The sequence below is a fragment of the Jaculus jaculus genome, chromosome 6 (genome assembly GCF_020740685.1).
Source record: "Jaculus jaculus isolate mJacJac1 chromosome 6, mJacJac1.mat.Y.cur, whole genome shotgun sequence".
Taxonomy (NCBI): domain Eukaryota; kingdom Metazoa; phylum Chordata; class Mammalia; order Rodentia; family Dipodidae; genus Jaculus; species Jaculus jaculus.
This window is the reverse complement of record NC_059107.1, coordinates 9591802-9660866: the sequence shown is the minus strand read 5'-3', so window position 1 is coordinate 9660866 and position 69065 is coordinate 9591802. Positions and strand designations below refer to the sequence as shown.

At 48.9% G+C, this 69065-nt stretch overlaps 4 protein-coding genes and 2 non-coding genes across 11 annotated transcripts in view; 3 read left to right on the top strand and 3 right to left on the bottom strand.

Moving 5' to 3' along the window:
• LOC101600526 (SH3 domain-binding protein 5-like) overlaps window positions 1-14874 on the bottom strand; it is a 19516-nt gene extending 4642 nt beyond the window's left edge. Inside the window, exons 1-5 of one of the 3 annotated variants that reach the window (XM_045153411.1) lie at window positions 14785-14874; window positions 13656-14282; window positions 4500-4547; window positions 3099-3161; window positions 2813-2941 (exon numbers count right to left, since the gene is read on the bottom strand). In XM_045153411.1, coding sequence (XP_045009346.1) covers window positions 2813-2941; window positions 3099-3161; window positions 4500-4547; window positions 13656-13838 — 423 coding nt within the window. In that variant the 5' untranslated portion in view covers window positions 13839-14282; window positions 14785-14874. Of the gene's footprint in view, window positions 1-2812; window positions 2942-3098; window positions 3162-4499; window positions 4548-13655; window positions 14283-14774 lie in introns of all 3 variants that reach the window. The other 2 variants (XM_045153410.1, XM_045153412.1) reach the window with 2 other exon arrangements.
• A 9642-nt stretch (window positions 14875-24516) lies between these two features.
• Znf672 (zinc finger protein 672) lies at window positions 24517-34785 on the top strand. Of its 3 annotated transcripts, XM_045153695.1 has the most exons (4): window positions 24892-24920; window positions 29376-29449; window positions 30379-30436; window positions 32545-34785. In XM_045153695.1, exon 4 carries the CDS (start codon window positions 32754-32756, stop codon window positions 34107-34109), a length of 1356 nt encoding a protein of 451 aa, XP_045009630.1. In that variant the 5' UTR covers window positions 24892-24920; window positions 29376-29449; window positions 30379-30436; window positions 32545-32753; the 3' UTR covers window positions 34110-34785. The 3 variants fall into 3 exon arrangements, with proteins under 3 accessions (XP_045009628.1, XP_045009629.1, XP_045009630.1); XM_045153693.1 differs by lacking the exons at window positions 24892-24920; window positions 29376-29449 and adding an exon at window positions 24517-24608; XM_045153694.1 differs by lacking the exon at window positions 29376-29449 and having other exon boundaries at window positions 24856-24920.
• A 218-nt stretch (window positions 34786-35003) lies between these two features.
• Window positions 35004-44608, bottom strand: Znf692 (zinc finger protein 692). 2 transcript variants are annotated; one of them, XM_045153654.1, is made up of 11 exons: window positions 44430-44608; window positions 44160-44191; window positions 43592-43858; window positions 41232-41280; window positions 41014-41142; window positions 40408-40674; window positions 40259-40336; window positions 40092-40170; window positions 38410-38524; window positions 36196-36295; window positions 35004-36074 (listed from the first exon to the last, which is right to left on the bottom strand). In XM_045153654.1, exons 1-11 carry the CDS (start codon window positions 44606-44608, stop codon window positions 35753-35755), a joined length of 1617 nt encoding a protein of 538 aa, XP_045009589.1. In that variant the 3' UTR covers window positions 35004-35752. The 2 variants fall into 2 exon arrangements, with proteins under 2 accessions (XP_045009589.1, XP_045009590.1); XM_045153655.1 differs by lacking the exon at window positions 44160-44191 and having other exon boundaries at window positions 44430-44555.
• A 6556-nt stretch (window positions 44609-51164) lies between these two features.
• Window positions 51165-51270, top strand: Trnal-caa. The gene is made up of 2 exons: window positions 51165-51202; window positions 51225-51270. It is a non-coding gene; the product is annotated as a tRNA-Leu (tRNA).
• A 262-nt stretch (window positions 51271-51532) lies between these two features.
• Window positions 51533-51604, top strand: Trnae-cuc. Its single transcript has one exon. It is a non-coding gene; the product is annotated as a tRNA-Glu (tRNA).
• Window positions 51605-59971: 8367 nt separating this feature from the next.
• On the bottom strand, window positions 59972-68317 carry LOC101599657 (L-amino-acid oxidase-like). The gene is made up of 7 exons (XM_045151465.1): window positions 68225-68317; window positions 65583-65812; window positions 65196-65308; window positions 64432-64633; window positions 63283-63357; window positions 61439-61572; window positions 59972-60899 (listed from the first exon to the last, which is right to left on the bottom strand). The coding sequence occupies exons 2-7, from the start codon at window positions 65808-65810 to the stop codon at window positions 60080-60082; spliced, it is 1572 nt and encodes a 523-aa protein (XP_045007400.1). The 5' UTR covers window positions 65811-65812; window positions 68225-68317; the 3' UTR covers window positions 59972-60079.
• Window positions 68318-69065: the final 748 nt, after the last annotated feature.

The window sequence follows — 69065 nt, the reverse complement described above, 5'->3', positions numbered from 1 at the left end:
CTCCTCTCCCTTCTTGTAAAAAAATTAATTAATTAATTAATTAATGTTTAAAAAGAATGATACTGCGGGGTGTGTGAAATCTGGCTTTCTCAATGGATAGGGGTGCATGAAATCTAGCTCTCCAAGGCTGCTGGCCTTTCACCCCACAAAATCTTAGTAGTTTCAGTTGAAAGGTGGCTAATGAAATGGACCACATGTCCTGGAATAAATGAAAACAAAAGCAAGCTATCCCCACCACCCCACCCCATGTGGACTGTCCCAGAGAATTGTGAGCCAGAATACACCCGTGCTCCCTTAAGTTGATTCTTTTCTCAGTGCTGTGAGGTAGGGTCTTACCCAGGCCAGCCTGGAATTCACTACATAGTCGCTGGCTGGCCTCAAAGTCGTGGCAATCCTCCTATCTCTGCCTGCTGAATGCTGGGATTAAAGGTGTGTGCCACCACTCCTGGCTAAAGTTGATTCTTGTCAGACACTGGTCAAAGTGATGAGGAAAGTGAAATAGCTGCAGAATCAGGAACTTTCTGGAGAAATCCTTGGTTTTATTTTACTTTGGCTGCTTTGTTTTGCTGTTGTTTTGAGACGGGGTTTTATGGAGTCCAGGCTGGCCTCAAACTAACTGCACAGCTGAGGATGACCTTGAAATTCTGATTTCCCTACCACCACCTCCAAAATGCCTGGTACAAGCCTGAACCACCACACCCAGCTCAGAATCTGAAATTTTCTGAGTACCAACATGATGCCACAAGTGAAATTTTCCACACCATGGAATCATATCATGATTACTTAAAATACTTGCATAAGATTACCTGAAGGCTAGGTGCATAGGATGTTTATGAAATACAATGAATTTTGTATTCATACTTGAGTCCCATCATAGAAATATTGCTTTATGTATATTAACACACTCTAAAATATGGAGAAAAATCTGAAACATCTCTGGTCTTAAGCATTTCAGATAAGGAGTACTTATCAGTACTAATCAAGTAAAAACTTGGAAACAAACCCAAGTTTTCAGTTACAGGAAATTGAATAAATGAGTAACAGTATATCTACTTTTTAATATTCTTATTTATTTGAGACAGAATGAGTATGCCAGCGTCTCTTTCTACTGTAAACAAATTCTAGATGCATGTACCAATTTGTGCATCTGGCTTTACATGAAAGTTCTGGGGAATCAAACCTGGAACAGCAGGTTTTGCAAGTGATCACCTTTAACCATTGAGCCATCTCTCCAGCCCAGTATAGTATATCTGAGAAAATATTCATAAGTCTTTTTAAATGATATACTTTTACTATCTAAAAATTGGAACCCATTTTCTAGATCTCTGGTCTTATATCTTAATTCAATGAACAAAAATAGCATATATTGGGGCTGGAGACATGGCTTAGCAGTTAAGCGCTTACCTGTGAAACTTAAGAACCCTGGTTCGAGGCTCAATTCCCCAGGACCCACGTAAGCCAGATGCACAAGGGGGAACACGCATCTGGAGTTCGTTTGCAGTGGCTGGAAGCCCTGGCGTGCTCATTCCCCCCACCCTCTCTCTCTGTCGCTCTCAAATAAATAAATAAAACAAAAAAATCCAAAAAAATAGCATATACTGTGTAATCTCATTTTTGTAAAATATATATCAAAGTGATTTTAAAATCAAAAAACTTACTTGATCACCTGTGTTATATTAGTCATATTTTCCACTCTATAACGCTTTCACATCTTAAGGGCCTTGATGACTAAGAAGACATTGCCCCTCCCCCTACGGCTAGGAAATTCCTACACACAACTCCGCTGTGAGTTTCACAGGCAAACCAGTCAACCCACAGCGCAGTTTCCAGCCACCTCCTCTACACGGACCCAGCATTTCCCTGATCCAGATGGCCTCAGGGCCAGGTGCCAGACAAGATGCTACAGGTCTAACCCAGGGCTTACCAAAAGCACTCCCACTAACCACTCCTCTACTGAACCCTGCCTGCCCATGGGAGAGCCATAACCAAAGCTCTGGGCTGTTCTTCCTCCTTCATTTCTACCTCCTGACTGTCCTGGTGGGGAGTGTGCCCTGGGCCTTGCATGGCAAGGCATCGTATGTCCTTTCTAAGTAGGAATAAGCTTCTTTCAAGACAATTTGTCCCTTACCTAGCACCTTACCATACTGGATTGAAAAAAAGGAAGTGACCAGACATGGCAGCTCAGGAGGCTGAGGCAGTAGAACTGCCCCAAGGTCGAGGTTGACCAGGGTGAACAGGGAGGTCGTCTGTTGCAGAATGCTGACCTTATCGTACTGTCATGCCCAACAAACTCACTGATTCACCCAACTGGACATGGGCAGAATGGTCCCTCTGGTGTACCACTGATGCCCTATCTAGTGTGAGTAGACATTAGTTCACAACTCCACAGGAAAAGTTAGCACATCACTATCTTAAAATAATTAAATGAATAAATAAATTATGTACATAAAATGCATAAAGTTTGTGCATTGTAGGATTAAGAACACTGTCTTGGGCTGGAGAGATGGCTTAGCGGTTAAGCGCTTGCCTGTGAAGGCTAAGGACCCCAGTTCGAGGCTCGATTCCCCAGGACCCATGTAAGCCAGATGCACAAGGGGGGCGCATGCATCTGGAGTTTGTTTGCGGTGGCTGGAAGCCCTGGCGCACCCATTCTCTCTCTCTCTCCCTCCCTCCCTCCCTCCCTCCCTTCCTCCCTCCCACCTTCTGTCTGTTGCTCTCAAATAAATAAATAAAAATTGAAAAATACACACAGAGCTCTGACTTCAGGGCCAGACCCTGCGCAATGCGGCGCTCCGAGTAGGTCCTGCCATACCTCCTTAGCCAGTCGTCGGGCTTCGTAGTAGGGCCGGGCCTTCTCAATACAACTCCCCAGGTGGGAGCCCTGCGTGTTGAGCTTCCTTGCTGACTCCTGAAGGATCCTCCGATAGGTAGTCCTGGCCTCCTGGCGAAGTGACAGGGCAGAAGCAAAGCAGGGGTGTGGGTCTCAGAAACTTGTTTCCCAGACATGCTCCTTTGTCCACCACTGTGTTCATCAGGGAAAACACACATGCAGATGCCTCCCGAGACCAACCCAAGGGGGTGAGCGAGGACGCACTCACGTCTAGCTGCAGCTCCACCTGGTTGATCTCCGCACTGGCCTGGTTCAGGTGCTCCAGCTCCTCCTGCCAGAGAAGGAGGTGAGTCAGAGCCAAGTAGCCAACGAGCCGGGCAGCACACAGAGGAAGCCCCAGCTCACTGGGGATGGAGGCAAGGCACTTGTTAAAAGGAAAGGAAGTGGAGGCAGGACTGTCAAGGCCGCCTTGTCGGACACCTAATGGATCTCACCCTCACAGGTCACCCCATGAACTGAGTGGTAAAGCCCCGCGTTAAGGCGAGGAACCTGTGTCACAGAGAACGCAGTGCCAGGCGCTCGGCAAGGTGGCACTCAAGTCTTCTCTCCGTCTGGCTGCGCCGCTTCCTCTTGTTCAGGGTTTGCTTCCTGCTCTCCTCCCTGGCCCGTGAGGCCATTCGCTGAGCACGGGCTTACTGCACCCTTATCTCTGTACCATGAGACTCCAGAATTTCGAATACAGGCAGTGAGAGGACCAGCAAGTAGGCAACAGGCTCTCGGCAGTACCGAGGCTGTGTGAGGGATGGGCACGGGCACCTCAGGGATGACAGGGTCCCTTACTGGAGCAAGACAAGATCCAGGCACATGTTCCACGTAGAGGAAGGGATAACGGGCCCTTTCCCAAAAGCAAGGGGAACTCCTCAGAGCCTATTTCCATTCGGCCTATGATACAGTAAGATGGCAGGTAAGCTTGAAGGGATCAGAGGACAGAAGTAAGTAAAAGTCATTGTGCTCCCAGTGGAGAGAAAGGAACCTCAAGGCAATGCAGGCCACAGATCCACAAAGGCCTGACAGATGATATAGGTCAAAAACACATAAAGGGAGTATTATTTAGCAACCACGTTTTAAAAGCAAAAACAGGGCTGGAGAGATGGCTTAGCAGTCAAGGTGTTTGTCTGCAAAGCCAAAGGACCTCTGTTCGATTCCCCAGGACCCACATAAGCCAGATGCACAAGGTGGCGCATGCATCTGGAGTTCCTTTGCAGTGGCCGGAATCCCTGGCGCACCCATTCTTTCCCTCTCTGCCTCTTTCCCTCTCTCAAATAAATAAATAATAAATAAAATAATTTAAAAAAAAACAAAAAATTAAAACAGGGCTGGAAAGATGGGAGAGTGGTTAAGGCACTTGCCTGCAAAGCCTAGTAACTCGAGTTTTATTCCCCAGTACCCATATTAGCCAGATGCACAAGGTGGCACATGCATCTGGAGTTTGTTTGCAGTGGCTGAGGGCCCTAGAGCACCCATCCATATTCTCATTCTCTCTCCTCTCTCTCTCTCTCAAGTAAGTAAAGAAATAAAATCAATTAAAAAAAAAAAAGTAAAAGCAGGCTGGGCACGGTAGCACACACCTTCAATCCCAGCACTTGGGAGGCAGAGATAGGAGGCTCACCTTGAGTTCAACGCCAGCCTGAGACCACAAACTGAAATCTAGGTCAGCCTAGGCAACAAAAAAATTATAAATAAATAAATGTAAAACAACTAAAAATGTAAGCAATACATTTTAGTTAACCCAACATAGCAAATTCAACATTAACCACACTTTTTTTTTTCTTTTAAGCAAAGTCTTAACCAGGCAAGGTAGTGCACATCTTTAATCCTAGCACTCAGGAGGCAAAGGTAAGGAGAATTGCCACGAATTTAAGGCCAGCCTGAGACTACATAGTAAATTCCAGGCCAGTTTGGGCTACAGTGTGACCTTACCTCAGAAAAATAAATAAAAAATGTGTCACTGTGGAAGTCGCTATCTTTGCCTGTGGGCAACCTTCTGGTGTGGAATTGTAAGCTGTCTAGAAGAAGCAACCTGTCCCTCAGCAGCTGAAATTACCACAGCTCGTTCACACATTCAACAGATAAGCAATGAGACTGGGAATTTGTGACAGAACTGGCTCTAAATGCAGGGTCCACCCTTTGATCTAAGTCTCCTGCCACTATAACCACTGTCTGGGACCAAGGCGGTCTCTGCATGGACGTTTAGTTAGGAAAGAAGAGCGACAACTGAGGAGAAGCCACACCCCAAGCAGAGAAAGGACGCAAGGACGAACCTCAGCAATGCAATAAACACCAACGCCAGAGGCCAGGAGCAGGGAGGTAAAGACCATCCTGCGATGCTTAGGAGAGCAGCCCAGCCCAAGAGCCAAAAATTCAGGCCCCCACTTGTTTCCATGGCCCAAAGGAGTCACAGTCAAACTACCAGCCTTGACAGTACATAATTTGTCCCCACTGGAAAAGCAACAGGGCTCTTTCTACAAGGCAGCAGCGGGAGCAGACAGTTCTCTACAGGAACGGACACCTCAATGACGCCCCCTGCTGCAAGCACGATGGCACACCTGCAATGCCAGCGCCAGGGAAGCCACACCAGGGGGTAATGAGTGCAAGATAGTGCGATCCTATCTAAAAAACAACAAAACTGGGCTGGAGGGATGGCTTAGTGCTTAAAGCATTTCTCTGCAAAGCCAAAGGACCTAGGTTCGATTCCCCAGGACCTACATAAGCCAGCTGCACAAGGGGGCACATGTATCTGGAGTTTGTTTGCGGTGGCTGGAGCCCTGCCACGCCCATTCTCTCTCTCACCCCCCCTTTCTCTCTGTCAAATAAATAACTAAATAAAAATAAAATATAATGCTGGGCATGGTGGCACACGCCTTTAATCCCAGAACTCAGGAGGCAGAGGTAGGAGGATTGCCATGAGTTCGAGGCCAGACAGAGACTCCATAGTGAATTCCAGGTCAGCCTGAGATAGTGTGAGACCCTACCTTGAAAAACCAAAAATTTAAAAAAAAAATTTTAATTTAAAATAAACAACAAAACATGGACTGACTGGAGAGATGGCTCAGCAGTAAAGGTGCTTGCCAGCAATGCCTAACCAATTCTCCACACCCACATAAAACCAGATGCACCAAGGGTCGCATGCATCTGGAGTTCATTTACAGTGGCCAGAGGCCCTGGCACACCCATTCTCTCTCTCTCTCTCCCTCCTCCCCCTCCTTAAAAATAAAATATCTTTTTTTTTTTTTTTTTTTGGTGTTTTCTAGGTAGGGTCTCACTCTATCCCAGGCTGACCTGGAATTCACTATGGAGTCTCTCAGGGTGGCCTCAAACTCACGGCAATCCTCCTACCTCTGCCTCCCAAGTGCTGGGATTAAAGGCGTGAGCTACCATGCCCAGCACAAATAAAATATTTTAAAACAATGGAGTCAGCAGTTAATGAGATATGGGTCAGGAGTTAAGACACTTACCTACAAAACCAAAAGACGCAGGTTTGATTCCCCAGTACCCACATAAAGCCAAGGTACAAGGTGGCACATGTATCTAGAGTTCATTTGCAGTGGCTAGAGGGCCCTGGCATGCCCATATATATTCCCCCCGCCACCGTCTGCCTCTTTCTCTTATAAATAAAAAAATAAAACACTTTTTAAAAAACAACAAAACAAGAAATCTGTTAGTGAGGTCTTTCTGGTCTCAAAGCTGTAGCTGGGGGCTGGAGAGATGGCCCCACAGTCAAGGCACTTGCCTACAAGGCCTAACCACCTGGGTTCAATTCCCCAGTACCCACATAAAGCTAGATGCACAATGTGATCCATGCATCTGGACTTCGTTTACAGTGACTAGAGGCCCAGAACGCCTGCCTGCCTCTCTTTTCCTCTTGAAAATAAATGAAGTATTTTTGTTTTAAGTTCTAACAGGACGAGAGCCCAGGGGAGGAGAGACGTGTGGAAGGCAGGGTAAGCATGGGAAGAACAGGCAGCCTGGAGAACGTTCACAGCAAGACAGCAAGAACCGAGGCACTGGCAACACATTCCAGTTGACCTGCTCCACCAGGAACTCCAGGTATTCAGCAAAAATGTAGTTCAGAGCGCGCGCCTTTGTGTCGGAGCGCACGGCCCGTCCTCCAGCTTGGGGCGACACCAGGACCGTTTCCTTCCTGGAGTTTGGGGACTTTGGACACGACTGTGCGGCCCGTGTCACAGGACAGCGGGGAGAGCGGACGGAGCCTCTGGGCATTGGGGACGCCGGACCATGGGTTGCTTTGTGTTGAAATGGACTGGTATGAGCAGAGAGATATGGCATAGCAAAAATGAAATCTTTGGACCCAAACTGCTGCCTCTTCAGCTGCAATTGTATGAGAGATTACAACCTTTGACAGTGGGCCAGCTGACCTGCACTGGGGCAACAGGAAGGATGTAGACTCTATTGAAGGGGCTTGAATGCTAAGGAGTATTCTATTCTTCAAAGTCAGATTTATTTCCCCCTGAATTAACGAACTGGCACCCCACCAGGTATTATGAAGTATAAGAAATGTAAGAAAGAGAGGATCATTGAATTTGCAACACGATCTTGTATTTTGGAAATGGCCATGGACAGTGTAAAGCAGGTTTGCTGGCTGCCTGCATGGAGCCCATGGAGCTGTGAGGATGAACCATGGGTTGCACTGGAGACCCAGTGGTGCAGCTGGGACCACAAGACGGCTGCCAGGGAGAGGTGCCGGGCCCAGACGAAGTTTTCCAGGACTGTGAGTAGCCTAGTTGGAGGGGCGGAATTGGAACTACAGACTTATTGGTGGTTGGAATTACTGGAGTTGGAGACTTGTCATTCGCTAGAGTTGTTGGACTTGGAGCTTCACAGTTTGATGTTTACCCTGGTTGTTTTAAATCTTGTATTGGTTGAATATTTTTTCTTATGCCCAATGCCATCTTTTGCAATGTGTTTCTTCTGTGTGCCATTTATGGGTTTTTTTTGGTTTTTTTTTTTTTTTTTGGTATTATGGCTCAAAAGATCTGTCTGTGGGAATGTTTGTAGATCAATAAGATTGATAAAAACTATGGGGACTTTTAAGGATGGACTGAATGCATTGTATTTTATATCATGGATGGTTATGGTTATCAGTTTATGGGGGCCAGGGACAGAACATGTTGTTTTGATTCAGGTGTCCCCCATAAGCTTAGGTGTTCCAAATGGTCGATTCCGAGCTGATGGAGATTTGGGAATTAATGCCTCCTGGAGGCAGTGCATTGTTGGGGGAGGGGTCATGGGTATTATCGCCAGTTTCTCCTTGCCAGTGTTTGGCACACTCGCCTGTTGCTATTGTCTACCTTATGTTTTCTAGGGAGTGATGTCCACCCTCTGCTCATGTCGTCATTTTCCCCTGCCAAGCCTCCCCTCAAGTCTGTAGGCCAAAATAAACCTTTTTTCTCACAAGGTGCTCTTGGTGGTATGGTTTCTACCAGCAATGTGAACCTAACTGCAACAGGCTATGACACTATTCTACATGATACTGGTATGCTGCATACCTGTGTAAAGTGTGAACTTAGTTATTATTTCTCACCACCATCAGATATGGTTCATGATTGTAATAAGTAAACTGACTACATGTAAAATTCTAGGAGGAGGAAATATGAAACAAAATGAGCACATGGAAAAATCTGTACTATATGCTCAATTTGTATATAAAAATAGATAGCTCTGAGAAACAAACCCTAATATTTAAGCAAATAACCTATAAAATCAAGATACCCATTTGCAGAAAAGAAACTTGACTGGAATGGAGAAATGGTTTAGTGGATAAGGCGTTTGCCTATGAAGCCTAAGGACCCAGTTGGGTTCCTCAGGACCCATGTAAGCCAGATGCACAAGGTGGCACATGTGTCTGGAGTTCATTTGGAGTGGCTGGAGGCCATGGTGTGCCCATCTCTCTCTCTGCCTTTTTCTTTCTCTAAGATAAAAGATAACAAAAAGTATTTAAGAAGAAAAGGAAACTTGACTGAATATCCCATACAGAAACGTATCAGAATTGCTCAGGAGTGCTACTGCATTTTGATCGGTTTCCAGCTCATCAAAGAGCAACTGCACTACTAGTTTCAGTCAAGAGCAAAGTGAGTAGAAGTTGAGTGGAACATATGACAATAATTAGGTATCATTGGTAAAATAAATCCCGCAATACTGCAGCAAACTATTTCATATTAATTTGTGGTACTACTTGCGAGTAATTGAAAATGGTAATGCTCCAAAGAAGTGGTTTTTCTTCTTGTCCTTATCCTAAATCCCCCTGGAAAGCTATAAACACATCTCAAAACACCAGAACCAAGATTCTGATTTCGTTAGCTCACTATAACTTGAGGTAGAAAGATTTTTAAAGTCCTTCTGAGACTGTAATGAACCTTTAGCAGTTTGTCAATGAATTCAAGGGCTTGGGATATATGAACTGTGTATGACAACTCTGTGCTGTTTGCTTTGTACATGGTAGTAGCTCACTTGTGAATACTAGAAAAGAGCTTTGTCTGGCTAAAACAAAGAACAAGTTCTCGATGTATTTTCTTATTTGTCTACGTTGCTATAAGATGGGTATAAATTACCAATGGACTCTAAGACTAAAATTATTTGTCTTATGGATACTCCAAGTACTATAATTTGATTTATTTACATTGGAAGTCATATGCAACAAACAAATACCAAAAAGAAATAAAAATAACCTGTATGTAAAAAAAAACAATGTAGTTCAGGGAGGACAAAGTCTGAGTCAGCATCCATCATCCATCAGTAAGCCAGGAGCCAGCAGGGAGGGTGACCTTCCTGAGGCACTCTGAGTACATTCCCAGAATGCCAGGCTACTGATTCAAAGCATGGGCACTCAATGACAAATGTTCCTTCCCCTCCTGTGGACGCTCCTGGTTCCTCCCTAACACCATCAAAAGGACAAGCAAATACTCAGCACCCTGACTATCCTGTGAGAGCTAAACCAACCAACACTTGCAGATGAGGACACAGGTTGTAAAAGTAAGGAGAGGAGAGTGCACCCACATTAAAAAGGAGGCAGAGAGGCCAGGAGTAGTGCCTCTTGCCTGTAAACCCAGTATTCAGGAGGCAAAGGCAGAAGGATCACTATGAGTTTAAGACCAGTCTGTGCTGCATAATGAATTCCAGGGCCAGGTTATATAAGCCCTGTCTCAGAAAATCCAAAAGCACCCCTCCAACACACACACACACTCTCTCTCACACACACAATAAAAAATAAATAATCTTTTTTTTTCCTAGACATGGTCTCACTCGAGCACAGGATTTCTGTGATCTCATGGCAATCCTTCTACCTCAGCCTCTCAAGTGCTAGAACTAAAGGAATAAAGCCACCATGTCTGGCTCAAAAATCTTTTTTAAAAACAGAGAACAGACACAGGCCCATCCTAGCACCACCTCCCTTCTTCCCCTCATGAAAACCCTCTCCAGGAGCTAGAAAGAAGAGTTGGAGAACTCCAATGAGGTCCTGACATAGAGACACAGCCAGTGGTCTTCCCTGGAGGGCCGGAAGCACATCGCAACAGGGATCACAATGGCCTCCTTCCAACTTCTACAGGAATCGCCAGACCACGTGCACGAACTGCCAAGAGACCCAAGCCTCACATTAGAGAGACCCTTACCCTGAGAATAGCCACTTCTGGGCATTTCAGAACATGCCAAAGCATTTTGGCCCAGTGGACTCAGCCCTGGCTGTACTTCAATATCCCTTCTTACCACACCCAAACAGAGAATGCAAAAGCCCAGTAAGTGCTTTTAAATTCCCTGGTGGGTTTTGATGGCTCTGTGGGTGGAGACACACTAAATGCACTGAGAATCAAGAAAAACAGACACTCGCCGAGAGCAGAGGACTGAAACACATTATCAAGGCAATGTGATTTGGTGCACTGTCAACACTCAAATGACCTCAAAATATGCACACAGCCTCACTGCCTTGGCATCCTGAAGAGCTCAACCGCAGAACAGCAAACTGCCGGGCCTCCTCCCTGAGGTATCACTCACACAAGGCGTCACTCCACTCAGCAAGACACGAAATCCCTGCTAAGGCTGAAGCACTGGCCACCCATCAAATGATGCAGAACAACGTGACAAGACCTTGTCTCCTGTGTGCCTACCACATTCCACAAAGTGCTAAACAACTTAGCAAAAGAAACTGGGGTCCAGCTTGCCTCTCCAGTACCAGTACCAGCAACTCAGCAAGCTCACTGGAGGCAAAAGGGATCGGTCTCCTCGGGAGATTCTGACCCTCAGAGCTCATCTGAGAGAACTGTCTATGGCAGCAGAAATGCCCAATTTCTGCACTGTCAGTACAATACTGGAGAGATGCATTTTTTATTTTCATTGATTTTTTTTTTATGTAGCCACATGAAGCTGGTGTCTACCTTTTTGGGCAGTGTAGTATAAATGTGACTTTTTTATTCTACTGCCTTTGCCTATGTGGTTATTGGGAAAAGACACAGAAGCAGAAGAGGTTGAGCAAAGAAGCCAAAGCGAAGCAAAACAAGAAATTTTTAGGAAGGTCTAAGAAGTCCATTACACAGCCCTCTTCCTCAAGAAACAGAGAGCACATTGTCAAAGCACTGTATATAAACCTTCACCAAGAAACAAGCAAAGGAATTAGTCATGGGGAATGTTGTTTAGTTGGAAGAATGCTGGCCTAGTGTGCACAAGGCTCTGGTTTCCATCCCCAGCACTATATAAACCAGGTGTGGTGGTACAAACCAGTTCCCACAGCACCCAGGAGGTAGAGGTAGCAAGATCAAAGTTCAAGGTCATCCAAGCCAGACTGGGATACCTTAAGAGCCTATCGAAATAAAGAAAGGAGGTTGGAGAGATCGCTCCATGGTTAAAGGTGCTTGCTTGCAAAGCCTGACTGCCAGGGGTTTGATTCCCCAGTACCCACATAAAGCCAGATGCACTGAGTGGCACCTGGAGTTTATTAGCAGTGGCAGGAAGCCCTGGCACACCCATCCTCACTCCCTCAGTCTGCCTCTATCTCTCAGCTTCTCTCTCAAATAAATACACAAAATATGTCTGAAAATCAAGGAAGAGGGCTGGAGGGATGGCGTAGTGGTTAAGGCACTTGCCTGCAAAGCCAAAGGACTCAGGTTCAATTCTCCAGGACCCACATAAGCCAGATGCACAAGGAGGCGCACGTGTCTGGAGTTTGTTTGCAGTGTCTGGAGGCCCTAGCATGCCCCTTCTCTCTCTCTGTCTCTCAAATAAATAAATAAAGATTAAAAAAAAAAATACTAAGAAGCCGGGTGTGGTGGCGCACGCCTTTAATCCCAGTACTCGGGAGGCAGAGGTAGGAGGACTGCCGTGAGTTCGAGGCCACCCTGAGACTCCATAGTGAATCCCAGGTCAGCCTGGGATAGAGTGAGACCCTACCTCAAAAAAAAAAAATACTAAGAAAAAAGAAAGAAAGGGAAGGAGGGAGGGAGAAAGGGGGAGAGAAAGAATCACAGTGCTGAACACAATGAATGTAACGTACGCAAATCCTTTACTTTAGAGACAAAGAGACAAGAGCCCAGGGAAGCTAGCTAACACTCACAAAATCACACATCTTGGGGCAGAGGCTGCTTGAAGCTAGCTCAAGGCTTTGTATTTCCTTAATGGATGACAAATCACTAGAATTAGTAAAAGAAATGAAACTGTTTTCAATGCAGTGCCATAAAGAACAGCAGAAAGAAATTACTGACTCATGCCAGAAATGAATAGCTCATCAATGCTCCATTACAAGCATGAACATAGTCTGAGAGGAGCCCCAGGACACACACGGCCTCACGGAATCCCACACTAGGACAGGCACAAGTGGCAAGTGGCTTTGCTTTCTTTGCAACGCACAAAGTTTGTTGACAGAGAAGTGCCAGAATTCCAGTCCTGGGATGATCTTGCTACTCAGAGGGCAACCGCTGCTTCCCCAATAACATAATCTTGGAGATACAACCTGACCAATGGCAGACAGGCTCCAAACATACACCACCTGCCCAAGAAACTTCCACAGGAGTCGACAATGCCCTAAAACATTACAACCCAGTTTTACTTGGCCAGCCCGTCCCTCCCCCAACATAGTCACAGTCACCTCACCTACTGCTCTTAAGTCTCCTACACAATGATCTACCTGTCCAATCAACCAGACTGTAAACACTCCAAGGCAATAAACTGGTCCTCCACTGTTCTGGTAGATCCATAATCCTGAGAGCTAGAAATGTGTACAAACGATGGACCCCAACTGATACAAATGCTTACAACATAGGCTCCCAAGCCTTAACATGACAGCACCTTTCTAATATTTGAAAGGCTTTGCATCTTACAGATGTGAATGCTCATGAGAGGCACAGCTGAAAAATTCCCTACTCAGTCGCAAAAGTGTCTCCCAATCTGAGTCCCCTGATCTCAATCTAAAACAAAGAGCACCTCTGAGCTAGCAAGCCCCTCTGATTATGCAGAAAAAACAGTTCTGCCCTTACCCTAAAGTGTACCTCCGGCACCCATGGCCAACTTGACGTTGGTGTCTTTTGGTGAACCTTTCAGTAAGTAATACACTCCAAACACTCAGGCTGGGCCTGCCCCGTATTCCCATCAATACTTTGGACACACAATTCTTTTGGCACTTGTCACACTATATTGCAATGATTTTTGGACAAACTTGTTTCCCTTTCCCACCCCAGTTAAGTACACTGATACATTTACCTTACAGCTCTTCAGCAAGTATGGTGTCTGGGCTCCCTTCTCTCCCTCCACTCAGTGTCCTCACCTGTATTCTAGGATCCAGTTCTTCCTCCTCCCTTGGAGACAATTTGGACTCACTGCTGCCACCTCCACCTCCTCCAGGCTCCTCTGCGACTGGGCTCCTAGGGACTTCATCCTCTACCACCTCTGGCCGCAGTTCCCCTTGTGGGGTCTCTCGTCCTCCTGGAGCCTTTCTGAAATCAGCCATACTGGCCGGGAAAGGGCAGAGCCCTATGCACAAGAGAGGACTGACATGCTGAGACCAGGGCCCCAGCTTGAGGCTTCGTGGGCTCTGGATGGCAAGGAGCAGGGTGTCTGTTCTCAAAAGGCAGGAAAAGGTGTGGGGAGGGGGGCACACAGGAAAAAAACCTCACACTCGGTTAGAGGCAGAGGCTCAAACTGCCAGTGAGGTTCCTGGAACTAAAGCCTGGTCTGTGCGGAAGTTCTCCCCTCCCCACTGGGAGTCCACGAAGAGGGGTCAGGAGCAACAGCTCCAAGGCAAGGAGCAAGGGGGGCCTGGATCCTGGGCCGAGGCCTGCAAAGAGGAGCACCATTCGGGAGGGTGGAGGCAGGGCCTCCAGGCTGCAGTGGCAGATGGAGAGAGAGAAGGCTTGGTCCAAGCAGAGGCTTGGGGATGAGCGTCCCTGGGGAGCTGCAGGAGAAACAAAGGCCAAGTTACCGTCGTGTCAGCATCAGAATCTTGGCCACCAGCCCCTCCCAACCCCAGTCTCCCGGGGGACACTACTCTAGTCGCCCCCCCCAACACCCCCTGACACTTTTGTGTTCAAACCCAGTCTCTACCTCAACTTCTTTCCTCGGCCCTCGAGGACTTCAGATCCGAATCTTCCCCATGTCCCGGCTCGTGTCACCGCAGCCCCTCCCCAATCAGCACCTGCACCTCCCTCTGAGCCCCCAACCCTCTCTTCCCCACCTCGCTGCTCCTCAGCACATCCCTCTCCATCCCCTCCCGGCTGTGCAATTCACCCTGTAACCCCCAGCCTCGCCTCTCCGGTCCTCTCCCAGCCCGGAGGACAATACGAGCCTCCGATCTCCAAGCGCACCCCTTTCCGTACTCCCAAGCCCCCGTGCCTCCGCACAGCCCCCCGACACAGCCTACAGCGAAAACCCCCCTGCGCAGCTTTACCTCAGTTTACCTTTCCGCGAGCGGAGCTTCTAATCAGCAAACAATCTTCCCCCTCCCTCCCCGCAACAAGACCGTCCAACCAAAAAACGACCCGGCTGATAGGAAACGGAAATACGTCGTCCCGTAAAAATGTCCTCCCTCCCGCAAGACTTAACCCTCGGCCCCGCCGGGTCTTCAGTTTCCGTACAAGATGGCGACCTCCAGCCTGTCGCTTTTGGTTGCTTCAAGATTGTCCTACACCAGTGATGAAGATAAGAGAGAGTGTGTGTCTCTAAGAAAATTTAGGGCGGGTGAGGAAGGGCGACTGTCCCTCCAAAATAAGAGGGGCTAGATATAAAACGGAGGTTGACTAAGGAAGCACAAGGGAGCTGCCATCTTGCTGTACGGAAAAATGCACCCAGGCTGGCACGGCTCGGGAAGTGAGTTTGTTGCTAAACTTCCGGTTGCGGGGTGCTGTGGTCCCTCGGATCCAGAGAGTGGTGTGGACCAGAAAAGTCGTTTTCCAGAAGCAATTTTTCTCACTGAGCGGAAGCCAGCGAACTCTTGGTGACTGCAGGTAAGCGTCCAGCTGCGGTGGGCAATCTCGCGAGGCCTCCCGCTTCAAGCTGCGCTCTCAGCGGCCAGCGGAGACACCGGACGCCGCAGCAAACTTAGGTCAACCTGAGTTCCCTACTCCTGCAGTCAGATCCCCCGAGGATGACAGGAGGTCTTTAACCTTGTGCATCCACCCTTCCCTCAATAAACGGGTCCCGGGCGTGGTGGTGCACGCCTTTAATCTCAGCACTCGGGAGGCAGAGGCAGGAGGATCGCTATGAGTCCGATGCCACCCTGAGACTACATAGCGAATTCCAGGTCAGCCTGGGCCAGAGTGAGACCCAATAGCAAAGGGAAAAAAAAAATATATATATAGACGATTTGGTCGCCACTTTCAGTTACTGCTTCTGCAAGACAGGGACTGCGGCCTGTGAGGAAGCACCACAGGGTGGGATGTTACCAACACCTGGCTTCTCAAAACCAGTCCAAGGTTTTCTTTTCTGGACTTGAAACGAGCAGATGATCCTATTTTTGGATTTTGTCAAACATAAACACAGCCAGACGTTAAAGAGGTGGTGGTGGGGGGTGGCTATTTATTAACTGCTTACCCAAAGAGCATCATTGCTATTTATGTAGGGGTATTAGGCATGTTAAGGGTAAACTGAGTAAAGGAGAGTGAATGGAGAGTCAGCCAGGTGAGGACTTAAGAGATGGTCAGGCCGAGTGTGGTGGCGCACACCTTTAATGCCAGCATCGGAGAGGCAGAGGTAGGATCACCGTTGAGTTCGAGGCCACCCTAAGACTACATAGTGAATTCCAGGTCAGCCTGAGCTAGAGTGAACCCCTACCTCAAAAAAAAAAAAAAAAAAAAAAAAAAACTAAAAGTAAATAAATAAAAAATAAAAGAGTTGGTCAAGGTAAATATGATTTGGCCATCTGTATCTGCTAGATGGCAGTTATCAATCTTAGGATTCAATCCTCAAAGAAAAAAAGCATTTTCTAGACACCTTTAAAGAACTATAAGAAAAGCCGGGCATGGGGGTGCACACCTTTAATCCCAGCTCTTGAGAGGCAGAGGTAGGAGGATCACCATGAGTTTGAGGCCACCCTGAGATTACATAGTGATTTCAGGTCAGCCTGGACTAGAGTGAGACCCTACCTTGAAACACTTAAAAAAAAAAAACTGTAAGAAAGACTTCATCAAGGATCTTGGAGGTATTTATAGAGGCCCATGCAGTGGGGAGGAGAGACTGGATTCATCTCCAAGTACAGCATGGGCAAGTAACAATGTAGGAGGTCAGTGGATGGAAAATTTCCAGGATGAAACATTAGGGACAAAGGGGGCTGGCTAAGCCAATTTAATGGGATTCTTGCTGGAGACAGGTCCAAGGATCCCAACATCCAGGGTAGGGAAGGGAATGTACTTGGTAAACTGACTTCAGAGAGTTCTACTCTTAAAGATTTTACAAGCTAGTGTACACATAGACTTAGAAAAATTTTCAGTAGCCTGACTCAAGTTTGTCCAGATGATCTCTGCAGTCTTTCCCCAAGACTGAGAAAGGGATGCCCTGTCCTTTCTGATGATTACATTTCAAAGGAATGGCCCTCAAGTCTTTGGGAAATTTTTTCTGGCAGCATTGTGCTCTGTCAGACAGGTATTTTAATAGGATAGAAGAGGCTGGGTCATCCTAGGGACAGGGCCATTCGTACTAAAAGCATTGCTAGAATCTGGTTGTCTCTTAGTACAAAGGTTTGGACAGAGACATTAAGTGCCAAACGTTCTTCAGTTCTCGGTTCCTGCCTTCTGTCCCTCACCCCATTAAAAAAAAAAAAAAAAAAAAAAAAAGGAGGACTGGAGGTATATTACACTGGTAGTGTGTTTGCATAGCATGCTTGAGAACCTCGATTTAACTCCCACCGTCAAAAATAAAATATGAAGCTGGGCGTGGTGGCGCATGCCTTTAATCCCAGTACTCAGGAAGTAGAGGTAGAAGGATCACCATGAGTTTGAGGCCACCCTGAGACTCCATAGTGAATTCCAGGTCAGCCTGGGCTAGAGTGAGACCCTACCTCTAAAATAAAATAAAATATGAAGCCAGATGTGGTGGTGTACTTGGGAGGCAGAGATAGAAGGACCACCATGAGTTCAAGGTCACCCTGAGACTACATAGTGAATTCCAGGTCAGCCTAGGCTGTAGAGAAACCCTTCCTCCAAAAATAAAATAAAATATGAATACAAAAAAGTAGAGAGTCAGGCCAGTGGCATGTACCTAAAATCTCAGCACATTGGAAGCTGAGGCAGAAGGATTTCTTCCAGTTCAAGGCCTCCTGGCCAGCAGGAGGAAAGGTGATTACCAATCAGACTGAAGGGATGGAGAGATGGCTCAGTGATTATAAGTGCTTGTTTGCAAAGCCTGACAGCCTGGGTTTGATTCCCCAATATCCAAGTAAAGCCAAATGCACCAAGTGGTGCACAGGTCTAGAGTTTGTTCGCAGTGGCAAGAGGCTCTGGCAAGCACTCGCTCGCTCTCCATGTGCAAATTAAAAAAACAAAAAAAAACACAAACTTGTTTCAAAGAATCAGATTGAAGTCTTATGCCTCGGAGAAGCAGTGTGGGAGCCAGTAGTCATCATTGTCCCCTGCCCGGGACATGAGAAGGGAGAAAGCCCCATAACCCCAGGAAACCAGAGGGATATATGAAAGCAAAACAAGTGGCCATGACTGTGACCCCTCAGCCCTCCCAGCAGGATCCTGATGGTCTCCATCCTGCCCACACTATATTGCCTCAGGAGGTAAATTGGGTAAGAGGAGAAAGGGGTACTAAGAACTCAGATGGGTGGTGGCTCCTTCCTGACTGATGCCTCTTTGTCCCAGACCCTCTGGCTAACCCCTTGGTTGGCCAACTCCATGAGAACACACCAATGAGAAAAACAGTATTAGAGACTCTGGTAAACCCATAGTACTGTGCAGCCAGGCTTCCTGCACTTTGTGGAGATGTAACATGGAGATGCCATACAGGCCCTCCCAACCACTGGGAGTAAAGAACTGGTCAGAGCCCATTTGAAGACACAGAATTAGACTCTAATGAACTACGACTTAGTAAGGTGTACATATAACTGCTGTTCATTGTGTGCGTATACTCGGGCTGGGTAGAAACATACCCACCAGAATTGTAAAGACCAGGGACATGACAAGGGCCCTGCTACCCAAGATCTTGCCCAGATATGGAATGCCCACATCAGTGGGGGCAGACTATGGACCTGCCCTCATGCTGAGGTTATCCAAGAACGAGCAAAGATTCTACAAATGAAGTGGAACTTACATATGGCTTATCAGCCTCAGAGGTTGGGAAAAAGTTAAGCTCATGAACGGCCCTGAATCAGACGCTAAGTTTGCCAAGAGACCCAATTACTCAGGACTTTTGTGCTGCCCATAGTACTTCTGACAATATGATGTGCTCACCCTCTGAAATTCTGTCTGGTAGTCCCCTCAGCCCCTCATAAAGACCCCTGGAGGCCATAGGGAAATGGGATATTTAGAAATTCACACTGAGGGGCTAGAGAGATGGCTTAGTGGAAAGATGACAAAGTCTAAGGACAAAGGTTTGATTCCCTAGTACCCACATAAGCCAGATACACAAGGTGGTGCATCTCTCTCTTAAATATTTTTTAAGAAAAATAAGCTGGATATGGAGGTGGGCATGGGGCCACATGCCTTTAATCCCAGCACTCTGGAGGCAGAGGTTGGAGGATCACCATGAGTTCAAGGCCACCCTGAGAATACAGAGTAAATTCTAGATCAGCCTGGGCTAGAGTGAGACCCTACCTTGAAAAGCCAAAAGAAAAAAAAAAAAAAAAAGCTGGATATGGTGGTGCACGCCTTTAATCCCAGCATTAGAGAGGCAGTGGTAGGAGGATGGTGGTGAGTTCAAGACCACCCTGAGACCACATAGTGAATTACAGGTCAGTCTGAGCTGCAGTGAAACTCTACTTCAAAAAACCAAAAAATAAAAAATAGAAATTCACACTCAGCTACAACTCTTGGCCACAACGATAGCACAGGTACACCAGTGGTGTTAAGAGACTCCCCTGTGCCGGGCCCGCGCACGACTTTAATCCCAGCACTTGGGAGGCAGAGGTAGGAGGATTGTCGTGAGTTCAAGGCCACCCTGATAGTGAATTCCAGGTCAGCCTGGGCTAGAGTAACACTTTTACCACGGTGTATGTGGGGGGGAACAGTGTACCCCTAAAAACCGGAGACTTGTTAAGGATAAAGAGATTATCATAAGGCACCCCCGTAGCCCACATGGAAGGGACCGTACTCTGCTTCTAACCATAGCCACCGCTGTAAAGGTTACAGGTGTAGGTGTGTGGTGGATCCATCCTTCCTCAGTGAAGACTGCCGCCCTGCCCAAACATTCAGCCAGATGGTGACAACCAGAGACCCTGAAAGCCCCCTCAAGCTCACCTTTCAAGCCCATTGCTCTGCTTTGACCACACAGGAAGTTGGTCAGTCTACCCACTGCTGAAGCTTGGGAGTTCATCACCTGAGGAAACTGAAGCCCTGCTCCAGTCACACACCTGGAGGCGGACTGGTCGCTGCACAGTGGAAGCTTGAGAGATTCAACCAGGGACATCTGGGAGTTATGGTCATTATGTCATCCTGTTTTGCTGGGGACAGTGGTATTACTAACCTTGGTGTTTTCTGTAGGGCTGGCAGAAACCGCTCAGAAAGACGGGAGCTGATCACAGAGAGCTGCCCTAGCCACACTGGACACAAGTGTAATGGGCCTGTTGGGGGGAGTTACCTGCTTTTTATACTAATAGCAATCCTATGCCCAAAGGAAGCGCTCTCCTATTGTAAATGTTCCACCTACCACACTCATGCTCCTTCAGAACTGGAAAAATGTTCCAAAGGGGCTACTCCTGTCTATTGCTTTCACAGAGAAACAAACAAAATCTATGTTAGATTCACAGGTTGCTCTGACTGTTATCCTACTAAGCCACCCTATGTCTCCCCGGTACCTATGCCTCCCCTTGTTTCTGGACCGAACCCTACTCCTGCTGTATCACATAACTCCACAGCCAAGCCCCCATGCTCCTGCACCAACTACTACCCCCGTATCCCAACTGATTGTTTTAATAACGGGGGAGCCACTCTCTGTACCCGAAACGGGAAGGTATATTGGACAGGAAGATTAGAACCAAAACAATATGGGGGTCAGCTCGATCCAACTTGTCCTGATGTTCCCCAGACCTGTTGGGTCACACCTGATACAAATCTCCAACTCCCATATAATACAACCGACACCAATTGGAGTCGCATTGTCCCAAATAGCTCCCTGGTGCCTAATGAACAAATTGGAAATGAAACCAGTCGGTAGCCTGACCGCCAGCCAGTGTAACCAGACCTGAGATATTCAAGAACTTGTTCATCTCCCCACAACTCAACCCTAGTTTGGGGACTTGAATTCTCAATATGTTAACCAGGTTTGTCTCCTCTCATCCAGAGGCCGTAAGGTTCCAGATGCTCCTCCAGAGCTATCTGCAGCTGACAAAAGACACACAGAACCAGGTGATGCCCCTTGAAAGGCTAAGGGGGTAACATGGGATTTTTTTTATAATCATGGAAAATGCTTTAAAAAAAAAAAAAGAAAGAAAGGCTAAGGGGGTAATGAGTTAGAAAGCCAGGCTGAATGAGTATGGAACCCTAGTGCCTTATCTCAAAGTAGAGCTTCTTGCAAAGCCTTACTTAAATGCAGCTGCATATAAAAGTCCCCCTAGCCTAACTTGCCTTTCTGCTTCTGTAAACATGCTTATTGCTAAAAATTCCCACTCATAGGCTGAAGAGATGACTTGGTGGTTAAGGCATTTGCCTGCAAAGCCAAAGGACCCTGGTTCAATTCTCCAGGATCCACATAAACCAGATGCACAAGGTGGTGTATGTGTCTGGAGTTCGATTGTAGCTACTGGAGGCCCTGGCGTGCCCATTCTCTCTTTCTCTCTCTCAAATAAATAAGTAAATTAAAAACCTCCTACTCATGGCTTAGACAGAAAATGTAAATACACCAATGATAGCATTAGAAATGACATTGAACTGTCTAAAAGTGTTCTGAATGACTATGGCTCATGTGATGATTTGATACAGGTGTCCCCCCCCCCCCATAAACTTAAGTGTTCTGAATGAATGCCTCCTGGAGGCAGTGTATTTTGGGGGAGGCAGGTGTATGGGTACTGTAGCCAGTTTCCCCTTGCCAGTGTTTGGCACACTCTCCTGTTGTCCACCTTATGTTGGCTAGGGGCTGATGTCCACCCTCTGCTCATGCCATTGTTCCCCTGCCATCATGGAGCTTCCCCTCCAGTCTGTAAGGCAAAATAAACCTCTTTTTTTCCCCACAAGCTGCTCTTGGTTGGGTGATTTCTACCAGCAATGTGAACCTGACTGCAACAGCTCAGGACTCAGGCTTTGGAAATTATCCCCTTGAGTCTGTGTCAGCACAAGTAAATCTGATTTTCCACGCGCCCCACTGCCCGGTGTGTGTGTTGCAATTCTTTGTAACAGCACCACACAAAAACTGTAACTATTAATCAAAAACATACTTGTTCCCAACAGTCAATTTTGTAGAGCTAGAATTTCACTATAATGATCCCATTTCACCCACTATCTTCTGTCTAGTCTTAATTCTCCAACCTTTGTAGTCAACACTACTGAGATCGCCGCCGTCCTTATTACCCAATCCAGAGCAGTTTTTCCGACTGTGTCTGCAGTCCTTGGCAGTCACAAGCTGCTTCTCTTTGCGTCACATCTTTGGAATTTTTATTTTCTTCACTATATTCCCTAAACTACTAGTTAATCCCTAAACTACTATTTTGGGCTAGAAAGATGGCTTAGCAGTTAAGGATCTTGCCTGTAAAGCCTAAGGGTCCAGGTTAAAAAAAAAAACAAACCTGCCATTTCTTAGTGCTGGAGGTGTGTTCTGTGGATCAGTGCTTGCTTAGATCGCACAAGGACCTGGGAATAGATTCCCAGCCTACACTGAACATGGTACACTCCTGTCATCTCAGCACTCAGAAGGTAGAGGCAGGAGAATCAGAAGTTCAAGATCATTCTCAATTACATACCAAGTTGTGAGCCAGCCTAAGCTACATGAGACCCTCTCTCAGACCTGAGCTGGAGAGATTGTTCAGTGGCTAAGGTGATTGCCTGTAAAGCCTAATGACCTGGGTTCGACTCCCTGGTACCCATGTAAATCCATATGTACAAAGTGGCCTATGCATCTGGAGTTTGCAGTGTCTGGAGACCCTAACATGCCCATTCTGTCTCTTATCCTCTGCTCGCAAATAATTAAAAATATTTTTTCAAGGTTGGGTCTCACTGTAGTTCAGGCTGACCTGCTACTCATTCTGTAGTTCCAGGGTGGCCTAACTTTTTTTTTTAATTATTTACTTATTTATTTTTGAGAAATAGGTAGAGAGAGGGGAAGGATAGGCATACCACAGCCTCTAGCCACTGCAAACGAGAGAACTCCAGATGCATGCACCACGTCTGGCATGGGCACTTTTTTTTTTTTTGGTAGGGTTTCACTCTAGCTCAGCCTGACCTGGAATTCACTATGGAGTCTCAGGGTGGCCTCGAACTCATGACAGTCCTCCTACCTCTGCCTCCCGAGTGCTGGGATGGACAGTTTTTATCCAACATTTCTAGTTTTAAATTTTTTGGGCGGGTCGTGATGGCGCATGCCTTTAATCCCAGCACTCAGGAAGTAGAGGTAGGAGGATTACTATGAGTTCAAGACCACCTTGAGACTCCATACTGAATTCCAGGTCAGCCTGGGCTAGAGAGAAACCCTACCTCAAAACAACAAAAATCTGTTTCTTACAAAAATAAAATCTTCAAGTCAGGATTTAGTTAGCTCTGTTTTTCTGGTGTTATTATTGAGAAAGACAGGGAAGGAGAACGAACCTGAGAGAGAATAGGCGCACCAGGAGGGTCTTTCAGCCTCCGAGAACGAACTGCGGGTGCGTGCGCCCCCTTGCACGCATGTGTGACATTGCACTCTTGCGTCACTTTTGCATCTGGCCATGCGTGGGACTTGGAGATTCCAACAGGCGTTCTTAGGCTTTGCAGGCAAGCTCCTTAACAGCTTAGTCGTCTCTCCAGCCCATGGTCTTGTTATTCTGAATTACTACATTTCACCTTTCTCTGCTTGGTTCTTTCCATCAATGGAAAACTTGTCAGTTGACATCTAAGTTATTTGGGGAAACACTGGTGCAAGAGGCCAACATATTTATTGTATGTGGAACTCTGAAATTGAAAACTTGCAATATGAAAAACAAATATACTGAACTGGGAAAGACGAAGCAGAAACCATCTTCTGAATCCTGCCACTAACAGCAAGCTTTCCAAATTTACTGGGCTCACACGATGCACTTGTCTTTTCCACCGGCCACTGAAGAAGCTCACAGTCGAGGGTGTCGGCACAGAACAAGTAATGTTTTATAACCTGGCCTGCAGCACGAATAAAAAAGCTTGTGGGGAGCTGGAGACATGGCTTAGCGGTTAAGGCGTTTTGCCCGCAAATCCAAAGGACCCAGGTCCGACTCCCCAGGATCCACGTAAGCCAGATGCACAAGGTGGAGTTTGTCTGCAGTGGCTGGAGGCCCTGGCGCGCCCATTCTCTCTGTCTCTCTACCTGCCTATTTATGTATGTGTGTGTGTGTGTGTCTCAAATAAATAAAAATAAAAAAGCTTGTGGGAAGGTGAAGATGTAGGTCAGCGATGGAGCAATTGCACAGCGCGAAAAACGCCCTGGGTTCAATTCCCACCGCCACGGGCGGAGGGGAGGACTGGGCTGGTAAAAAAACAAACAGAAAAGATTCCACGATTTTTGTTTGCTCTCCCAAAACTTCCAACCCCTCCACTTCCTCGATCTTCGGACCTGCACTCGGGGTGCCCCACAGGGTGGCCTCAGCCTGGGGAGAGGGGGAGCGGGGAGCTGGCGATGAACAGGTGGACCCCGGCTCCGGCAGCAGGCCGGCGCAGGTCTTCGGCCGGGGAGTACTGACCCGGTGGCGGCGCGCTCCCCTGCCCGCGAACCGGCCCAGGGCGGCCCGGGCCGCGGGAGCCGGCGCCGGGGCAGGGACCAGCCGCGCCCCGCGCTTCCGGCTCCGCCCCCGGCCGCGCAGGCTCTGCGTCCGCCCCTTCCTCCTGCGCCGGCTGGCCTCGGAGCGCGAGGAGACGGCCGGCCGGCCTGGCTGTCTGTCCACGGCCCCCGCGAGGGAGGATCCCGCCGGCGACCGGTGAGCGGCCCGGAGGGCGGACGGAAGGAAGGGCGGGCGGTCGGGCGGGGTGCGCCCCGGCGGCCGCGGCAGTCGCCGGCTCCCTCCGTCCGGCTCTCGGCGGCCGTGGCAGGGAGGCCCCCGGGGCCGCGAGCGGCGCGCATGCGCGGCGGGGCGCTGCTCCACGGGGTGCCGCGAGCGGCGCGCATGCGCGGCGGGGCGCCGCTCACCGCGCCTGCGCACCGGGCCTCCTCCTCCTCCTCCTCCTCCTCCTCCTCCTCCTCCCGGGCCATCCCGGTTGCGGCCGCGAGTCGGGCGGTGCAGCCGCGTCAGGTCAGCGCTCCCCTTAACCGAGCCCCGAGGTGAACGACCCACCCCTCCGCCAGCGGCGTGGAGAGGAGTTTCGGGGGCGGAGCGGGGAAGCCCGGAAAGGCCTCGCAAGCTAACGACTGCCGCGGGGGCGCGAAGGTCTTGTACGTGGTCTGCCGGAGGACGGACTTGCCTGCAGACTTGGGTCCTGCTGCGCGGCGGAACTCTGTTCTCAGGCTGAGGGGTGCTTAGGCGTTCCCCGTTTCTCGTGTGACTCTTCGGTAGCTTCCGTTTACCGAGTTTCCCCAGGCAGCAGGGTCGAGCAGCCTGAGTACTCTTCAAGGTCGCGCAGTTAGTCAAGGGAGACGCAGCCTTTGGATGCAGGCCTCTGTGGTTCCCCTAAACGGGTTTATCAGCAGAAAAACACAGCTCTCGCTGCGGAGAGAGTAACAGAAACTATTCTGAGCCAAACTTTAGTGGCCGTGTCTCTGGCCCTGGATTTAGGTCAACTTAAATGACCTGTCACCCCCGTGAAAGGATTACATGAAGTTTATGGTCACAGAAGTAAACAATAAATCGATAAGCAACCAAGTAATCGGTAGGGACATCAGGACATACGGGTGTTACAGCAGAAGTGGGGAGGTCTCTGCTGTTCGTTCTAGAAGTTCTTATCCATCTATGGAGTCTTAAACATAGTTGTCTCTTTTCCTGGCGATTTCAGGTCCCATTTTTCCCTGCTGGCCAAGTAATGCACTTCGTGCATACAGCGCCAGATTTTCTTCTTGGGTTGTAGGAAGGGGGGTAAAACAGGACCTCACACCAGAACCCAGGCTGACCTACAACTAACACCAATCCTCCTGCCTGAGCCTTGCAAATGCTGAAGTTACATGCTTGTTGCCACTATAATGGGCCCAAATGTTAAATGATAAAGATGAGATGGAGATGAGAAGACAAGAAAGTAGTTTCAGTTGAAATAGTTGCTAAAGCCATTAAGAAACAAGTTCCTGGATTATATTAATATCAGTAGCCACCATGATCCAAATCTTGAATTTTATTTCACTGCCCTCTGTATCGGACATGTAATAGTAGAAGTGTTATGTCAAAAGATAATCACGATGACGATGGGCATGGTGCACATACCTATAACCCCGGCACCTGGGGAGGTAGAGGTAGGAGGATCAGGAGTTCAAGGTCATCTTCGGCTACTTTGTGGCAAATTTGAGTATAGCCTAGCTATGAGAACCTGTCCAAATAACAAGAAGGGGGAAGACATTTTAACCAAAAAAAAAAAAACACCAAAGCACTGGTTCTCATGTATCCCAGGCTGGCCTCAACTTGAAATGTGAGAATGGCTTTAAACACCTCCTCCTCCTGCTTCCACCTCCCAAGTGTTGAGATGACAAGCATGCTCACTGCCCGGGCTGGAACACTTCTTTGTAGTAGAATTTTTCCCACGACTAAGGCAGCAGCTTCCTGATATGTGAACCCAATGGGAAAACAAATTTTGCATTAAGACATTCATATCCAGAATATTTACATGGTCCCCTCTCATGGTCTTTATATTTAGCTTTTTTTGTTTGGTTGGTTGGTTTTTCAAAGTAGGGTCTCACTCTAGCCCAGGCTGGCCTGGAGTTCACTATGTAGTCTCTGGCTGGCCTTGAACTCACAGTGATCCTCCTACTTCTGCCTCTAGAGTGCTGGAATTAAAGACATATGCTACCACACCTGGCTATCTAGCTTTTTTGTTTTGTTTTGTTGAAGTAGGGTCTTGCTCTAGCCCAGGCTGACCTGGACTTCACTATGTAGTCTCAGGGTGGCCTCAAACTCACAGTGATCCTCCTACCTCTGCCTCCCAAATGCTGGGATTAAAGACGTGCACTACCACACCTGGCTATGAATCTTTTTTAACCCAAAAATTTTTTTCTTGGTTTGTATGTGTGTCCATGTATATGTATGTGTGCATGAATGTGGAGGCAAAAAGACATCCTCAGGGTCTCTCTCTAGGATGCTGTCCACCTCATTGAGGCTGGATTCCCCTGGAGCTCTCCATTTAGGCCAGACTAGCTGGCCAGTGAACACCCCACCCTTCCTCCTTTAAGGATCTGCCCATCTCTGCTTCCCAGCATTTTTATGTGAGGTCAGGGGATCTGTGCTTATGTGGAGGTCAGTGGACAACTTAGGTGAGTACTCACCTGTGTGCCTCATTTGAGGCAGGGCTTCTCATTCTGGATTCTTATGTATTTATTTTTAGAGAAAGAGAGAGGCAGATAGAATGGCATGCCAGGGCCTGTAGGCACTGCAATCGAACTCCAGATGCAGGCGCCCCCCCCCCCCTTGTGCATTTGGCTTACGTGGGTACTGGGGAATAGAATCTGGGTCCTTAGGCTTTGTAGGCAAATGCCTTAACCACTAAACCATCCCTCTCCAACCCCATCACTGGATTTTTGGGGGGGGGGGGACGGGGGCGGTTTGGAGATAGGGTCTCACTCTATCTCAGGCTGACCTGGAATTCACTATGTAGTCTCAGGGTGGCCTTGAAGGTCCTCCTCCCTCTGCCTCCTGAGTGCTGGGATTAAAGTCATGCGCCCAGCTGACTCTGGATTCTTGTTCTGCTATTCTTTTCTGGGCTTGCCTCAAGCTTCCAGGACATTTCTCCTGTCTCTGCCTCTCTTCTCATCACTAACCAGCATCAGTATGCTGGGAATACCAAAGTCCACCACAGCGTCTGGCTTTTTACACGGAATATGGGGGTCAAGTTCAGATACTCCAGCTTGAATAGTGAGCACATTATCCACTGAGCCATATCCTCAGCCCCTTTGCTATCTTTTTGTTTGTTTTTCAAGGTAGGGTCTCACTGTAGCCTAGGCTGACCTGGAATTCACTTTGTAATCTCAGGCTGTCCTTGAACTCACAGTGATCCTCTTACTTCTGCCTCCCCAGTGCCTCTTTGGTATATTTGTGCTCATGGACATTCCAAAATAAAGGGGGCATGATTGTAGTAAGCAGAGGTGAAGGTGAAAGTAATTACCCCCAGAAAGCAGATATTGGAGGAATTGTGGGAGAGAAGGCACATTAGGGTTCTGGCAAATGCTCTAAAGTAAGAAATTGTGCAGCAGTTCAGAATGATGGACCCTAACTCAAGAGAAAGGCAGGGGCCCAGAATAAAACTCTCCAACCTTGGGAACAAATGGTCCATTCTGGTACCTGATGCCATTCCAAGGTGACATCTCCAGTGAAAGATCATTCTTGGGGCCTCATCACATTGGGCTCCAAAATTGTCCACACAAAACACAGTTCTCCAGAGAGTGTTCAGAACAAAATATGAGTGACCAATTCATATGACACAACATTATGCATCTGGCTTTACATGGGGTCCTGGAGACTCAAACCTGGGCCATCAGGCTGTGCAAGCAAATGTCTTTAACCAGATAGCTTGTTTGAAACCAAATATAAATGAGTGACCAATTCAGATGCTATTGGATAACATTCATTGTGCATCTGTGTATCTCCTCAGCCTTCTAATCTGATAACATACTTAGCTTTTGAGTTGGTGGAAACTAATGGTCCAAGTTAATACATTCCAAAGGTTCTTGTGTTTATGTGAGCTCACGTCTCTTGCTCAACATGTAAACCACTTTTTACATCAGGCTTACATGTGGCCTGGGGAACTGAACCCAGAGCAGCCATCTCTGCAAGCAAGTGCTTTAACCACTGAGCCATTTCCCAGGCCTCAACCCCTTTAAATTTTTTTAAATTGTTACTTGTGTATGATATTTTAACATGTTTTATTTACCCCAAACTATTTTTATTGGTTTGGGAGTGAGAGAGAGAATGGTCATGCCAGAATCTCTCGCTACTGCAAATGTGTGCTATTTTGTACATCTGGCTTTACATAGTTATTGGAGAATCAAATCTAGACCTACAGGCTTTGCAAGCAAGCTCCTTTAACCACAGCTGTCTCCCCAGTCCCAACCCAAGATTTTTTTTTAAATATTTATTTATTTGCAAGCAGAGAGAGAAGAGAAACAGACAGAATGGGCACACCAGGGCCTGTAGCCACTGCAAAACAACTCCAGCGATGCATGTGCCCCTCTGCATCTGGCTTACGTGAGTCCTGGGGAATCAAATCTGGGTCCTTTGGCTTCATAGGCAAATGCCTTAACCACTAAACCATCTCTTCAGCCCCCAAATTATTTTTAAATTTTTTTTTGTTTTTTATTTATTTATTTGAGAGAGAGAAAGAGGGAGAGAGAGAGAGAGAATGGGCGCACCAGGGCCTCCAGCCACTACAAACAAACTCCAGACGTGTGCGCCCCCTTGCGCATCAGGCTAACATGGGTCCTGGGGAATCAAGCCTTGAACCGGGGTCCTTAGGCTTCACAGGCAAGCGCTTAACCGCTAAGCCATCTCCCCAGCCCCCCAAAAATATTTTTATGTCGACATACAATCAACATTAATCTTAGGTGCTTGTGGTCCTAGGAATTGAACCAGGGCCTTGTGCATACCAGGAAATCACTGCCCCTAAGCTACATTCCCCGCCTCCAAAATTGTTGGTGAGTTAGTTTGCATTATTTTTTTCTTGCTAAGACTTTGAAATAAGGAGGAGTACAGTTGAACCTCAGCTGCCCATGCTTGTACTACTACTGTATGCAGGTGCTGGGAAATTGAACCTGTGCTGGCACTTTGCAGGCAAACTCCTTTGACTACTGCGCCATCTCCTCAGCCCCTGAGCAGTTAGAATAAATCATGGCTGACTTGAACACTCCTGATTTGCAGTTGTGGCGTAGGTAGGATGGGATGTGCTGTGGGTTTAGCGTAGTTGGTAGAGCGCTTGCTTGCCTAGCACACACAAGACGCTAAGTTTGATCCGCAGTGCTTGGGAAGTAGAGGCAGGAGGATCATAAAAGAAATACCTACAGTATGTAACTGGTATGTTACTGGTAATTTTTCAACTAGCTTATTTTCTTAGTACCTGTTTTTTTTTTGTTTTTTTTTTTTAATTTATTTATTTGAGAGCGACAGACACAGAGAGAAAGACAGATAGAGGGAGAGAGAATGGGCACGCCAGGGCTTCCAGCCTCTGCAAACGAACTCCAGACGCGTGCGCCCCCTTGTGCATCTGGCTAACGTGGGACCTGGGGAACCGAGCCTCGAACCGGGGTCCTTAGGCTTCACAGGCAAGTGCTTAACCGCTAAGCCATCTCTCCAGCCCAGTACCTGTTTTTTAATTAATTTTTATTAGTTTAATTAGTATTTGTAAGTATTAAATGCTTAAAAAGCTCTGTAAAGTATTCAACAATTAGAACTTTTTGCTAATTTACATGTGATTACCCCCTTTCTTTCCAATCTCCCTGTTTTGAATCTTATCCCTATGTAAAAAGAAATTTGGCAACATAACTTCAAAACTCACCCTCAGGACAGTGATATTTAGGATGGTTTAAAACTTGTTCTTTGGGAGCATTATAATATTTTTTTCTTGCAGGTTTCTACCCCAAGCATGGACTCTTTTGCTTCTGGTGTAAGCTGCAACATGGGATAAGGTAAGGAAGAAACTTGAAGGATTTCCTTTGGCACCCAGACATGCAACCCTGCCCCTCCACTAGAGGATTGCTTACGCTATACCAGTCATAGGAGGAAATGGATCTTTATTTATGTGCATTAGTCTTGCTACCATTGGGCCTATGCCCTGGAAGGCACTGGCATAGGAGAAGGTGGCTTCCCAGAAACATGGGCTGAGAGGAGCCAACCTCCCAGAAGCCCCAGTGAAACAGAGCATTGCACTCGTGGGCACTTGGAAGCAGCCACTGAGTCTACAGGGATTTTGTTCTCATTAAGGCAAACTTTCCTTTGAGCTGACCAGCACCAGCACAGTTGATGAGACCTAAGGACCTTCCTTTGAAAGCACCGTGGCTGTGAAGGCCGCCCGTTCCTGCTTTGCAGGTTTTGAGTAGAATTTGTGTGTGGTTTAAAACCATCCAGACCCTGCACACCCACACCCAACATGAATGGCAGAGTGGTGATTCATTATACTGTTTTCCCCAGGTTTTCATTGTAGAAAATACCCATTGAAAAAATTCCTCCAGGCCTGGTGTGGTGGCGCACACCTTTATTTAGTCTCAGCACTTGGGAGGCAGAGGTAGGAGGATAATGTGAGCTGAAGGCCAGCATGAGACTACACAGTGAGTTCCAGGTCAGCCTGGGCTAAAGTGGGACCCTACCTCAAAAAAGAAGAAAGAGAAAGGAAGGAAGGAAAAAAGAAAGAAACAAACAGACCTAAAGACCAAGGTTCCTTTACCCGGTACCCGCATCAACCAGATGCACAAGGCGGCGCATGTGTTTGGAGTTTGTTTACAGTGGCTAAAGACCCTGGCCCTCTGTGTGTCTGCCTCTCTTTCACTCTGTCTAACACTCTTCCACTCTGTCTCAAAATAAAATAAATAAATAAATATATTTTTTAAATAAAATAAAAATTACTCCAGAAAATACTTCATCCTCCCCACCGCCGCATCGCTTCCCTCCCAGAATGGAGAGGAGCAATAGCTCCAGTCTATCCCAGCAGGTTTGCTGTTTTCAGTTTTTTTCTTGTTGGTTTTTCCCTGTTTGGTTCCATTTACATTCAAAAGATGACACCCTCCCTTGTATGTGCTTCCTCCACACCAACATGCTGGGCATTCACAATGAGACGCCCTGTGGTGTAGGAAGATGACTAGGGACTGTTGTTAGCCCTCTTGCTGGTCTAAGGATGACGTGGAGCTACACTGCAATACGGACTTCATATCTGGGCTGATGATACGCCCACAGGCCATGAGGGAAGTCAGTACTGAGGCTAGCCAGGTGACCGCAGCCACACAGCTGAGCAGACTGGGTCCGTGAAACAGTTCTCCGTCTTCCAGATCTCCGGTCCCTAGGGCAGAGAGGAAGGGCAAGGGTACCTGCAGACACATGGAGAGCTACAGAGGATGCCCCACTCCCCAGTGTTCCTGAAAACGAACACCACATGGCTAATGCTGCCAACAGACTGCTTGTCAGTTACCCGTGCTTCCTTTTCAACGTTTCTGAATCCTAAGGTGCTGGCCTCAACTTCCGAGCAATATGGAGTAGTCGTTTGGACAGGGGTGGGAGGTTCTGCACGCCTCAGCCCCTGTGGTGGGGTCAAGTTGAGCCTTTGACCCAGGCAGCGCCTGTGTCCATTTGTACATTGCTTTCTTTGTCCTTCCAGACCTGGTTGGGTTTACTGTGGTGACTCAGGAAGACAGTCTTAGAGGAGGGTGTTGGTATGTCTAGAAGTAGACCCAGAAAGTTGCTTGTTTCCTTGTGGGATCCCCTGTCCACCAGAAAACAGGTTGTGCCCCTCCGTCCCCCTCATCAGCAGTGTGGAAGCATCTAGGTGGAGCACAGAACATACCTCCACTCAAATCCTTACGTGCCTGTTCTTCAGAACAGGTGTCGTCTGTCTCCTTCCTTCCTTTTCCAGGCACTGCAGACAAACACACCCTTCTTATTTCTGGGACTTACGGCTTGCTTTGGGGCTGGACTGCGTGAGCAAGCTACAAGACTAGGGAGTCCAGATTTTCCTTTCCCAAAGCCCTAGGCACAGTTATTGCAGCCGGTGCTGGACCCTTAGTAACTTTCTCTCCCCCACCCCCAGGGCTCACAGCGCAGACTCAGGTGGGCCTCGGCTGGCCACACATTGCCGCTGAACCTGGCTGGAGCCTAGGCTGCCTCTGGAGCCGCCTGAACACCTGTCCTCAAAAGACGCAAGCCAGAAATCTAGACGTGTTCAAAGCCCTGCCCTCCACTTTTCAATTTCCAAGCCTCCAGTCAACCGAAGTACCCGCAGGGCAGCAGGCGCACACCATGTTGGCAGCACTGGGGACGGCCGTGGCGGGGAGGCCCTACTCGTGCGGCGAGTGCGGCAAGAGTTTCCGCTACAGCTCGGTGCTGCTGCGGCACGAGCGGGCCCACGGCGGGGACAACTGCTTCCGCTGCCTGGAGTGCGGCGAGCGCTGCGCCGGTGCCGCCGAGCTGCGTGCCCACAAGCGGAGCCACGCTGGCCAGACGCTCTACATCTGCAGCGAGTGCGGCCAGAGCTTCGGCCGCAGCAGCCTCCTGGACCTGCACCTGGGCACGCACCGGAAGAGCGGGCGCGCCTACCCGTGCCGCCCCTGCGGCCGCCGCTTCCCTCACCTGGCCGCCCTGCTGCTGCACCGGAGCCGCCAGCACCAACCAGAGAAGCCCCTCCGCTGCCCGCTGTGCGCCCGCTCCTTCCGACAGAGCGCTCTGCCCTTCCACCTGGCACGGGCGCACCCGCCCGAGACCCCCGCCCCCGCGCCCGCGCCCCTGCACCGCTGCTCGCAGTGCCCGCGGGCCTTCCACAGCAGCGCGGGGCTGCGCAACCACGCCCGCGTGCACGTGGTGCGCAGCTTCGGGGACCCGGCCGACCCGGAGGCGCATCGCTGCAACGTGTGCGGCAAGAGCTTTGGCAAGAGCTCCACGCTGACCCGGCACCTGCAGAGGCACTCGGGCGAGAAGCCGTTCAAGTGCCCGGAATGTGGCAAAGGCTTCCTGGAGAGTGCCACGCTGGTGCGGCACCAGCGCACGCACACGGGCGAGAAGCCCTACGCCTGCGGCGACTGCGGGCGCTGCTTCAGCGAGAGCTCCACGCTCCTGCGCCACCAGCGCAGCCACCAGGGTGAGCGGCCACACGTGTGTGACACGTGTGGCAAGGGCTTTGGGCAGCGCTACGACCTGGTGGTGCACCAGCGCAGCCACACCGGGGAGAGGCCCTTCCCGTGCCCAGAATGTGGCCGTGGCTTCACAGACCGCTCGGATCTCACCAAACACCTGCGCACGCACACGGGCGAGAAGCCCTATCACTGTGAGCTCTGCGGCAAGAGGTTCACGTGCATCTCCAACCTCAACGTGCACCTGCGCAACCACGCAGGCCACAAGCCGCACAAGTGTGCCGAGTGCGGCAAGTCCTTCAGCGTCGCCTCCAAGCTTGCTCTGCACCAAAAGACCCACTTAGGGGAGCGGACGGCAGAGTGCTCCGAGTGCGGCAAGTTCTTCAGCCACGGTCGGTCGCTGTCCCAGCACCAGCGGTCCCACCGACGTGCCCGGGCTACTGCCGCAGCCACTGCCGCCCCGGTCACTGAGGCGGCCGTGGGTTCTGCCCTCATCCTCTCGGTGCCCCCGTTAAGGGAGACTTGTTGAGGTTTCCACGAAGTGGCTGAACGAGCACCCATACAGTCCCAAGGAAAAGAGAAAACAGGTGCTTTGTGAAGACCTGCCGCCTTCTGCATTTGTTAGAGCTGCACCTGGCCTGCCTTGCCTCTATGCATAGTTTCCCGGCTGTCCCTGTGATGTAAACACAGGAGTCAGGGACCCCTAACGCCCATCCCAGAACAAGACAGCCTAGGTATTCGTATCCTGTTCCTGCCGCTGTGCTCTGGTGTCTGCTGTATACGTTCTGTATCCTTCCCTGCCCCTTCAGGTAATGGATTTACCAGATATTTCTCATCCACTAATCAAACGTGCAGGGAAGGTGGAATAGCTCACCTCAGTTAAGAATAGCTCCATGCCAAGTCTGCACCTGTCTTATGTGACAGCAGGCAAGGCCTTCAGCCTGTCCACCCATTGTTCCCCTGGAAGATCAAGGTGCCTCCTAGGATAGTATTCTCTGGCCAGATGAGATATTTTGCCCTGGGACACAGATCAAAACCATGTGGGTCCCCAAAGCTTATCAACACCAAGTACAGCATCAGATGTTAGAGGCTTGGGGCCATGTAGAAGCAGGTTTCAGAGCTCTGGGAAAGGGCAAAAGAGAAACCTCCGACTGGCCAGTGACTTAGCTTATGCTTGATGAAATAAAGTACGTGTTTGGGTCAAACTGTCAAAACTTGAGACTGCTGTCTTTGGACTTTGGAGTGATCCAAGAGTCTGTTTCTAGCTGGCATGGTGGCACATGCCTTTAATCCCAGCACTCAGGAGGCAGGGATAGGATCACTGTGAGTTCAAGGCCAGCCTGAGACTACATAGTGAATTCTAGGTCAGGCTGGGCTGGAGCAAAACTCTACCTTATAAAACAAAAAAAAAAAAAAAAAAAGGTCTGTTTCTTTCAGTCTTTATTTCTCATTATTTTCAGTAGTGCTTCTTCATTGCTGACAAAATACCTGAGAAGGTCAACTTAGGAGGGAAGATTTGTTTTGACTCATGGTTTCAGCTGGCCTTGCAGCTTTGAGGTTGAGGCAAAGCAGAACTGTTCCTCTTGGCAACCAGAAGGCAGAAATGACAAAGACAGGTCCAGGGAAAAGATACCTTCAAAAGCACACACCCAGCAGCTCAGTTCTTTCAAATCTCCTCCACCTAACATTCTGTTCTGCTATGAATTTATCAAGGGATTCACTGATAAAAGTTCACTCGTGGTACACATACTCCAATTACTCAAGCCCACCAGCCATCAACCATGCTTCTAACACAGCTTTCAGGAAGAGATTGAAACAGGTCTCTCACTGCCTCAGCCATCTCACATGTGGACTCCTCAGTTCTGCACTAGGCCATACTTCAGGGTTATACATGGGCTTCGCAGTTACAATGTAACTGGTAAATATAAGGTGGGCCAGAATCATGACTCTCCACCCAGCCCCTGTGAAGTGGGACCCAGCACCCCATATCACAGCACAGATGTCTGAGTAAGACAGGTGAGAAGGGCTGTGTGCTGCATCCTGGCACATGCTAACAGCATCTCAAGTGCCAAAACATTTGCCCACACGTGTTTATGTAAAACAATGGTTTATTTCCCTGAAGTCAGGCTTCCTAGAGCCTAGCCTTATCCTACTGGGCCCTGCACACTCATACTAGTTCTTAAGGTCTGGCCCCTCTGGCAGAGGAGAAGAGCTTATTGAAACATTTGGGATAGAGGGCCTAGACCCCTCGGTGGGCCCCAAAGGTTCAGGTGCAGAAGTGCTGGAGCAGGACTCCAAAGAGCCAAGTGGCTCCTGGGCCGGGAGCAGGGCCGGGTGGCTCTTGCTGCAGTGTGCCGCGACACTGTCTGGTTTCTCAAAGCGCTTGCCACAGAATTCACAAGGAAAGCGCAAGGCGGCCACGGTCTCAGCATGCTTGCGTCGGTGCCAGTTCAGGGAGGCCTTCTGGCGACAAGTGAACCCACATATTTCACACCTGGAGGCAGAAAGAAAAAGTTCAATCTTCACTATGGGGGAGGAGGGTCTTCCTGTGTCCCTCTGCCTGCTCCCAGAGCCCCACCTCAGCCCCCGGTCCAGCCCATATCCCCAGCACTCACTGCAAAGGTTTCTCTCCGGTGTGGATGCGTCTGTGGATGACAAGGTTGCTGCTAGTGCGAAACGAGCGGGCACAGAACTCACAGATGTAGTCGCGGGTGTCTGTGGGCACAAGGGACACTCCAGCATCGCTATAGTCCCTCCTTGACCCACCCTACCCTCAGAAGGTGCCAATACTGGGATTCAGGGGCCTTGGATTCTAATGAGTTGTCCAGATCACGAAGCCAGCTATTAAATCGTCCTGATAGGTCCTGACAACTGAGTAAGGTGCAAAATGGGGCATCAAACTATTGCTTGGCCCCTGGCTCAAAGTACTGAGATCCAGTACAGGTGGGTCTCTGTCAATGGGGAAGTAAGGATTAGAAAGCTGGGTCCTTGTGAGTAGAAATGAGGCAACAAGTAGCTATACAAGCTGGAGCCAGAAATCAGGATTCGGTCCAAGCTCCAAGGACAACTGGGTCAGGGATCTCCCCACCTCCTCCGTGCCATGGCTGCCAGAGCCAATCCCCTCTCCTTCCTAAACACCAGCCTGCATCTAAGGGCCTACATTAGAAACTGTCCTTTTGGTGCCCTTCAGACCTGTCCCAACACCTCACTAAAGTCCTAGCCATCAAACAAACACATGTAGTCTCTTCTTTCTGTCCCCACATCATTCCCCTTTAAGCCACACAGCTCTGGTTCCAAGTCCTTTAAACCTGTCAGCCACAGTGCTACGATTCAGCACGCTTAACTGTTCCCTTACCTCCACTTTACCCACCAACCCAACTCAGACATCACGCCCAGGTCATGCCCAAGCACACTGCCACTTCAGAAGTATGAAGCAACCTGACTCTAGCCTTGTGCTCATACAATCCCGTGGTTCCAGGCCAAACTCTGTTCCACTACTTTCTCATTGCCCCTTTCCCTCGGCCTGCCTAGCCTTTAATGGTACCTGCTGGTTCAAAACGCCCAACACAGGCTAAACTCAACCCCTGGCCTAGTGAGGGAAGACATGTGTACTGAGAGAACACAACCTTCCCCATGGTCTCTGCGGCTGTAGCCACAGACTTTAAGGAGCTCCCCCACGTGCCCTTCCCACTGTGTAGAACCCAGAAGAATCTTTCTCCAGTACTCTCCCATCCCACAACCTCAGCCACTCAGATCCAGCAGCCAACTTGCCCCTGAGCACATGGCCAAGTATGTGGCTGCTACCACCACTCCTGAGAAGTCGCCCTCATCATCCAGGCCTGTGACTTCCCCATCTGTACGCCTTGAGCTCCCAGCCCTGCAGCTAAGACCCCACTTCTCAGCTCATCTTCACGTTTCCACTAAAGCTCTAGGCTGCCTTGAACCTACTGCCCTCTCCGGCTGCCTTCCAACAATTCAACTTATCCCTCTGGTCAGTACCATCCTGTTCTCTGGTCTAGTAAGTCATCCTCAAGTCCTTTCCTCCCAACTAGCCTGTCTCTGATGGCCACATGCCCCACGCTGTGCGCATGCCCCAGCCCCGTGATTCCTGATCCCATCCATATGCTTGTGACGTGCTTCTCCCCAACATCTCTAAACTCCAGATTCACATCTTGATGTCTAACATCTCAAATCAAATTCCTCCCCCTCCCCTAGAGCCCACTTCTCCCTTGTTTTCAGAAAATCATGTCTAGTTGCTCAAGCTGGAATTTCTGAGTCATCTTGTCTCCTGCCTGTCCCACCCATGGCTAATCCATGCTTCCCACAGCAGTGGCCCCATCTGCACCCCACAGGAGGCTACAACAGCCACTGGTGCCCAACGGACATTCACCCAGTTCTTACCCCTGCAGTACCCCTTCTCTACACACAGCGGCTACAGTTATCTTTGAAAACCAGCCATCTCTGTCTGTGCCACCCACGACACTACTGACTCAAAGTAGAAGCCGTGCAATCCCAACTGGTCTGGCACTTCTTCTAGCCTACCATCCCCCCTACTGCTGGAACACGACACACAGATCCCACCATGGCCTCCGTGTGTGCTGCCCTTAGTTCGGTTCTTCCCTTGGGCCTTGCATACTGTAGCAACATGTCCTTCCTGCCCCTGCTTGCACATCTCGCCATGGCCTCACCACTGGAGTGGATGCCTCGCAGTGGTCCCCTACCTGCCTTGTTCAGGGTCGTACGCAGCACAGCCTGGAGCTTACAAGGACAGCACACAGGAACTGCAGGGTAAACCTTCCCTCCGAGGGAGGTGGAGCGCCCCCACTCACCACTGTGCAACTTCACGTGCTCCTTCAGGTGTTTCTTAAAGTTGAAAGACTTGCCACAGCCCGCCTCTGGGCAACAAAAGGACTTCTGGTGGATGTGCTGGTACTTCTTGTGGTGCTAGGGGCAAAAAGGCCAAAGGACAGCTGCCTTCCCCAGGGCTACCCACTGAGCTGACCAAGGAGGCAGGCTCCTTTGTCACCCTCCTGTTCCTCACCACTGCAGCCATCCCTGTCATTGCCTAGTCACTTTGTCCGGCCTCATCCTCAGGTACATCCTGATTAGTACCACATCCGTACAGTCTCAACCACTAACTGTCCTGCTGCCAACTTCCACCAAATTCTCTCCTTGAATGCCCTCACACCAGTGTCTGCAAAGTTCCCTGAACAAAAGGCCACTCTGGGTGCCACTCCTTCTTGACCCAACCATGTCTGTCAGGGGCAGACTGAAGGGTGGGTACATGTGGTTGTCGGCATCAGTCTCGTCTCTGCATTAACTAACATACAACCATCTGTTTCCAATAGCTCTGCTATTCATACATGGTAATATGTAATTTTCTTCTAAATTTGCTTTGGAAAGGGTCCTTTGGAGTGGATGGGAGGTTGTTTTGGAGCTGGAGAGGTGGCTCAGAGGTTAAAGGTACTTGTAAGCCTGCCAGTCTGGGGTTCAATTCCCCAGCTTCCACATAAAGCCAGATTCAGAAAGTGGGAGATTTTTTGCTTGTTTTTTGAGTACTGGGGGAATCTATTCCAGAAAATGGCCCAAGGCAGGCAAGCAGTCATATCACTGAGCTATATCCAGCCTGGAAATGGGCTCTTCAACGTTGACTTTCCAGTGAAGTCCTGTTCTCTTTATCGACTGCAGTTGTGCACCGTGGCTAGCTCACCAGGGTGTGTAGACAGTGTCCTGCACTCTAATTCTCTCCCCTTCCCCCCCACACACACTTAAACCTCGTTGGCTGCTTAATGCTCTTCTCAGCCAAGAGCCCCACGGTCGCTCTGGGGCCCAGCACTGTACACCCACACCGCTCCATCCTGCTGCTGGTCTGTGCTCTTCCCCACACTCAGGAGCTGCTCTGCCCGGAGGCTCTAAGTGCAGGGTTTGAGCATTTCCCCATCCATGCCTCAAGCTTGAGCAGTGAGCCTGGGGAACTTCTAGGCCTACCTCTAGCTGTGGTGAGGCAGCCAGTGCAGGCCTGGAACGCCAGCACCTCCACACTCTTGCTGGGAAGCACTGGGCAGCGCTTAGTCTTCCAGCGTGCCTCAGTTTCCTCCTCTACAAAGTGGGACTAGTCCCTGATCCTGTTCCACGTGGACGTTACAAGAAGGACCAAAGCGGTGCCCGTCACGTTCCTGGACTGGCTGCAAGCACTCCACAAGAGCCTGGTGGATGGTGCTGGCATGTCTGTGGGGTTCTCTTAGGTCTAGTGGGAGGAGCGGTGCCAGGCAGAGGCGCTGAACCCAAGGCCTGGTGTTATGTCTCGTCTACCAGCCGCCCCATTTTGTACGTCCACCCTGTCCTCTGGCTTCAAATCCCTTCGTGTCAAGAACTCTTGTGTTTGTGGTACATTGCCCACGGTGGCTAACACTCTTCCCTGAGCTACACTCAACACGCCAACCCATGGGCTGCTTTTCCTCGGCTTCTCCCAACCCCAGTGGCCACCCAGGCCTCAACCCGTGCCCCTCACATTCAGATACTGCCGGTTGGAGAAGATTCTTCCACAGCCGGGGAAGTCACAAGGCATCAGCTCTCTTTTGGCAGCTTTCCTGGGGAAGGAAAATGGAGAGCAGGGCTCCTGCCTGCTCTCCCTCGCTCCTCCTGGCCCTCCCGAGCCCTCCTCGCTCCCCGCCCTACCTGATTCTCCTGGGCCCAATCTGGGCGGTGTCCTCATCACAGGCTGGGGTCACAGCAGACTGGGCCTGACTCCCAGGGCTACGGGCAGCAAAGGATTAGAGGGTTTCCAGGACCAGGAGAGCCCGGCCCTGTCTCGGCCATCAGGTTACCTGGCCAGAGGCATGGTGTGTTGAGGCTCTGCGGTGTGTTGAGGCTCTGCGGTGTGCTGAGGCTCTGTGGAGGCTTCAGGTGTCCTGGTGAGCTCCAAGTGCACCTCAGCTTCAGGCGGTGGAGGGGCTCCGGAAGCCAGTGAGGATGCTAATGAGGCCGGAGCAGCAGGAGGAGCAAAGAGAGCTGCAGGCGCTGGGGGGCTCTCTCCTTCCTCAGGTGTTCGGGTAGTGGGGGAAGGAGAGGCGATGGCGACATCTGGTTCACTGCTGTAAAGAGGAGCGGGAAAGCGTTATCTCTGAGCTTTGAGCCATCCCTGGTCCAGTTCTAATCCCAGAATGAACAAGATCCCAAACCTGGAACAACCCCAGCACACAGCCCAGGCTCTCCATTTACACCTGGCTTCAGGTCTCAGCTTTCCACCAGAGCCCGACTTCCACCTCTTCCCATATCCTCAATTCAAAGCCTACAGCTCCACTTTCCCCAAAGTGAACCCTGCCCTTCCTGCAACATGCCCACCCCTCCAGTTGGCATATTTGTGAATTATTGAGCCAGATGTCTCCTCCCCCTTGCACCCTGCTCTGCATCCTCCCTTGACCCCAACTGGCTCATCTTGGGAAGAGCTGTAGGTCCAAGGGCTGGCATCGCTGAGCATCTCTTCATCTTCATCATCATCTTCCTCCTCATCCGGCTCCTCTCCTGGGGATGGGAAGGCCTCTGGTAGGAGTCCCTCTCCCCTGCAAGCCCAAGAAAGACAGGCCTAAGCATCTGCTGCCTCACTCCCCCATCCGTGCAGGTCCATCCTGTCCCCGCCTCCCATTCTCACCTGGGCAGCCTGGTCTCCTGAGTCCGCTCATCATGCTTGGCGTCCAAACCTGATGGCACAAGCAGGGTGGGAAAGGGAAGAGCCCTGGACTCAAGAAATGAGGACAGATGCAGTTCTAGTGACTGAAGGAAGAGGACTGAGGTGACTGAAGTGGGAAAGGTATTTTAGAACTATGACAGTCACATGGTTCAAACCTCGAAAAACCAAAAGAAAAAAATAAGATAAAAATAAAACATAAGGGCTGCAGAGCTGGCTTAGTGGTTAAGGCACTCGCCAGCAAAGCCTAAGGACCCAGGTTCAATTCTCCAGATCCCACGTAAGCCAAGATGCACAAGGTGGCACACGCATCTGGAGTTCATTTTCAGTGGCTAGAGGCCCTGGTGTGCCCATTCTCTCTCTCTCTCTCTCTCTCTCTCTCTAATTAATAAATAAAAATAAAATATTTTTAAAATAAAGTAAAATAAAACAAAAGATACACTGTAAGGGCTGAAGAGATGGCTTAGTGGTTAAGAAGCCTGACTGCAAAGCCAAAGGACCCAGGTTTGATTCCCCAGTACCCATATAAGACCAGATGCACAAGGTGGTGCAAGCATTTGGGATACATTTGAAATGGCTAGAGGCCCTAGCATGCCCATCCCCCCCCGCCGCCTCTTTCTCTCCATCAAATAAATAAGTAAAGGTAAAATATTAAAATTTTTAAAAAAACAGGCATGGTGACACATGCCTTTAATCCCAGCACTCAAGAGGCAGAGGTAGGTGGATCGCTGTGAGTTTGAAGCCACTGTGAGACTACATAGTGAATTCTAGGTCAGCCAGAGCTACAGAGGGAAACCCTACCTTGGTGGGGGGTGGGGGAGGGAGTACACAGTGAGGCTGGGTTTGGTGGCACACAAAGAGGGAGGCCGAGGGAGGAGGACTGCTGTGAGTTGGAGGCCAGCCTGAATTCCAGGTCAGCGCCTGGGCTAGAGTAAGACCCTACCTTGAAATAAATAACAAGATAAAATAAAATACACAATGAGGGCTGGAGAAATGGTTCCACAATTAAGGCACTTGCCAGTAAAGCCTAATGACCTGAGTTCAATTCACCAGTACCCACATAAAGCCAGATGCACAAAGTGACACATCCTTCTGGAGTTCATTTTCATATGCTATGAAGGCATTCTCTCCCTCTCCCCCAACCCTCTGGGGTGTGGTTGTGGATGCCTATCTTGTGAGGCACAGGTAGGAGGATTGCTGTGAGTTGGAGGCCACCCTGAGACTACATAGTAAATTCCAGACCCTACCTTGAAAAATCAACAACAAAAAAATAAAGTGTAAAAAGTACACAGCCAGGTGTGGTGGCACACACCTTTAATCCCAGAACTTCAGTCAGAGGTATAAGGATCGCTGTGAGTTAGAGGCCACCCTGAGACTACATAATGAATTCCAGGTCAGCCTGGGCTGGCGTGAGACCCTATCTTTTTTTTTTTTTAATTAATTTATTTATTTATTTGAGAGCGACAGACACAGAGAGAAAGACAGATAGAGGGAGAGAGAAAGAATGGGCGCGCCAAGGCTTCCAGCCTCTGCAAATGAACTCCAGATGCGTGTGCCCCCTTGTGCATCTGGCTAACGTGGGACTTGGGGAACCAAGCCTCGAACCGGGGTCCTTAGGCTTCACAGGCAAGTGCTTAACCACTAAGCCATCTCTCCAGCCCTGTGAGACCCTATCTTGAAAAGGTAAAATAAAATAAATACACAGTAAGCCTTGAATGGCAAAAACCTTTATCCCAACACTCAGAGGCTGAGGTAAGAGGACTGCTCTGAGTTCCAGGTCTTGAGAGGCAGATGTAGGATCACTGTGAGTTTAAGGACAGCTTGGGACTACAGAGTGAGTTCCAAGTCAGCCTGAGCTATAGTGAAATCCTATAGGGTGGGGAAAGTTCAAGGCCAGCCTAGGGCATGAGACCCTATATTAACCAAAAACAAAACACAAACAAAAGGATCTTTATTTTTTTGGTAGGGTTTCACTCTAGCCCAGGCTGACCTGGAATTCACTAGGTATTCTCAGGATGGCCTCTAACTCACAGCAATCCTCCTACCTCTGCCTCCCAAGTGCTGGCATTAAAGGCATATGCCACCACACCCAGGTCAAATCATTTTTAAAAACAGGTTCTGGGCTGCAGAAGATGGTTTAGTGGTTAGGGTGCTTGCCTGCAGAGCCAAGTGACCCAGGTTTGATTCCCCAGGACCCACATGAGCCAGATGCACAAGGTGGCGCATGCGTCTGGAGTTCGTTTGCAGTAGCTGAAGACCCTCTCTCTCTCTCCTTTCTCTTCCTCTCTCCCATTTCTCCACAGCCCTTCTTTTCCCTCACCTACCTGCAGGCTCTTCTTGCCTCTTCCTGGCCTCAGGGCACCAGCTACTCTCAGCCTTGTGTGTAAGGGGGTCCTGCTTGGGCACCTCTGAAAACGTAGAGCTCAAAGAAGGTTCCCAGGAGAACGTGTGGCCTGCTGAACATTCCCACACGAGGCCTCCATCTTGGCCTCCAGGCTCCCGAAGCCCAGGCACTAGACTGCACTGGCGGCTGTGGGTGTGAGACAGGAGCACCAGATACTGCAGACCTTTAGGGGGCAAAGGTTCTGGACCTGGAGGGGTAAAGAGAAGCAAACAGGCTGCTTTGGAAGCCCCTCTTACGCAGAAAGCCACACTGATAACGTCTTCCTACCAAACCTTTAGGCAACCTCAGTCCAGGTCCAGTTTGTCATTTTTCAGAGCCTCGACCCCATCAGACTCCCTTGGGCTCCTCAGCTACATTCACCGTTCCCAGACTCATTCAGGGCTTCTGACCTAACTCTTTTGGGGGAGGGAAGTTTCGGGGTACGACCACTACCTGTTGCTCCTCTCCCTCTGGGCCTACCAGGAGCCATCCATCTACTTTCTACCTACCTGCACAAAGGACACAGCCTGAAGACGTGTACCTGCCAGAGGGAGAGGCTGCAGGTCAGGTCAGAGCCCAGGAAGCTCTTCACCCCTGAGCCCTGGGCACCCACATACTTAAGGGGCATGTCCTAATGGAGAGGAGCAGGGTGCCACACAAGCCATGTTGCAGAAGAGAGAAACGCGAGGGTGTAAAGGAACAGAAGGGGCCATGGAGAGGGGTAGGGGCTTGCTACCTGAATGCCCACCTCCCCTGGAGGCCCTCCCCGGGTCCCTAACCGGTCCAACAGGAACTTGGCCAGCTGGGAGTGCAGGGAGAAGCCCAGGCGCTCCTTGAGCAAGCACCACTGCTCCATGTGGCCGCCCAGGCGGATGCGGCACTTGCTGCGGCGCGCGTCCAGCTGCCTCCGCTTCTCCCGCCGCCTGCGCGACGCCTCGGCCGCCGGCGAGGAGGCCATGCGTGCCCGGGCCTGGAGGAGGAACATGCCCCGTCTGAGCCCCGCCGGCTCGGGGGAGAGGGGGGCCGGGGTGGGGGGGGGGATGTCACAGCGGTTCGGCTCCGCAGAGAGCTTGTGACTGTTTCAGGAGCTCACGGAGCCAAGCCACTCGGTGCATTCGGGGTGGAGAGCCCAGCGCAGGGGGCCACGGAGGTGGCGCTGTCGTGGGGTGGGAGGGGACAGGCTGCAAGTCGCCACAAAGGCCCGAGCCCTCGGAAGTGTCACCGCTGGGGCAACGAGGAAGGGGGCGCGTGAGACTGCCACCAGGAATTTCGACGCACATTTCCTAGGCCTCTACGGCTCTGCAAGGGAGGGAGGGAGGGAGGGGGTGGGCGTGCAACTTGGGGCGCTCTGCCCACTTGGGGACAAGTGGGGGTGGGGTGGGACGGAGGATGTGCGGGCAGGCGTCCCCTTCCCCCGCATCTAGCGCTCACGGTGCACGGGCGCATCGACCCCAAAAGGCACAGCTCCTCGGCAGCCGAGCCCAGCCGCGGCCCACCCACGCCCGGGTCTTACCTGCGCACCCCACCCACCCTCACCCCGACTGCGCCTGCGCCTCCCCGGCCTCGCGTGCCGGCCGGGAGAGCGGCGGGAGGACAGGGGCCCACCTCGCGCGCCGCCGCCGCCGTTTCTCCTTTAAGAAGAAACCGTCCCCCTGAGCGTCGGCGGCTCCAGCCTGGAACTGCGGCAGACGTCGAAGGGGGGAGGGGGAAGAGTCGACACTCACGACGTGCGCCTGCGTCAAGACGCCCAAGGCCTGCCGGGAAATGTAGTTCCCCCCCATTGTCAATGGCACTTGCGAGTCTTGCCGCCTTGCGGGGAATGGGGCTGCGTCGCTTGGGTGGAAAGCAATGCTGTTGACCAAAGTCTTGGGAGGAAGTGGAATAGGGTTAAGGCCTGCTCCTGTGCACCTTCCCCAGCACCTGCTGCTTGTCCAGAAACCTTGCCTCTTTAATCGCTCCCGCCTTCTTGGATTTCACTTGGATTTCTGCTTCTCAGTTGCCACCAGCATAGTGACACAAGCGTTCAAGGTCGCACATGTGGACAAGATGGTGCATGCATCTGGAGTTCGACTGCAATGACTGGAGGCCCTAGCATGCCAGTTCTCCCTCTCTTGCTCTCGCTCTCACTCTCTCACATTAAAATATATATATATATGGTGTTGCATGCATTTAATCCCAGCACTCGGGAGGCAAAGGTAGGAGGATTGACATAAATTCAAGGCCACCCTGAGACTACATAGTGAAGCCCAGGTCAGCCTGGGCTAGAGTGAGACCCCACCTCAAAACAATTTATATATATATATACACACACACACATACATGCATATATGCATGCATGCATGCATGCATGTATGTATGTATGTATTGCTGAAGACTCCACATACTTGGGCTGCAAGGTCACTGAGAAATCCTTTTGGAGCTGAGCTGGAAACCTCCTCCATGTAGAAAGCTGACAGAAAGCTGGAAAAAGCTATGCTGTATGCAGTTCAATGGGAGAGAGAGAAATCACCAGTGGAGATACTCAACAGTGGACACTGCAAACCTTAAATGTGGCCAGCCAGGCCAAATGAGCCAATGGGTGCAATAGTGGCATGTCTGTTATGGGGGAAACCAACCACCCTCTAATTGGACCAGAGGCCTGCTCCATGGGAGGGAATACATCCCTGATACTGAAAACCTACAACAGGGTTAGTCATGAGCCCTAGAGGTGTAACGTCTGCTGCTGTCTGGCTAAATATATACACTATGCTCACCAAGCTGCCCAGTAAGCATTTCTCTTAATGTTCATACCCATATGTTAATGCTACTCTCACTTTTGGTTAGAGAAGCTTCTCTTTTCAGATGGGGGTGATCTTGAAATGACACAAATGAAATGACACATGGTGCTGAGACAGAGGAGTGCTCAGCACTGAAAGATCTCTATCACAACTTCCAAGGCTCAGGGTTCATTGTGGAAGAGATGGAGGAAAGAATGTAAGAGCCAAAGGAAGGGTAGGACTCCTTACAATGTGCTCTTCCAGACACAAAATGGCCTTGATAGCCATGACCTCACAGGGCCTGACACTATCTACTCAAGACCATCGTAATGGAAGGAAAAAAATCATGACATCAAAATAAAAGAGAGATTGATTGAATGGGGGAGGAGATATGATGGAGAGTGAAGTTGCAAAGGGGAAAGGGGGGAGGGAGGGAATTACCATGGGATATTGCTTACAACTATGGAAGTTGTCAATAATTTTTTTTAAAGGCAAATTTTCTACAATGAGAACTTTAAAACACTCATGCGAGAAATTCCAGAAGACACTAGAAAGTGGAGAAACATCCCTTGTCCCTGGATTGGAAGAATCAATATTGTGAAAATGGCAATCTTACCAAAAGCAATCTACACACTTAATGCAATCACTATCAAAATTCCAAAGGCTTTCTTCATGGAAATAGAAAAAAACAATCCAAAAATTCATTTGGAATCACAAAAAACCTCGAATATCTAAAATAATACTGAGCAACAAAAATGAGGCTGGTGGTATCACCATACCTGATTTTAACCTATACTACAGAGCCATAGTAACAAAAACAGCATGGTACTGGCACAAAAACAGACATGTAGATCAGTGGAACAGAATAGAGGACCCAGATGTAAGCCCAAGTAGCTATAGCCACCTGATATTCAATAAAAATGCCAAAAATACTCATTGGAGAAGAGACAGCCTCTTCAGCAAACGGTGTTTTGAAAACTGGATATATATCTGCAGAAGGATGAAAATAGATTCTTCTCTCTCGCCATGCACAAGAATTAAGTCTAAATGGATTAAAGACCTTAACATCAGACCTGAAACTCTGAAAGTGCTAGAGGAAAAAGTAGGGGAAACCCTTCAACATATTGGTCTTGGCAAAGACTTTCCTGAATACAACCCCAATTTGCTCAGGCAATAAAACCACAGATTAATCACTGGGACCTCATGAAATTACAAAGATTTTGCACTGCAAAAGGACACAGTGAAAAAAACAAAGAGGCAACCTATAGAATGGGAAAAAATCTTCGCCAGCTATATATCTGATAGAGGATTAATATCTAGGATATACAAAGAACTCAAAAAGTTAAATAATAAGGAATCAAACAAGCCAATCAAAAAATGGGCTATGGAGCTAAATAGAGCATTCTCAAAGGAAGAAATATGAATGGCATATAAGCATCTAAAAAAATGTTCTACGTCACTAGTCATCAGGGAAATGCAGATTAAAACTACATTGAGATTCCATCTCACTCCTGTCAGATTGGCCACCATCATGAAAACAAATGATCATAAATGTTGGTGGGGATGTGGAAAAAAAGGAACCCTTCTACACTGCTGGTGGGAATGGAATCTGGTCCAGCCATTGTGGAAAACAATGTGGAGGTTCCTAAAACAGCTAAAGATTGACCTACCATATGACCCAGCTATAGCACTCCTAGGCATATATCCAAAGGACTCATCTCATTTCCTTAGAAGTACGTGCTCAACCATGTTTATTGCTGCTCAATTTGTAATAGCCGGGAAATGGAACCAGCCTAGATGTCCCTCAACTGATGAGTGGATAATGAAGATGTGGCACATTTATACAATGGAGTGCTACTCAGCGGTAAAGAAAAATGAAGTTATGAAATTTGCAGAAAAATGGATGGACCTGGAAAGGATTATACTAAGTGAGGTAACCCAGGCCCAGAAAGCCAAGCGCCACATGTTCTCTCTCATATGTGGATCCTAGCTACAGATGATTGGGCTTCTGCGTGAGAAGGAAAATACTTTGTAGCAGAGGCCAGTAAGTTGAAAAGGAGACATAAAGGGAAGAGAAAGGAAGGGAGGAGGATACTTAATAGGCTGATATTGTATATATGTAATTACAATGATTGTAATGGGGAGGTAATATGATGTAGAATGGAATTTCAAATGGGAAAGTGTGGGGGTGGGGAGGGAGGGAATTACCATGGGATATATTTTGTAATCATGGAAAATGTTAATAAAAATTTTTTTAAAAAAAAAAAGGCAAATCTGCTGGGCTTGCCTCAAAAAAAAAAAAAAAAACCCACAACACTCTTCAAATTCTCTTCTGTATGGCTTGAGCACCTCACAGATCCATCATCACCCACACTGAAGTTTGACTCTTCGGAGTCCTTTTTTGTCTGGCCCTGGACTTCAGCCCCCGTCCTGTAGGTGGCAAGTCCGGCCTGGTCTTAGCAGTGACCTGCAGAGTGAGGTGAGAGAGGAGTGCCCTCTCTACACGTCTGATCACCTAGGTCACAGCAGGCGCCTCATCCCTCACCTTTGGTGTCTATCTAAGTCCTTGGTCTGCTTTTAGCAAAAATCCTGTAAGGCCTGTTCAGCAAGAATCCCCTTGCCTTGCTTGTCTCCTCTCAGTAATTTTCCATGCAAAGTGGCAACCCGTCTCTGGCCATAAAACCCACCTGTCTCCCCAACAATGACATACCAACGCAGGAGTCCCAGTCACATCCATACCTTACCATTTCAGCAAGTGCCAGGATATTTATCCCTTGACATCATGAATCAACTGAATAAGCACTTCATCTCCATACATGTTACAGCCATGTAACTCACGTTTGTTATGCCCAATTCTCAGCACCCCCAGTGACCACCAAGGAGAACCAAACACGTATGAAAGGGCATTCAGGCTTAAGCTCGGTCTCTTGACTTCACCAACGCAGTGGATCCATACAAGAGCCCCGAGTAGTGGGAGGATAGGGTCTTTATAGGGATTTGAACATACAAGGGGATGGGTAACATGATTGGTTGATTTAAACAGTAACTGCACTTGTACTCTTCTGGTTGGCTTAGGATTTTGGTGGGCAAAGTTGGCGGGCTGGGTCTAGGGGAATTGAACTTATCCATGACTACAGGAATATATGGCATAATCAGTTTCCAGTAACTGTTAAACCCACCCTTACCAGAAGATAAAAAACTTAGATCTTGCCTGGAAACAGAAACTTAGGCCTACTGAGGACTCTGAAGCCTGTCATGGTGTCCATCTGGTTCCTGAGTCCTTCAATGTTGTTGCAGGGCGAGGGGAGGCAAAGAAATGGGACTCTAAGCTGGTGCGCAGCCAGGAAGCAATATATTTGTGTTAACAAACTCAGCAGATTAATGTCTGAATGCCATGGGACATTTTAGTCTCTTTGTTGGTGATACTCATTTTGATTGGTTATTTTGAACTTGTTAAACAGAATTTACCAAAAATAAAAATTAAAAAAAAAAATCACCCAAAACAGAACTGATCACAATTGCTTACAAGGGATGGGGACAAGGGAGGAAGTAGGCTCAAGGATGCTAGCCATCCTGGCGCAGATGTTTATCTTTTCTTCAGTTCTTCAGAGCGCTCTTAACATCAGGGCCCAGCCCATCCCCATCACAATTCTACAGTTCTAAGCTTACTGGGCTCATTCTGAACTCCAGGGTTATTGTGTGTGCACAGACAGACCTGCAGCTGTTTCCTCTGTTCTGTGAAGGCCCTCACCACTAAGTATTTTAGTGGGTGTTATTGTATTTTTATTTTTTTGGCTCTTCAAGGTAGGGTCTCTGCTCTAGTCCAGGCTGACCTGGAAGTCACTATGTATGTGGCCTGGAACTAACGCCACCACATATTTTTTTTCTTGAAACATGGTTTCGGGTAGCCCAGGCTGGCCTCAAACTTGCTGTGTAGCTAGCTGCAGATAACGTTGGACTCCAGACCCTCCTAATTCTACCTCCAGAATACTGGGATTACAGGTCACTACTGGGTTTAGGTGTTTTGGTTTTAGAAAAGTATTTTAGTAAAAGTTACATTCGTGAAGTTCCTAGATAGCCCAGTCTAAAAAGAGAACTCTTCTACCATTTCTGTAGCCTTGGTTTTTATTTTGTTTTATTTTATGTATTTATTTATTTGTCAGCTTGTATATATCTCCTTCACTCAGCTCATCTGGAGTAGGGGTCGAAGAAAGGGAGGGAGAAACGCAGTCTCACAGGAGACCCAGGGCTGGTCTGCAGCGCAGGCTCGCGCTGGTTTTGAACTGCCGCTGCAGCTCCCTAACCTAAACCCAGAGCAGTACAGGTCCTTCTGAGCCAGAAAGAACGAGCCCATGGCCTGGGGCTACTATGATCTCCCACCATGTCTTCGTGGTTTGGTGCTGAAAGAAATGTGGGGTGACGTTGGGGGATGGATGAGCTTATCCAGGAACAAGAAAGAAGAAAGCTCTTATACTAAGGGTAATAACGAAAATAAACACCAACAAGACTTCTTTTCCAGCATCATACAAAACTCCTGAGCTGAGGGCGTCTCCCGCCAGGCGCCTGAGCAGTGCGCACCAAACTCGGGGCCTTGGATTCGAACTCCCGCTGCGGAGCAGGGTTAGCGGGCCGGGTACACAGTCCCGGCGCTCCGGGCCCGCGGCCGCGTGCAGCAGGCGGTTCACCGGATGGAGGGGGGAAAGAAGCCCTGAACGGAGATCAACCACCAGGGCGAGAGAGAGCAACCCTCTCCCGGGTGTCAGGATGGCCGAGTGGTCTAAGGCGCCAGACTCAAGGTGCTCACCTTCCCTGCGGGCTTTCTGGTCTCCGAATGGAGGCGTGGGTTCGAATCCCACTTCTGACACATGCTTTTTTTCGTTCATGTTTTTTTTCCTTCCGTCGTGAACCTGCCGCTGTTCCACACGCCCTTCTCAGCGGTCCTGGCAATTTCAACTGTCCTTTTCGAAGACCAATACAACCCGAGCCCCTTGTCGCCGCCGAGCTCGGTCAGCCGGTCCTCCAAGCTCAAAGGACCAGAGCGCCGCCACGGACCCGCCCGCCGGCCTGCGCAGGCGCCCTGCCGTCCACACTTAGTGTACTGTCGCATGAGGCCGCTGCGTATGCCTTCCCTGGTGGTCTAGTGGTTAGGATTCGGCGCTCTCACCGCCGCGGCCCGGGTTCGATTCCCGGTCAGGGAAGTGGCTTTTTTCCACCTAGCTAGCTGCTTCATATATTAAAAAAAAAAAAAAAAAAAGCTAAACACATCTTCATTACTCTTCACTTTTAACTAAAGCCCACAAAATGGACTATTCTGTCCAAGGTGATCTGGCACACCCACATACACACACACACACACAAACAAAAAACTGCAAAAGTGAGCATATTCCTTTTAATTTTTTTAAAGTTTTATTAACATTTTCCATGATTATAAAAATAAATCCCATGGTAATTCCCTCCCTCCCCCCTTAATTTTTTTTTTAATTTGATTTATTTCTGCTTTTTTTTTTTAAGCACTGATAGTAATTTAAAGACAGCCCAAGCCAGGTATGGTGCCTCACACATTTAGCCTGAACTTCAGTGAACCTTGAACAAATAAACAAGCAAGCAAGCAAACAAACAAACAAACGCCAGCTCAGAATGATCCAAAACAGATTATGCTGGGGCTTCTAGAAGTACCAACTTTTACAATCTTGCCATAAACTTTAAAAAGCCTCCCTAAGTTTTCCAAAGACTTTTAGAAGCTGCCTAGAAGGGCTCCACCCAGTGGCTGGATAGTGCTGGCTCTGCAAGGGAGGGAGGGAGGAGGTGAGGGAGGAAAGGAGGAGGTGAGGGGGCGAGGAAGGAGGTAAAGGAGGGAGGGAAGAAAGAAGGCAAGGTGTGATATGCCCTGGTCCTTGCACCTGTCTTTCTAGTTTGAAAAATAAAAATAAGTAATTGAAACCATGCTGCAATATATTCAATGTATCTGTATCTAGATTGAATGGGATCATCGCTCCTCCTGTTCTCAGTCTCTCCACAGACAGGTGATGATATATGGATGATAGGGAGATGGATAGATGATGGATGGATGGATAGATAGATAGACAGACAGACAGACAGACAGACAGACAGACAGACAGATAGATAGATAGATAGATAGATAGATAGTAGATGATAGATAGAGAGATAGATAGATGACAGGTAGACAGACAGATAGATAGATAGATGATGGCTCTCCACAGGTATCTGCTACCCTCCTCCTGCATTTGAAAGTTGCAGACATGACATGACATTGCCCCATGCAAATACCTAAGACCATTGACAGTAACATGCCATCATGCACTATTCCACATTCAATTTCTCCCAATTGTCTCTAAAATGTGTTTCATAGATGCTTTCTGTTTTCATTCTGTCAATCTTTGTTGTCTTTTTAACAAAATTGGAATTTAGTGTAGAAAACAGCATCTATTAATAGTTAAAAACTTAAACCATATTTAAGTTCTAAATGAGAACCTTTCCCTGTTCCCTCCTCCTTCTCATCTCTTCCTTCCTCCTTCCCCTCCGTTTTAAATATTATTTATTTATTTATGAGAGAGAGAGAGAGAAATGGGTATACTACAGTCTCTTGTCTCTGCAAACAAACTCCAGATGCATGTGCCACTTTGTTTATCTGCCTTTATGTAGGTACTGGGGAATTGAACCCTGGTCATCAGGCTCTGAAAGCAAGCACCTTTAACTGCTGAGCCATCTCTCCAGCCCTCCACCTTTTTTCTTTTTCTTTTTTGTTTTCCAATGCTGGAGAACAAGTAAGAGCCTCACACATTGGCACACATGAGGCATGTCCTCTGCCCATGAGCTACATTTCCAGTCTTTACATACCAGGGTCTTAACCTTCTATAATGTGTGTCTATATGCCTAATTTCTTGCTACTTTCCAATCAAATGGTTGATTTCTCCCTAGACACCTTTTCTATACCGTCAGGCCAGGCTGTTCACTCTCATTGATTCTGAGTTAAAGCCAGGCTTCTCAGAGCCACCCTAGGCCTGAGGACAGAGATGGCCTCTGCTCTCCTGTGCCCTGGCGGGACTCAGGAAATACTCTGGCCTGGTGTGGGGGACAGCACAAGGACCTTGGGGCGCACTTTACACTGGGGCTTCTCTGGCTGAAGGCATTCTGTCTTGTCTCCACTAAGCCTTGGCTTTCTCATCTGCAAAGCTGGGGGAAGGATGGAGAGCTGTTCCTCACACCTGTAACTCTAGTGATTCTGGAGGCAAAGGCCTGGTCTATGTGGTGAGCTGCAGGCCAGCCTGAAAAAAAAAAGAAAAGAAAAGAAAAGAAAAGAAAAAAGAAAACCTTCCTGATCTTCAAACTCAATTGCAAGAGAACTATAAATGTGAAAGGAGAGAGGCAAGAAACATGTTTGTGTGTGGAAGGGGTGGATGAACGGTCACATGAAGCTGCGATTTTTCTCTGAGAGGACTGTAGACTTTTACGTTGTCATTGTTGTTATTGTTATTTTATGCCTATGCATAATTTTTCTCACAGGTGAATACATTTATTAGTCAAACACCAATATACTTTATTTGAAAACTTGCTGCCATCTTATGCAAAAATTAAGTTAAAATTAAACCTACAATTAATGCAACATATCTAACTTGTAGAAGAAAATCTTTAAGGTGTTAGGCTTAGTAATGTTCATGTCCCATTTAAAAAAAAGAAGAAGAAGAAGAACAGTTCAGGTATGGTGGCACACTTCTTTAAACCCAGCACTTGGGATGCAGAGGTAGGAGGATCACTATGAGTTCTGAGACTACAGAGTGAATTCTAGGTCAGCCTGGCCTAGAGTGAGACCCTACCTACAAAATGAAAGGCAGGGGGTGCTAGAGAGATGACTCAATGGTTAAGAAACTTACCTGAAAGCCAAACAACCAGTGTTCAATTGCCCAGTACCCACGTAAAGCCAGATGCATAAAGTGGCACATGTATCTGGAGGCTGTTTGCACTGCCTGGAGGCCCTGGTGTGCCCATTCTCTCTGTTAGTGCTCTCTGTGTATGCCCCCCCCCCCTCGTTCTCTCTCTCTCTCTCTTTTTCAATGTACAGTTTGGCTTTGGCTCAGGCTGATCTAGAATTCACTATGTTGTCTCAGGGTGGCCTCGAACTACCTCTGCCTCCCGAGTGCTTGGATTAAATGCGTACACCACCACATCTGGCTGTCTTCTGCTTTCTTAAAACCTAACGACATTAAGAAGATGAACCCACTTACTAGCCACTAGCAGAATCGTAAGACAAGGGGACTTTGAGAATGAGGGGGCCTAGATCTATAGAGGGAGGGGCCAGAACGTTACATGAAAGGTGTGGAATGTCTCCCACAGGCTCATATGTTTGGACACTTGGTCCCTAGATGTTCTGGGTGCTGTTTTGGGAGCCTATGGCCACTTTAACAGACGTGGCCGAGCAGGACGAAGGGGGTTGGTGAGGGGTAGGTCTCAGAGGTGAAACCCAAGCCTACTTCCAGCCCGATCAGGACTTCTGCTTCCTGCTCTGAGGAGATACACTGACGGGCACCCACACCCCTGCTCTCCTGCCACCGTTCCCTCCCTGCCAGGAAAGGGGGTCCCCTCAGAGCATGAGCCAGAACTCCTCCCTGCTTCCTGTCAACTATTTCAGCACAGTGGTGAGAAGAGTAATTGATACTGTGATGGGAAACAGAATCCTGTAAGACACGCCTGACCCCGGCAGGCAGCAAGTGGATAATAATTTTGCTTGTTTGTTATGTTTTGCTTTATTTTTTTTGGTATTTGTCTTTCCTGTAATTTCCTTTTAATTTAATTTAATTTATTATTATTATTATTATTATTATTATTATTATTTTTGAAGTAGGGTCAGTCTCTAGTCCAGGCTGACCTGGAATTCACTATGTAGTCTCAGGGTAGCCTCAAACTCACTACAATTCTCCTACCTCTGCTTCCTGAATGCTGGGATTAAACGTGTGCACCAACATGCCTAGCTAAAAGGCCCCCTACCCCCGCCAGTAAAAGGGTGGCTGAGGGTAGGAGAATGACTGTCAGTTTGAGGCCATCCTGGGCTATAGAGTGAGTTGCAGGTCAGCCTGGGCTACAATGCGACCCTGATGCTCAGCTAGCGAGTGATTGTTAAGGGTAGTGCAGAGGATATGGGTGCTAATGGAATCGTTCTGTGTCTTGATGACAGTGGTTACACGAATCTACTCTACCTCTGTGATGACTTGGACCCAATGGCACATTTCTGGTTTTGTTAGTATGTTATATTCATGAACTGGAGTCTAGGCCTCTGCAGGCCCTAAGACATCAAATCTGTCCACTCATTCCAAATCCAGCAAATGAAAGTAATGTTTTAACATTTTATTTTCAAGGACAGAGAGAAAGTAATTTATTCCAAATGGAAGTTTTGGGAAGGTGGAAGGGAAATATTTCAGCCCATCTCTGGGGAAATGACTTTAGTTTTATTATTTAAAATTTTTTTTTAAATTTATATGTGAGGAGAGAAAGATACAGTGAGAGAGAGGAAGAGTATGGACATGACCGGCCTCTTGCCACTGCCAACACACTCTGGATGAATGTGCTACTTTGTGCATCTGGGAAATTGAAGTCAGGTGGGCAGGCTTTGCCAGTAAGTACCTTTAGCCATCTCCCAAGCTCTGAGTCTGGTTGTAAAGAGAAGAAGTGGGACAGGGGCAAGGGGACAGCACAATGCAGTCGTCTTGGCTAAGGAATGCTCTAGCTGATCATCATTTCAATCATGGTTCTCCATGATGGGCCACAGTAGCCTTTATGTCTCAAGGCACGCATGTGAAGCATGGCTTCACTCCTTCCTCGAGATCATCTCATCATGGGCTGAGGCATCTGTGAGGACCTACTATTCCTAGAATCCAAGGAACTGTGGGCTTAAGATAATGACTAGAAGCCCGGCGTTGTGGTGCACGCCTTCAATCCCTTCACTCGGAAGGCAGAGGTAGGAGGATCACTATGAGTTCGAGGCCACCCTGAGGCTACGTAGTGAATTCCATTTCAGCCTGGGCTATTGTGAGAACATACCTCAAAACCCACCCCCCCAAAAAAATAATAATAATGACTAGAGACCTAGAATGGGATGTGGGAAAAGCTGACAAAGGTTGCCTCAATTATTCCCTGTGGCTTTCATGCTGTATGAAAGAAATATTAGGCATCCCCAGTGTTTAGACAGATGATTTTCTTTTCTTTTCTTTTCTTTTCTTTTCTTTTATCTTATTTTAAAGGTACAGCTGGCTTACATGGGTACTGGAGAATTGAACCTGGGTCCTTAGGCTTCACAGGCAAGCACCTTAACTGCTAAGCCATGTCTCTACCCCTACACAGATGTGTTTTTCAATGATCAGCAGTCCATGTCCTCAGTTATGCAGAGTCTGACCCAAAGTTTTAAAATAGATACAGGCATGTGAGGCTTTTAACCCCACATTGTGGGCCCAAGTGAGGAGTTGTAATTTCCTGGAAAAGTAGATTGTCATTCCCTGGTACAATTAATAATTAATAAGATGTATCTTTTGGTGGAAATTGGGTGGAGGGTACATTGGGACCTGTCACTCTCTCTGCAACTTACAGTGAATCCACAGCCTTAAAACAATAATTAATGAATTAATTTGAGAGCGAGCACGGGAGAAAGTATGGGCTCATAGGCCTCTGGCCAGTGCAAATGAACTTCAGACACATGTGCCACTTTGTGCATCTGGCTTTGCAGGGATACTGGGGAATTGAACCCAACCTGTAAGGCTTTACAACAAGTGCCTTTAATCACCAAACCACCTCTCCAGCTTGAATCTATATTTTTTAAAGAAAAATTACCTACTCGCTATACAATAAGTGACATTAACCCCTACAGTTATAATCCAACATGAAGCCCGCCTTTTGTATCCCAAGAGTCTTCCTGTTTTTGTGGATGACACAATAACAACACTGACTGTCATTTCTCACATTATTCGGTTACATTTTGGTTTCCTAAGCTTGTCTCCAAGTTCACCAGGGAATCAGTTGGGTCTCACTGTCCATATTGCAGAGGTGCAGTCAGGGTGCTAATCCATGCAGAGACAAGAACAGGTGCTGGGAGAGGGACCCTGGCTACACCAGCAAGGAGATGGCTAGCCACTCTCTGTAGGGATCATTAGAGCGTGGGTGAGTCACTGGCTGTCGCAACACTTTGCCATGTAGCCCGACTGTCTCCACACATGCCTTCTGGGTAGGCAATAAAGGTTAAGGCTCTGACTGTTCTTTGGAAGGGCTGTTTGTCACGGTTGTAGGTTAATGAGCAACCCTGACAGATGAAACAATGCTTACCACCCACATCAAACAGCAGGCTGGTTTCTGCTTGCTACCATGTTGGCCACATCTCTGAGCTCAGTGTTCCTTGACCACATGAAGGTCCATTGTATGCACAGTGCCCACGTGAACCTCTCCATGGAGTCGCCTTGGATCTTGGAGACATGGGACTTTTATGCTATAAGTAATCAGACCTGTTAGTCTTATGTTTTCTCTCAGCTTTCATGAAACCTCGGCACGCTCATTCACTGGCCTACAAGCCAGGTAACATCTAGCTCTTGCTGGAGAGGGTCCTGGAAGTACAGGGTGCTTTCCCAGCCCTGGTCCTAAAGAGAATGGTGTGGCCACGTTGGCTCTGAAGGCCTTCCTAGGAGTACCTAGTTGTCTGTGGTGATGAACTGTGCCCTCACTGATGGCCACTGGCCTCTTCCTGTGGCTCTCACAACCCCAAGAGGCCAAGTCACTTCCAAGTGATGGGCTTCTCTAGAACACACCCATCAGTCTGCCTGACAGGTGTCACCGGCATGAACTCCATCTGTCTGCCTCGGCACTCAGCACGTCTTCCCAGACAGAAGGGTCTGGGGACCTGCTTGGTGGACGTCAGGATATAGCACTGCAACTTCTGGCTTTTCTTCATGAAGTAACACTTAGCATATTCATTGCTCAAGACGATGCTCTTTGTTCCAGAAGCACAAAATCAAACACACACTGTTGACCCTAGAAGAAGCAAGTGGACTTGGGGTTGGGTTTAACTGAATATGTATATTTTTAATTATTTTTAGGGCTGTAGAGATGGCTTAGTGGTTAAGTGCCTGCCTGTGAAGCCTAAGGCTCAATTCCTCAGGACCCATGTTAGCCAGATGCACAAGAGGGTGCACATATCTGGAGTTCCTTTTCAGTGGCTGGAGGCCCCAGCATGACCATTCTCTCTCTCTTTCCCTCTATCTGCATCTTTCTCTCCCTTTCTCTCTGTCTGTCGCTCTCAAATAAATAATTGAAAGTAAATAAAATGTTTTAAAAATATTTTTATTTATTTATTTGTGAGACTGAGAGAGAAAGAGAATGGTCATGCCAGGGCCTCCAGCCACTGCAAACAAATTATAGACACACTTGTCACCTTGTGCATCTGGCTTTCTGTAGGTTTTGGGGAATTCAACCTAGGTCCTTTGGCTTTTTAGGCAAGTGCCGTAACCTCGAAGCCATCCCTCCAGGCCTAGGTTTAACAGTGAGCCACTTTGGACTAGCCTGTGTGACATCAGGCTGGTTAATCACTTTGAGAATCAGTCTTCCTCCTCTGTAGTACAAAATAATGTTAGAATTTGTACAACAGGGGCTAAAGAGATGGCTTAGCACTTAAAAGCATTTGCTTGCAAAGCCTGGGTTTAGTTCTCCAGTACCCATGTAAAGCCAAATATACAAAGTGGCATATGCATCTGGAGTACGTTTGCAGTGACAAGGACTCTAACTGCCTCTCACTCACTCTTTGCAAATAAACAATAAAAATGTTCTTTCAAAAGAAACTGTACATCAGGGTTGTGATAATACGGAGAAGCACTGAGCATAGGAGCATATTTCTGGCTATGCTGTTGCTCCAAGTAGCTAATTTCCCAACTTCTCTTAAAATTTAGTCATGTAGGGCCGGAGAAGTGGCTTAGCAGTTAACGTGCTTGCCTGCAAAGCCAAAGGAACCAGGTTTGATTCCCCAAGACCCACGTAACCTAAACATGAGGGTGCACACATCTGGAGTTATTTTTATTAAAGCATCTGGAGATATTTTTATTTGCAAGCAGAGAGAGAAAGAGAAAGAGGGAGAGGGAGAAGAGGCCAGACATGCCACATTGTTGAGCTCCAGGCCAGTGAGAAACCCTACCTCAAACAAAGTGGATGGTGGATGTGAGGATGATAAAGCGAGGGCTGTCCTCTGTCCTCCACACAAACACGTGCACCTGTACACACACACACACACACACACACATGTACACGCAAGCACACACACTCCAAAACAATATTCAGTCATGGAATTTGGAGGAGCAGAGAGGGGGAGGAGAAGTAGGACGAGATATAATTTCAAGAAATGAAAAACGAGGCCTTTGCAAGACAAGTGTCTCCATCATCATGCCACTCTAGCATTGTTTGGATGACAGCAAAATGTCAATGAAACACTTAGTGAGCATCTTCCTCTGCACAGGCGCTTTATTGCTTTGCACTTTATAGCACATGTGCTTGTTTCTGTCAACAAATCCAAGGCTTAGGCAAGATAGCATCTCGGGGGCAAAGGTGAAAGTGTGAGCAAAAGTGGGGTGACATTTCCCCTGGTGGAGAATCACCCAAATTCAAGAGGCCTATTACGCTGGCTACAACAGAGTTTAGGAGCTGTGCTCTTTTGTGTGCTCTGGGTTCTCTGTCGAAGCCAAGTTCACAGCCTCCTGGATGCTCTTTGCAGCCTTGAGGCCTGACTTGATGGCAGTGTCGATCCAGCCATGGGGCAGGTCTACGTGCTCGCCAGCGAAGTAGACCCGCCCTTCTGGCCGGCTGAGCTCTTGGGCATAGTCCATATATTGATAGGGGGTGAAGAAAGCAACGCCACCCATAGAGTAGGGGTCCAGGCCCCAGTGCTTGACATTGGAGTAGGGACACAGGGCCCGGAGCTCCTCCTTGGAGCGGTTATGGACAGCAGCGAGATCATCCAGGACAACCTCCACTATCCGGTCACGGTCCAGAGCAGCCATGAACGTGGAGTCATCATCCAAGGTGTAAGAAGCTAGGATGACCCCTTTATCCCCGGAGAAGCGCTGATTGGGATAGTAGATGAACCGGGCCGGCCCGTCAGTGCTGGACTTGCCACCGAAGATGCTGTCGTCCTCCCAGAAGCGCCGTGTGCAGGCCAGGACCACTTTAGAGGCGCTGGTGTAGTGGATTGAACGCAGTGCGTCCTGCTTGTCGAGGGAGAGGGGTGGCTGGAATCGGAGGAGGCGGGCAGCCTTGGCCGTGGTGGCCACCAGCACGAAGTCAGCAGTGAGGCGTGCCCTGGGCTGCAGAGGGTCTGAGGTCCTGTAGGTCACGTGGACACAGTCTCCAGACATCTCCACACTCTCTGCTAGAGAGTGAAGCTTCACAGTCCCTGGACAGAGTGCATCACTCAAGGCCTGGGGGAGCTGGTCAAAGCCCCCGGTGATTTCATCAAACCTTTGGGCGAACAGGGAGAAGGGAAGCAGGTTGACAAGATAAGGTCTGCAGAGGACCTGTCACTGGAACAGGACAGAGGCTGGGTCTCCTCATGGGCCTGCTCCAGCCACATTTCATAGAGATCAGCTTTGCAAGAGGAATCGGTATCAAGCAGTGCCTGTTAGCTCCAGGGATCTAGCAGAGATTGCTGCTCCCTATTGACTATTTTCCATAAACCCCACTCCCAGGGTCACCTCCACGCTGACCAGCTGGTTTGAGGAGCCCCAGGGTTCTTATTTATTTTGCGACAAAGTCTAATGCCTATGTGACAGAGGATGACGTTGAACTTGAACTTCTAATCCTCCTGTCTCTGCTTCCTGAGTGCTGGGATTACAGGTGTGCACTCCACTCCTGGTGTTATGGGTTGTTGGGGAATGGGAACCCACTCCCACACCCCCTCCAAGTTCTTTTGGGATTTTCACCTGGCTCATTAGCCCATCTTGCTACCACTGTCCTCATCAGTGACTAGCTAGCCCATCTTCCTCTACCCCTTTTCCAACCTGGACTCCCCGAAGATGATGTAGGCTCGCAGGGTCTCCATGAAGGCCTCGTAGTAGCCAGAGTCTGCATTCAGCAGGTCCCCAATCATCTGCACGGCCCCGCGGCTCAGGTTCCCAACCTTGATCAGGTATTCCTGTGACCATGTGAGGGGAGAGAAGGCAAGAGGCTCAGAGTGCCCGGGGAACTAAAGTGGCAGTCCCCTCAAGGATACGAAGAACCTGACCTGGACAGGTTGGAATGGCAGATGTGCACCCCTTGGTTCCCAGTGGCAACCTGACAGTGTCTGGCACAGTCTTCTTACTCCCCCAAGCAGGGAAAATAGCTGACATAAGTGAGGACTGTCCCCCTACAGATATTCTTCCTAGCTGTTGCCTTGTGAAATCCTCAGATATAACCATAAGGAACCCTGTTTTACAGTTAGGGACACATGGAGGCCCAATCTTCATGCCCACAAGGACCTAGCTTAGCTTCTCTTATCTTCCCTGCAACACCAAACCAAGAAGCTGAGTACCAAGTATTTCTTCTCATCCTCACTTGGCCACCCCACCTTCCCTGTCACCTAGCGGTCTTGACTACCTTTATCAATGGCTTCTGATGTCCCCACCAAGCCCTGGCCATGCCCTGGGGGCTAAACACTGAAGGAAACTGCTAGGATGTCTGCTCACTACCTCTTTTGTCAGGCTGAACAAATGCTTCTATCTGGCATGCTGATTTAAACCAGAAGGGATGCTGCTAGGGCCTGCCAACAGTAGCAACAATAATGCCAAGGTGCTTAAAGACATGTCAGCTCTAGAGACTGTTAATGTAGACAGTCAGGACTCAGCCCAATCAGTACCCAAGTCTGGGTGTTTTATAGTGGAATTGGAGAGCAGGGCCCTGAGATCACTGGGTCTTTTTTTTTTTTTTTTTCTGGGTAGGGCCTCATTCCAGCCCAGTCTGACCTGGAATGACTGGGTCATGTGCATTCTCCACTCTCTGCATCCCCCCCTTCAGGGGGATCTTAAACATGCAACAGCCTGACCACATTTGGCAACAGGACTCTGATCCATTCTGCCTTTATGGCAACCCAAGTTCTCCATTGTAGCAGCTGGCTCAGATGCTCAGATCTGACCAGTGATGACTAGTTTTCCCTTCTAGACTCTGTTTTAGCCCAGGGCCATCCAGTCACATAGAGTCCCACTCATAGTTGCCTAGCCTCAGCCTCCTCAAGTCAGCAGCCTCCAATTGAAGCACACCTGGAACCTTCTTTATGGTTTTCTTTGGCTTCTGCAATGTGGGTATTGACCAAGGATCCCTCACATGCCAGGCAAGCACTTGTACCTCTCAGCTTACCACCAGCAACCCCACCCCCACTCTTTCCTGCTTTTCACTGCTGTTAGAGACTGTTTCCATCAGTGGCCATCCTCCTCACCACCGTGGTCCCTTGAGGGTCATAGCGCAGGGACCCTGCTGTCATCTTAACTCTTGCAAGTAAACATCATGATTCCTTCACAACTACATGATCATGTAAGATCCAGTTCCTGGATGTCACTCACTAATGAAGCAACACTGGAGTGCATAAGTCTTGCCCACACCTCCACCTGCCTTTGACTATGCCAAAATGGTGGTGACTCCTTTGACACAGCAATCTCTGAGCCTTGGACTGCTCTCCTTGAAATGGCCTGGTTCCCCTCCACCTTCCCTTTCTTCTTCCTTTCCTCTCTCCCTTCCTCCCTGTCCTAGTAGAGGACATTCCAGCAGCACAGACAGTTAAGCTAAACAAATGTCATGCAGCATGCTAAGCATGGTGGAGGAAATGTCCCCTTGGAAGCACCTCGCAGAGCACAGGGCCCCCAGGACTGACCTTGGTGGAGAAGGAGTCATACTTTTCCAGCACCTGGCGGCAGCTGCATTTACAGTTGGTCAGCTCTTTCTCAATCTCAGGAGAGAAGAAGATGGGGAGGTCATGATGGGCAGGGCTTGCCCTCCCCCAAGCCCTCAGCCCCTGCCCCATCCAGCCCCCATGCTCCACACTTGTTCAAGAGGCTCCAATTATATGTGTGTGTGGCCTGCATTATTCCAGAACTGTGTCTCACAAGTGGAGTCTCCTGCTGGTAGAAATTCCTCTTGACTCTTAAGCAGATACCAGGTATTTGACAAAGGCAGAAGCCAAAGCCACTTTGTCAGCCTTGGGGTTCCCAGAAATGGGGAGTATACTTCATTGTCCTTTGTTGAGGTCATTTCCAAAGGACTCTGAGGCCATTGTGGATGAGGTGGGTGCCATCAGTCCCCACTGATTGTAAGAGAGGCTAGGCATGTTGGCACTGAGCCACAGTGGGACACAGCTCTAGAACACCTGGGCAGAGAACTTGGTCTTGCAGTGCTCACTGTCACACTGAGGTCTCTCTAGGCCGTGAGGCAGAGAAGACAAAGGCATTGTCAGTGCTGAGGAAACACTGGACAGAAAAAGGTGGCCCGGCCTTGTAGGCAGGGCGCAGGGTGGCTTTCCTGCAGCTACTTCTATCAGGATGTGAGCTTGGTGTGAGCATGAGCTGTGTGCTTTGCACCACTGTGACTTTACACACACCCTCCCACATACTCCTCACATCCTGGCAGAGAGTGGGGGCTCTATAAGAGGGGCTCCAGAATATGGAGATCAGGAGAATAGAGATGGTAAGAATATTGCTCAGGGTCACAAAAAGTTCAGCTTCTTAGTCTCTTTCTGACTTAGACCTGAACGTGCTCTGACAGGTTTACCAGTGGCCAGATGGGCACATGCCTGCACAGGGCGACACGTTAGGAGTGTGAGGATTCACAATTACTACTGAGTTAGTGACTGACATGACAGGGACACAAGAGGAAGTTCGGCTGGTAAAGACCAGGCTGCTGCAGGCATCCCACACACGGGTCTGGGGTCTGCGCAAGGCCCTTCTATCTCACTTAGGAAATCAGAAGGGAAGTGTGTGAAGAGATGGCTCTGAGGACAGACACCCTGCTCCCCACTCTGCCTTACCTTCCTCAGGGATTGTTTAAAAAGTTGATCTGCTGTCTTGTTCTTCTCATCATCTCTGACCGAGTAGCCCAGCCGGTCAGGATTGGCCTTCACGTCTCCCAGTTGGTGCCGAACACCATTGAACAGCATCCAGGTCTGGTCATTATTGGAGTAGAACTCCTGGAGGTCCAGCCCAGATCTCTTCACGAACTCCTGGGTGAGGCTGTGGAGATCATCTCCAGACATAAGTCCCTGTGCTCACTTCTTGCATCCCTCAGATTCACCAGAAACTCCGCCCCACCCAACTCCCTCCACAGCTGCCTGATCAGGCAAACAAGCTAGGAGCTCTGAGAAGGGCACATGGAGAGCAGCCTTGAGAACCCCCTCCCTGGAGTCTGTGTACCACTCCTGAAACTTTTCTATTCCAGAGGACTCGCCTTTATCCCATATTTTCCAAAAAGCACCACACACCTTTCTCCTGAGGATGCTCTCCTATTCCCATTGCTTGCAAACCTCACAGGCCGCTTTTGACTCTCTAAGGTGTTCAACCACATGCATTATCTTTTGGGATCCTCAACTTCCTAGACAGTTGGAGCAGGTGGAGTGATCTCATGCCTTAGACTAAAACAGTGAGGCCAAGAGAGTTCACTGGGTTGCCCTGGGCCTAGAAAATGAGTGGGGTCAGATCCCAACCCAATGAATGCTCAAGAAAAGGACTCTACCCTGTGTCCCTCTCGGCCATGATACCCTCCCTCTTCCCTGGCTCCTCAGGCTCCCCGTCATACTTGTGGCTGATAGGAATTCTCATGGCGCCCAGCTCTATGAACCACGTTACTCCAGCAACTCTGTGTGTCTCTATTCTGCCACCAACACGCCCTGAGGCTTCCAACACAGTCACCTAGAAAGATAGCCACTTAAGTGACCCTGTGAGACTGATCTCATCCCTTCCCACATGACATCTTCCTCTGCCTCTCTGTCAGGCCCAGCTTTATCACCTTCTCTGAGGTCTGCCTCTGTTACATGGCTAACCCATCAGCCCTCCTGCCCCAGCTACCCCAACCTAGAGCCCTAGGCCTCACCTCTGGCCCTAGCTCCCTAAGGCTATCCATAACCACCTCCCTTCTCCAAGCCCAAGCTTCCCATGAGAGACTCTCCCATGCCCTGCCATGTACCTGGTGGCCAGCATCGTGCAAGATCTTGGCAGCAGTGAGCCCAGCCATGCCTGCCCCGATCACAATGATCTTCTTCTTCACTGATGTCTGCCCTATCCCATTTCTAGCCAGCTGCAGCAGATCTTCATATTGGGGATCTTCAAAGCACTTCTTAAGCTCCTCATTGAAGTCCTGGGTACCCAGGCATGCCACAGACAGCAGGGTGAGAGCCAGCCAGCCTGGGAACATAGCTGTGGAGACGGGTCACACTTATCAGCAAATGTCCAATTCAGTACCTTCAGGGAATGATGCACACCATGGGTCTTTCCAAGGGGTCTATCCTCACCTCAGTTAGTGAGACTACCACACACATGGGTAAGGCAGACCTACCCAACACATTGGCTCTTCCCATTTTCCCCTTGGGTAGCAGAATGTTTGGTGAAGTGAGAAGACCCTAACTCAACAAGAATATGGGAGGGCAAGACCAGGACAGGTGGTCTGCCACCTCATCTAATAAGCTGATAGTACAAAGTCTAAGCTCTGGGGCTTCCCAAGCCTCACAGTAGCCCCTCCCCCAGGAAGTCACCTCTCAGAGGTGAGCAAGGCTCACAGGTCATATACCTGGCCCCATGGTGAGTGTGTGTTCCCATGCCTGCCTTCTTGAGGTACATCCATTCCTGTTCAGCTGTGGAAGAGATCTGCTATACCTTCTTGGGAGAGGACCTAAGGTGCTTGTTTTGGGAGGGCAATGTTCTTACTGTTTCCAAAGCTAGTTCTGTGTTTTGGCATGAATCATGTTTTCTCAAAACTCATGTGTTAACTCACCATGCTTCAGAATGTGACTCTTGATATGGTGGCCTTTGAAAAGGCGACTTAGTTGAAATGAAGTTATGGCCAGCTATGGTAGCTCACGCCGGTAATCCTAGCACTTAGGAACTTGAGGTAGGAAGATCACTATGAGTTGGACTGGGCTATGGAGTGAGTTCTTGGTGAGCCTGTGTTAAAGTAACACCCTTCCTCCAAAAAATTAAAAAAAGAAAAGAAAAGGGAAAATCTGGGAGATGACTCAGCAGTTACAGGGAATTTCTTGCAAAGCCCAGAAACCTGGGGATCAATTCTCAAGCCATCCATGTAAGCCAGATACAAAAAGTGGTGCAAGCGCCTGGTATGGGTTTTCAGCAGCAAGAGGTCCTGGTGTGTCCATATATACCACATACATAGCGCCTCGACACACAAAAATAAGGAAATAAAAATAAGCCACAGGGGCTGGAATGATGGCTCAGTAATTAAAAGCACTTGGTATCAAAGCCTGCAGACCCACATACCCACCTAAAACCAAGTGCACAAAGTGGCACATACATCTGGAGTGGGTTAGCAGAGGCAAGAGGCCCTGACACACTCATTCTCTCACTCTCTCCCTCTGTCTCTCTCTGCTTGAAAATAAATTACATATATTTGGTTTTTCAAGGTAGGGTCTTGGTTTAGGCCGGGCTGACCTGGAATTCACTGTATAGTCTCAGGGTGGCCTCCAACTCAGGAATATACTGCTATTTCTGCTTCCTGAGTGCTGACATTAAAACATACTCCTCCATGCCAAGCTAAAACTATTTTTAAAAACATTAAAAGTGAGGCTGAGGGCGCGAGAATTGCTGTGAGTTTGATGCCATCCTGGGCTACAGCAAGACACTGCATCCAAAAAAAAAAAAAAAAAAAAAAAATCAAAAAAAGCCGGGCATGGGGGTGCACGCCTTTAATCCCAGCACTTGGGAGGCAGAGGTAGGAGGATCGCCATGAGTGTGAGGCCACCCTGAGACTCCATAGTGAATTCCAGGTCAGCCTGGGCTAGAGTGAGACCCTACCTTGAAAAACCAAAAAAAAAAAAAAAAAGAGGAGCTGTTTGGCTGGATCCTCCTCCATCTGGTGTCCTTACAAGGAGGGGAAGTATGGACATGCAGACCCACACCTCAGATGAACACTTGCTTGTGCACACATACACAGTGCGCTCAGAAAATCTAGGTTTGATCACATTAGTCCAGTTTACAGCTAGGCCCAAGTTTCAGTTTCCCGGACAGGCAGGCAAGACTTCTGGGGAAAACCACGAACAAAGGCGGGCTCTTAATCAACAGTGTCCCAGACATGTGGCTGGGAAAGGTAGCCTCCATTTTGCACTCTGGGGGCTGAGTCAGTTCTTGGAGACAAGTCCAGACATGGCCAGACATGTCCCTTTTGCCCCAACCAAACAGTGATGTACAAGCGGAGTTGCTGCCTGCCTAGCCAAGCACGTTAGAAAATTGCCTAACCCCGCCTGGATTTCCCCTAGTTGTGCTTAAAAATAGCCTGCGTGCTCCTCTCAGGATCGCCATTTTGTAAGAATGGTCAAACCGCATGTTTTTGTGATTGGTTTTGTTGCGTTTTGTTCATTGAGTTAAGGTGTCTAGAGCGGGCTGACCCGGTATTCACTATGGAGTCTCAGGCTGGCCTCAAACTCATAGTGATCCTCCTACCTCGGCCTCCTGAGCTGTAGGGAGGGCTAAACTCAGTAGTCAAGAGGTGGATTGTGTTCATTCATTTGCTACACTTTGTTCACTCTTCATGCATGTTAATTAAGACAGGTCCCTTTCTCTTTTATCCTCTCAACTAGCCTAAACCCCTGGGGCACTCACTTGTGATGTCACTTGGCGCTCAGGTGACAAATGGGTTCTTCTTGGTCTGCTCCACTCCCTGCCAGGCTGCCAAGGGGTCCCACGGGCTGCTCCTTCTCACAGCGGAGATCAACGCAGAGAGCGACCTGGAGGCTACCTCTGAGTTCAGTGACAGTGTTCTGAGCTTTTGCTGGGTTTTTATACACATTTTTTCCTCAGTCATCCTGGCTGCTGATAGCCACCTTAGGGTTAGCTCATTTGCATATCAGCTCCCAACTGGTCTCTGGGTGCAGCACGCACCCCACCCCCATTGCCATGGTGATGCTCTCCCTGCTGGGTGAGTGCTTCATGTTCACTTAGAACTATTGCTCCTAACATGAGTGCTGGTGAACACCGCCAGGCCTGGCCATCTCCTCTTCCTTCAAGTGTGGAAGCAGGAATTATTCGTTCTCTCTTTGCTGGAACTGAGAAAGTGCAGCCTAACTGATTTTGGCATCTGAAGCCTTCGGTTTTTGTTTCTTCTCTTTTCTCCCTGTAATGCATTTATATATATGCATGTATTAACTTTACATATTAGTAAGATTTGGAATGCTGTCACAACACATGCGTACAATGCACACTGATCATCTTAACTGCATTGCTGGAAAATCGTATTTGAAATCACTGCTAATACTAGCCTATAAAAAAGGCAGGGACTGGGGCTGGAGAGATGGCTTAGTGGTTAAGCGCTTGCCTGTGAAGCCTAAGGAACCCGGTTCAAGGCTCAGTTCCCCAGGTCCAACGTTAGCCAGATGCACAAGGGGACACACGCGTCTGGAGTTCGTTTGCAGTGGCTGGAAGCCCTGGCGTGCCCATTCTCTCT

Bases quoted from the DNA above. Each gene is read 5' to 3' on its own strand.
- Znf692 (XM_045153654.1), bottom strand. From the start codon at position 44,608: ATGGCCTCCTCGCCGGCGGCCGAGGCGTCGCGCAGGCGGCGGGAGAAG. The intron at 41,281-43,591 runs GTAGGTGAGGGA...TTGTGCCATCAG, and splicing joins GAGGCAAGAAGAGCCTGCAG to GTTTGGACGCCAAGCATGAT. The intron at 40,675-41,013 runs GCCAGTTGGGGT...TCCTCTTTACAG, and splicing joins TACAGCTCTTCCCAAGATGA to CAGTGAACCAGATGTCGCCA.
- Znf672 (XM_045153693.1), top strand. From the start codon at position 32,754: ATGTTGGCAGCACTGGGGACGGCCGTGGCGGGGAGGCCCTACTCGTGC.
- LOC101599657 (XM_045151465.1), bottom strand. From the start codon at position 65,810: ATGTTCCCAGGCTGGCTGGCTCTCACCCTGCTGTCTGTGGCATGCCTG. The intron at 64,634-65,195 runs GTATGACGGGGA...TGATCTCCACAG, and splicing joins AGAATTCCTATCAGCCACAA to CCTCACCCAGGAGTTCGTGA. The intron at 60,900-61,438 runs GTTGGAAAAGGG...GTTCGCCCAAAG, and splicing joins ATCATCTTCGGGGAGTCCAG to GTTTGATGAAATCACCGGGG.